The 72,089-nt window shown below is 44.1% G+C and overlaps 2 protein-coding genes and 1 pseudogene across 3 annotated transcripts; 1 reads left to right on the forward strand and 2 right to left on the reverse strand.

Moving 5' to 3' along the window:
- LOC147633442 (uncharacterized) overlaps positions 1-3,946 on the reverse strand; it is a 4,742-nt pseudogene extending 796 nt beyond the window's left edge.
- A 6,409-nt stretch (positions 3,947-10,355) lies between these two features.
- On the forward strand, positions 10,356-43,470 carry LOC147633443 (protein PEP-RELATED DEVELOPMENT ARRESTED 1, chloroplastic). 2 transcript variants are annotated; one of them, XM_086806522.1, is made up of 10 exons: positions 10,356-10,766; positions 23,533-23,691; positions 24,065-24,133; positions 24,316-24,486; positions 27,775-27,921; positions 28,205-28,366; positions 28,446-28,514; positions 42,590-42,649; positions 42,771-42,839; positions 43,041-43,244. In XM_086806522.1, the coding sequence occupies exons 1-9, from the start codon at positions 10,374-10,376 to the stop codon at positions 42,816-42,818; spliced, it is 1,278 nt and encodes a 425-aa protein (XP_086662648.1). In that variant the 5' UTR covers positions 10,356-10,373; the 3' UTR covers positions 42,819-42,839; positions 43,041-43,244. The 2 variants fall into 2 exon arrangements, with proteins under 2 accessions (XP_086662648.1, XP_086662647.1); XM_086806521.1 differs by having other exon boundaries at positions 10,357-10,766; positions 43,061-43,470.
- Positions 43,471-45,590: 2,120 nt separating this feature from the next.
- LOC147633444 (uncharacterized) lies at positions 45,591-49,781 on the reverse strand. The gene has a single exon (XM_086806523.1). It carries the CDS (start codon positions 47,523-47,525, stop codon positions 45,873-45,875), a length of 1,653 nt encoding a protein of 550 aa, XP_086662649.1. The 5' UTR covers positions 47,526-49,781; the 3' UTR covers positions 45,591-45,872.
- Positions 49,782-72,089: the final 22,308 nt, after the last annotated feature.

Below are 72,089 nucleotides of genomic sequence, written 5' to 3' on the forward strand. Positions count from 1 at the left end.
GCTATTCCAATTGACGTGTTTTGGGTTGATTTGATCATCACGTATGGGTGAATTTACAGGAGTATACGTGTCTTTATGTGCATTTGAAAGTGTATGGGGTGAACATGTGTGGATGTGCATATGCAATACACGTGCGAATGCGAGAATGCAAATATGTACGCACCGGTGCATATGCAAGTGAAATTGCGATGTGCGCAAGTGTAGTGGTGTGTAGGTGGATGTGTATATACAAATGTGTGTGGCATGTACGCATGTGAAGGTGCAAATATGCATGTAAATGGGCTACATACATGTGAATGCAAAGAGTGTGTGTGTTGCCAGTATGTGTTACAAGTGTGTGATGGTCCTCTTACTACATAAAAATAATTAAAATAATCCCCATGTCTCTCTCTGTCACACACATTGCTTGTTCAAAACCATAGCATAAAAATATATCCAACTTGCTGTAATACACAAAGAAGAAGAACATGCAGGACACCAAAATGGGTTAAATCTCCTCCACTTGTTTGACAGCTCACACTTTCAAGCAAGTGTATTTAGATATCTTTTACTTGGCAAACCAAAAGTAGTTTTTACACTCCACTTTGGGCGTTGCTCTTAAAAATAGAAAAGTTTAAGCTTTTATGTATGAACCTTGTTATAACTTTAAATAAATTGATCCATGAACCTACTAAGGGTAAATAAACCATATGAACAAATGTGCTTGACCACCGTTTGGATATAAAATAATGACGGCCATAAATCCAAAATAATAACAGCCATAAATCTGTTACAAAAATATAATGTTGTATAAATATAATATCGCCAAAAATGTGCACACATGTGCAACCCTCTCATTGATTTGCCCGCACTAACCCTGCCAAAAATATAATGTCGCCAAAAATGTGCACACATGTGAAACCCTCATTGAGTCGCCCATACCACTAACCTACTATCAAAAACACATGCCAAATATTATATCCAGTGATTATCTACCCAACACGATGTGACCACTACCTTACAAGGTAAGTCACTAACCATGTAGTAAATAATCAAAAATAAATATTCATGATAAATGAAACACCATAAAAATACCATTTTAATAATTTCAACAATTTTCATTTTCATAGCATGCCTTAGGGTTAAAATACAACTATCCTCAGTTGATCATGTACTTGGGAATATGTCTCAATCGGGGATTCTTCTTCCCACAATAAGTGTTACTTTAATTGGCAGGCCTCCACACAATGGACCTAATAGTGTGCTGCCACAATTGGCGAGTCTACACATAGGAGTGGATATCTGTATATTGCCTCAATCAAGCAATATGTGTACATATTGTACTGCCAACAATCAGCGAGTCTGTATACTTAAAAACTAGAATCAAGGCAACTGTGAATGATAGGTAGTAATTAGGGCATGGTAGGGAGGTAATGATGATTCTAGGAGCCACTGTGCTTCCTCAATAGAGTGATTTTTGTACTTAAACAAGTAGCGATGATAAACAGTACCAGTACGAGTTGTGGTTGATCATGGTTAATGATTGCTTCGAGGACTATTTGGAGTCTTCTCGTAAAAGGGGTGGGTCATTTAGAGAAAGGTAAATTGGAAGAGTTCCCTTAAATGGCATAGTAAACTGATATAAAAAGAGTTGTGTATACGCCAATGAGAGGGAATTTCTAATCAAAAGGCATTATCATTAATTTTCTCAAGAATCTTAAATAGCCCATATAATCGTGGAGCAAGTTTAAGTTTGGGGTGCTTTTCAACGCTCTTAAGTCTGCATTTCTCAATTTGTAACCAGCCATAATCATTTTCTTGAGATTGCATAGGTGTTCGCTTCTTGTTAACTTGCTTGGTATATTTTTCTTGAGATTTTTGAATAGATCGAGTGAATTCGGCCAAGATTTGGGTATGGTCACATAAGTAAAATTATCAGCAGTTGTGTTCTAATCCTAGAGACCGGGATAGGTAACTTTTACCATAGATGATTTCAAAGGGGGATTTGCCTGTGGGGCAGAATGGGGGTAGCAAATTGCAAGATATGCAAATGCTCATCCCAATTAGAGGGTGCAATAATAGTATAAGATCGTAGAGGATCCATGATAGTGCTATTAGTTACCTTGGTCTAGCCATTGCTCTCAAAATGGAAAGTACAATTGAAATTTATTTGAGTACCTAAATTATAGAAAAAGCTATCCAAAAATAATTGCAAAAGCAAGAGTTTCTAGCAGAAATAATTAGTCTAGGAAAACCACGGTGAGTTAAAATAGTTTTAATAACAACTTAGCAACAAAGTGTAGCAATCGATGTTTTCTTACATGGAACAAAATATGCTTGTTTGCTAAATCTATCTACAATGGTCTAGATCCTATCATTGTTGAAGGACTCAAAGGTGTCTGCAATTAAATGCTGAATGCCAAGCATTGAAAGCTGATTGCTAAGCTAGTGATGGAGAGGTCGCAATCAAATGTCGCTAAGTGCAGAAGCTAAGCACTGAAAGGTGGTTGCAGCAGAGAACCTAGTCGAACACTCAAAGCGAAAAGTCGAGTGCCGAATGTTGAAGACTGAAGCCGAATGGCTGAATCTGGAGACATAAGAGCCAAACGCTGAATGCCATAAGCCAAGCTTTGAATGCTCAAAGATGAAGCTAGAAATATCTGTATAGCTAAACGCTGAATGCCATAAGCCAAGCTTTGAATGCTCAAAGATGAAGCTAGAAATATCTGTATAGCTAAATGCTAAAATCGAATGCTTTAATGGGGAATGCCTGAGAGAGAGAGAGAGAGAGAGAGAGAGTGGTGGAGAGAGAATTGTGTACATTAACATACTTTAAAAAAAAAAAACCTTTCATAGAGAAATATATGTATCGCTGTGTACTTCTTTCTGTTGTTGTTGCGATATACATATACGATACTAGGGTTGGGTTTATGTTGGCAAAGATACATAGAGATATCTGTAGATCTTTAAGATTTTAATTTTGAATTTCAGCAAATGGAGCTTCAAAATGATAATAACCTCTCCAAAGATGTAGTAGCTATGGATAATTCTTGCAATGAAGAAGTAGCTTTGTCTACACCATATGAGTTGATGAATGTTCGAGCTGCAAAGCACCTTGCTCGGTCAAGGTCTCTATCTGGACAAACAAGCTTTAAATGTCCTTAAACTACTGCGCCATACATGCAACCGCACCACTAAGAAAACTATGTCTACGTGGATGTAATGGGCAATGTAAAGAACATGTAGACTCTCTAAAAGATCAAGTGCGTGCATTAGGCATGGAGGTATTGAGTCTAAAGATATCTGTTAATCGACTCAATGCAATTATGAAAAACATGTGCCATGTTTTAGAAGCCAGGGTAGTTGCTTAGAGATTTTGTGAGAGGGATGATGTTTTTTTATCAAGGGTCAAATTGTGTTCCGACTTTTAGAAATTTTGGCTCTTCATTTTGGCGATATGTATGAAATTTCTATTTTTCAAATTTAATACTTCTCTCTTCTATCTCTCAACATGTTTCAACTCTGCCTCCCTCTCTCTCTCTCTCTCTCTCTCTCTCTCTCTCTCTCTCTCTCTATATATATATATATATATATATATATATATATATATATATATATATGTATGTATGTATGTATGTATGTATGTATGTATGTATGTATATCTATGTCATTGTCTCTCTCTTTGTCTATCTCAAGTATTATGTTGTTTGAAGTTAAGAAAAATAGTATTCGTAATTTTGTGTTTCGAAGGAGATTAAAGATGGCTAGGAGCTGTATATACTTGAGCTCGAACCAAGTTCGTCAGCTTCGAATTTTGGATACAACACGCATGACTCGCCATCGTAAACGGTTAGAGACAAGGACTTGCATTCGAAAACAAAACGATGCTAATTTTTCGGATTACTTTGCCATAGCTGGAATTGAAACATTTGGAAGGGTTGAAAATGAGGAGCATAATGAACCCCATGGTGGAATCTACTTGGATTCAAGAAACAGAACTATTCTCAATGCTACGGTTCTTCAAGAACCTATCAATGAACCTCACAATGCTCAGACACATAGAGATTTGGCGCGAGGCCCTTTCTCATTTGATTTAAATGAGCTACCTAAGTATGATAATTTACATTCTATAACATTTGATGTTGGTGATGTGAAAGATATTAAATCTGAATGTCACTCTATAAGGCGGGTGTTTTCTTTGCCTCGGAATGTCAAGCACCCAGCAACTATGGTGGTATATTCTGGAGATTGTACTCGTCACTCATTATTAGGAGCCCTTTCTTGCAAGTGTCATTTTTGCGGTGCAATGATTTGGAAGTGTGAGGCGACAAGAAAGGTTGGAGAATATGTGGGCAAACACTGTTGTGGAAGTGGGAAGGTCTCTTTATTGCCATTGGAAAATCCACCTCCTACATTGGTCGAGTTGTTGCTTGGTAATGATAATGCAAGTAAGGAATACAAAAAGAATATATGCTCTTATAATAATGCCTTGGTATTTGTTTCACTGGGTGCTCACTTGGATAGTCAATTCACAAGGGGAGGAGGAGTATTCAATTTTCGAATCCATGGTACCACCTATCATTGTGTTAGTTCTGTCACACCTAATGGAGCCCGAGATGCGGCTCCTCGATTTGCTCAGTTTTATGTGTATGATACAGAGCATGAATTAGAGAGAATAGATTTCATGGGACGCCCTCTTTAAATCACAACATTGTTGAAAGGTTGCAAACAATGATGTATGTACATAATCCATACGCCCATGCACTTCGTTCAATGAGAGAAATGTTGCTGTCAAGTCCACATGCGGATTTGAGAATGGTCATCCTCACTGAAGCTCGATCAACCTCACGGCAATACTTGGTTCCTACAGAAAGTGAGGCTGCAGCTATCATGCCGGGTCAAGGAGATGATTTTCATATGAGGCATAGAGACATTCAAATAATGTCACGCAGAGGTGCTATAAAAAAATATCTAACTTACATAGAGACATTCAAATAATGTCACGCATAGGGGCATAGAGACATTCAAATAATGTCACGCATAGGAGCTATAAAAAAAAATATCTAACTTGCATCGCTCATATATGCCTCTATTATATGTTCTTCTATTTCCTCAAGGAGAGGATGGTTGGCATGTTGGAATTCCAGTCAATAGAGAAGGCTCAAATGAGGATACAAAGATCGTAACTCAACGACAATATTATGCTTATAGACTACAGATTAGGGAAGATACAAATGCATGCCTTCTATGCGGTGGTCGTCTTTTGCAACAGTACATTATTGATGCATTTAGTAGCATGCAAGAATCTAGATTAGTATGGATACGCAATAACCAAAAAGCATTGCATGCAGAAGTATACCAGGGTCTTGCAGATATGGTTAATTTAAGTGATGGAGTAAATAGAGTCTTTGTAGGCATTGTTGGACGCAGGGTGGTACTGCCATCTACATATATTGGGGGGCCTAGATATATGCATCAATTGTACTAAGATTCAGTGGCTATTGTTAGAAAAATGGGTAAACCTAACCTGTTTATCACCTTTACTTGCAATCCTAAGTGGGATGAAATAACCAATGCTTTATTTGCCGGGTCAGGAGATCGACCCGACTTGACTGCACGGGTCTTTTATGAGAAGCATAAGGACATGATGCACTTATTGGTGAAAAATTCAATATTTGGAACGGTATTGGGATTTTTTTCTCTTATTGAATTTTAAAAAAGAGGCTTGCCACATGCACATATATTATTGATTTTGGAAAGTGGATGTAAACCGATTGAGATCCCTCACTATGATATGTTGGTGTGTGCTGAACTTCCTGACAAGGTGATGTTTCCAGAGTTGCATAGCATAATTAGTCATTGCAATGTCCATGGACCATGTGGTAAACTGAATATGCGCTCTCCTTGCATGGTTAATGGGAGTTGCAAACATCGGTTCCACGAAATTTTTGTGACAGTACTAGCATTGATGACAATGGGTATCCACCTTACATGCGATAAGATGATGGTAGTTTCATCCAGGTAAAGGATTATAGGGTGGATAGTCGATGGGTTGTTCCATATAACCCTTTTCTCTCTTTGAGGTACAAAGCCCATATTAACATAGAAGTATGCTCTACCATTACAGTTATAAAATATTTGTATAAGTATGTATACAAAGGACATGATAGAGCTACTATAGAGTTGCAAGACAAAAATGGGGTTATTGATGAGGTTAATCAATATCTGGATACACGGTACGTTTCTACTTCAGAGGTATGTTGGCGCATATATCAATACGATTTGCACGACGAAAAGCCCGATATACAAAGGTTACATGTTCATCTGCCAATGCATAATAATGTGCTTTTCAATGACCAAGATGACTTACGTGATGTGATTAGTTGTGAGAGAAACCAAAGAACATCTCTCACTGAATGGTTCAAAGCCAATCAATTGTATGCAGATGCAAATAGCATACTATATGTTGATTTCGCTTGCAAGTGGACGTGGAATTCGGCTCTTCACTTATGGACTAAAAGAAAAAGGGAAAATATGATTGGACGTATGTATAATGTTAATCCGAGTGCAGGTGAGCAATATTACTTACGGATGCTGCTCACAGTGTGCAAAGGGTGCAAATCTTTTGAGGATTTGCGAATAGTGAATGGACATTTGTATCCATGTTTTAAAGCTGCATGTGAAGCCAGAGGGATGCTAGAGAGTGATGAGGAGTGGTGCATGTATCTCTATGAAGCTACAATTCAGAATACACGATTTCAGTTGTGTCAATTGTTTGTCATCATTATAATGGTTTTTTGGGAGCCTATATACTTTGGGAAGCTTTGGGACAAATTCTCTGCTGAACTTTTAGAAGATTTTTTACATTCATTGCTACAAAGAGGGTGTGTCGATGTTGGTGTTTGTCATTCTATAGCAAAGAATCGGGCTTTGTTGCACATGCAAGATCTCTTACACCAGTATGGAAAGCGATTAACTGATTTTGAAGGGTTGCCTACTCCAGATAGATCAAGTTTTGCCACTGTCAACAATGGTTTGCTGATGGAAGAGACGATGTTTGATTTTATTCAGCAGGCTGATTTGTCTGTTTCCATGGAAAGGGTCTTAATAGTTGTCAATCAAGAGCATTTTATACTATCCTTAGAGCTGTTTCTTTGAACCAAGGTGGTGTTTTTTTTCTTGATGGACCAGGTGGATCAGGCAAAACTTATCTTTACAATGCCTTGCTATCTCGATTGCATGAAAAGAAACATGTTGCCTTGGCATGTGCATCGTCTAGAATAGCCGCATTATTACTGTCAAATGGTCGTACAGCTCACTCACGTTTCAAAATTCCATTGGTACTTAATGCTTCTAGCACATGTGGAATCAAAGCTAATAGCCCATTGGCCGAGGTGTCGAAGCTTGCAAGGTTAATCATTTGGGAACGAGACTCCAATGATGTATAGGACAGGACATTGAGGGACATTATGCAAAGTGATACAGTGTTTGGTGGAAAAGTTATGCTTTTTGGTGGTGACTTTAGGCAAATCTTACTAGTTGTGCCAAAGGGATCGCACGAAGACATTGTTGATGCAACATTATGCCGGTCACATATTTGGAGATATGTGAGTGTTTTAAAGCTCACCTAAAATATGCGGGTTAGACAGAGTGCTTACTGTGGTATAGAACATGAATTTGTAAAATGGACATTACAAATTGGGGATGGCATTATAGGTCAGCCAAAAAATGAAGGCAGAGTAGTAATTCCATCGCAAATGTTGATCCATGGCAACTCTGTTTTGAGTTTGGTAGAATGGGTATACAAAGATCTTCATAGAGTTGAGGATTATGCATGCTTCTTTAAAGACCGTGCTATTCTTGCACCACAAAATTTAGAGGTTGATGAGATCAATGAACTAGCCTTGAGTTCATTGCCTGGTCTTGAAAGAGAATACCTTAGTGCAGATTCTATTGTAGAGAATACCTTAGTGCAGATTCTATTGTAGAGAATACCTTAGTGCAGATTCTATTGTTTCTTGCGAGAATGACGCAATACTGTATCCAATTGAGTACTTGAATAGTTTGAACTTAAGTGGTGGTTACCCTCCTCACCGCTTACTTCTAAAGATTAATGCGCCCATCATTTTGCTCCGTAATTTGGACCCTCGACAGGGAGTTTGTAATGGTACCAGATTGATATGCAAGCAATTTAACTCAAAGGTGATAGAAGCAGAAATCATTACAGGTACAAACATTGGAGACATAGTCTTTATTCCTAGGATAACATTTGTGCCTACTATGCTTCAATTGCCGTTTGACATGAGAGGGAGGCAATTTCCTGTCAGGTTAGCTTTTGGTATGTCAATACATAAGTCCCAAGGACAAACATTGAGTGTATTGGGACTTTATCTGGCCACGCAAGTATTCACACATGGACAACTGTACGTCACTATGTCACGTGTTAGATCATCCAATGCAGTGAAAGTGTGTGTAAAGCATATTATGGAATATGAAAGTGGCACAATAGGTTCAAATGAACTCTTCATAACCAATGTTGTCTACAAGGAGGTTTTGCAAATGGCATGTCAAAGAATTTAAATGTAAATGACAGTTTGCAAATGTAAGAGACTACATTTATACCTATCTTTGTGTAATGAAGGAAGCATTTGATTGGAGAATGTTTATGAAGATATGCAAGTGCAGTCTTTGTTTGCTTTTGGATTGCTTTTATATACAATGCCCTTATATTGTGTGTGTGTGTGTGTGTGTGTATGTGTGTGTGTGTATATATATATATAGAGAGAGAGAGAGAGTGTGTGTGTGTATTATATTTGATATACAATGCCCTATCTTTGTGTAATGAAGGAAGCATTTGATTGGAGAATGTTTATGAAGATGTGCAAGTGCTGTCTTTGTTTGCTTTTGGATTGCTTTTATATACCATGCTCTTATATTGTGTGTGTGTGTGTGTATGTATGTAGGTATATATATATATAGAGAGAGAGAGAGAGAGTGTGTGTGTGTTATATTTGATATCATGGATATATTGCTTAAGATGAATGTGGCAAGGAGATCATTTTCGTTCGTTTATGGACAAGATATTGAAGGTAAATGTTTTAGACATTTGTTATAATTCAGGTATTATTATTTTCTAAGATTTATTTAATATTCATGGCTTAATTGTAGACCCTCCATTTTGGGAAGGCCAAGCAACAGCTTCTCTAATTATCGAACTGTTAGAGAGCACTGGTGTTTTACGGTATATATACAAACTTTCTTTTTATGTAGCTTTTGTGTTTTGTTTGATTAATTTATATTTTTATTGAAACATTCATTTGCAATAGGGAATATCTTCACTTTTTAGAACCTAGATTATTGTTGGGTTTGTATGGTCGAGACAGTTACGAGACGATGAGAGCTTTGGGCTCCTAGGAATTTACAATCTATGATTGTGGAAGGTTGCAGATCAGCTTCATGTACGTGTAATGTTTGTGGATTATGAAAAGCCTGATAAGCTAGATTTTCGGTGCATAGGCACCAGACAATACAGAATTTTTCGATTTGCTGTTTACAAGCCTGTTCAAACGCCGTTCGCCTAAAATATTGATCCACCAAATGAGTTTTGTAAGCTTTTATCTTTATACAACTTTTTTCTATGAGAGTTATATTTTCAATGCTAATATTTTTTATGGCATACATTTTGCCAGATGGAGGCGTAGGATATAGGCTACCAAGGAGAGAGAATCCTATTGTCCGAAGATTGTTTTGAGGTTGTGTTCATGTGTGTTAAGATACTCATCATTTTATGGGTTTGTAATGCTAGAAGCTTTTATATGGATATATATGGCAATCACGATGTTTTTATATATTAGTTTGGTAAGTTGAGGGCGATGTATACATATATGTATGAGTGTGACCAGTATCTATGGATATTATGGTGCGTACGCATACACAGACACATATTTACATGTGTGATGTGACATGCACACATGCATTCATAGGCGCGCACAGACTTACACATATCTTTCAGTTGTGGCATGTATGGTTTCAATGGATTTTACGTACACGTACTCATACGTACATGTACATACATACGTACATCTTTATGCGTGTTTGCGTGTAACTCGATGTGCCTAGCTTCTAAAAGGAAAGGAAGGGTGATTTTACACATATATCTTTTGCATGTACCTAGATGCAAAATGCTTCTTGCCCGTTAGAGAGACGGGTCACCACACTAGTTTTTACAAAGTCTGTAATATAGCCTCCCTTTTACTATAAGGTCTTTAGGAAACCTTATGAAAAAATAAAACGTAATAAAGCCTTTCGAAAATGGAAGTTATTGAATTTGGGAAAAAATTAGATTTTTCCTTAGCATCTAGCTGATTTCTTAAAATGCTCGTTCGCTATAAAGTATGGTATGTGTAGAGCAGGGTCTGGCTGAGGTGAGGAGGAGGTGGTGGGGAGCGGCGGCGATGGCGAATTCAATATTACCATCTGGAGGTAGAGGCAGCTCATGTGGCATTTTGGTTCGAGAAGTGACAGTCCTCCATAGCAGGATTGCGAGCGTTACCACAACAACAACAACAGCAGCTTGCAAGCACTTCCCTTCTTACTATCCAATCAGGACGAAGCGTACCCAGCAACATCAACAGGGCAGGAATAACAGGAGAACTCTTGTTGTTGTTGCAGTGAGCGCCCGGCCTGCCAATGATACAGAAGAAGAAGCTTGGAGCCCCGAGACTTATCAAGCTCTGCTGCGTGGTGGCGAGGACGTCGCTAGCGTCATGAAGACTATCACTGAGATAGTAAGTACTCAACTGTAGTTATCTCATGCAGTTTGTTTTTTTCTTGCTTCTCATAGCCTTGCCAAACCCCAAGGCCAGGGCTTTTGTGGATATATTTGTAGCTGTGAGCTCTCTGCGATGCCGAGGAGTGGTAGGGTAAGTGGAGCAGTGCATCATTGCCAACAGTATGCAAGATATAATAAGAACAAGGGTGAAAGAGTGGGGAGTGGGTGCCGGGAGCCACCTTGGAGCAAAGGTGGGCTCAAGTTCACTATACCACTTACACTCCGTGTTGGTACTCCGACCACACCTTGGAGCAAAGGTGGGCTCAAGTGTGTAACATAAGATAAGAATCACTCACAGCCATAGTCCTGGTGCTTCATAAACATTTCTACTACACATAGTTCATAGGCATTTCGGCCACCAATAGATTTATAGGCATTTCGGTTGCCAATAGTTTTATAGGCATTTTGGCTGCAATAGAAATCCATTGAAACATCCTCAATCCATGAGTTGTGCCCAATACATCCCAGTAAAGGGAGCCATAACTCCATATGATAATCATGTATATCATAGATACTAGGCTTTTTCAACCATTGAAAATGTTTCCCCGAAACAACTCAAGGCAAACAATTTACTTTTCTCCTTGTATACATGTACAAGGGTAAGTACTTATCCAAAAATGCATATTTGCTGAACACAAAACAAATAACAATGGAAAAGTACTTATCTCTTGTTGGTCAAGTTCGTCACACGAGTTTAGAAGAGATTGCTATGAGCTTTGATAGAATTACCCAAATACCAATAAACAGGTCCAGGCACAAAAGCAAAGTCTGTGCTTCCAAAATAGATTACACGAACTCATATATTCATAAGCCAAACATTCTTTTGCTCATGTTGCTCATGATGCATGTTTGCTTCCATAAGTGGAAAGGCTTGCAGTGTTTAACTACACTAATAGCTAGTGTTTATACCCCAATAGGATTGTCTTCACGCAAGAGTGTGAAATAGGCGAAGCTCTGATACCAATGTAACTGGGAGTGGGTAAGAGGAAGGGATTTCACAAAACACTTGACCATTAATGCAATTCAACACTTAAATTGGCCAGAACCTTAAATATATGCCACTTAATTCCACAAAGTTGTAAAAGAGAGATGTACACATTTGACACCACATAGAGGCCGGAATGGGCCGACCTCCCCCTTGGAGTATTTTATTACCCAAGGAGAAAATATCATGTACAAGCTTTGGGGGAACACACGCTCCAGATTTTTCTACATACTACCATGAATAATTCATATACACGGGCTTTCATCAAAAAGCCCCATGAAAATGCCAAGAATATGTATATTCCGTGTGTATACTGGCCAACGTAGCTTATGTAATAGCGCACATAGCTGTCCATAAACCCATATGGCTGAATTATAAGCCCATAAAGCTGTCCATGAACCCATATAGCTGAATCATAGGCCCATAAAAATATAATCAATTAAAAAGACAAATGCCCAATGGCTGAAAATCCTATTATAATGATCAAATACCCCTCCCTGCCTTCAAGATTTCTTCGCAATGGAAGCCTTCAAATACTTCATGGGCAACCTTGCAAAGAGAGAGAAAGAGAGCAACCAGCATTTGGGCAGCCTATAGCAGGGGTAGAGAGCCATAACCTTGGAGTGGAGAACCATCAAGAATAAAGAAGAGGTTAGTTTGTAGCAATAGAGCCTGCTCAAATGAAGAGAGAGGGCTCCAATTTATAGATTTGGGGCTCGTATGAGATAGAATGGCAAGTAAAAGCTATAATGACAAGTGTAGGGCTGTCACCATTTGGGCCTAAGTGGTCTTCGCCTATTTCATGCCAAGGTACGGGAGCCTAGGGAGCTTCGTGTCGCCCGTATTGAGGCCAGGACTAGTGTTACCTTGGGGTGGCTAGGCCTCGTGTCACCCGTAGTGTAGCTTGGACGTGGAAACTGTGAGGGATCCTAGTTTAGGCTTCCCACTGAGCTAGTTCCATGCTCGGAAAGACGTGCTATTTACAAGTTTCTGGAATTGGAGATATATCCATTGCATAATGCACGTGCACACATCTATGCTTGCTTGAAACTGATTTGGCGTGACTTGTTTTCGTGTGACTGCCTGCAATGACGTCGGTTCATAGTTAGGAGATGCCCACCCATGAACCATGTGAGTGTCCTGTATTTTGACATGGTTTGTGGCCTGTGAACAAGTGGTAAGCATTCATTTAAACCCTTGTTTATTTTTTCTAAAGGTTTTATAACCTTCACTATTCACATTCATTAAAATTGGGCCAGTGAGTGTTTGGGCCTAGGGATGCAAGTGTGGGCAGCCCAACCTTTGGGCATCCTTTTGCTCATGTGGACCGTCTTTATTCAATGGGCATTGCCACATGTCAAATGGGGGCCTCGTGGGTTGGGGCCGTAAAGGGCTCAAGCTCCATGTGGAATTTCAGCCAAGCCGTCTTGATGGCCTCCAAGATTGTGAGATCACCCAAGGAATGTGAAGCTAATGGCCGGGCTCTGAGGACGCCCTCCACCGAGTCACAATGCTGTATCAACTAATTGGGCCTAAACCGAAGGATCTGCCGCCGCTGAATCTTGGGGTGGGTCCAGGGATAAATGCTCATAACGGTTCAAAGTTGGAACTGTTGCATTGAGGCGGAGTCCATAGGGGTTCAGTCCCTACTGTGCCTACCTCGACGGTGGTGATGGTGCCTACGAGGGGTCTACCATTGCTGCCCCCGCTGGTCTCCTGTGGGTCTACCATTGCTGCCCACTGGTCTCATGTGGGACTTGCTGTTGAGGCTCTCCGCTAGAGGAAGGGATGAAGGAGAGGATTGGGGGGGTGTGTGGGGTGTGTGTGTGGCATTTTGGCAGAGTTGATGACCGGCAACATAGTCAGACCTTGTGTTGGGCTCACCACTGTTTGGGACTCTTGGTGGCTGTTGGCTTGGCTTTGCATGTCCACAAGGGCATACTTGCACTAGAAGGCCCATCTGGCGACGCAAGAAACACGGCCTGAGTAGTCGTGGAAAACTCTACCTGCTGCAAGCCAGCCCAAAGTCAGCCCCGACAGCTGCCCTGGTGCCCATGACCTGTAAAATACCCAGTCGGCTAGCAATCAGGTAGTCGGCCACTAGTATAGTGGAGTCAGGCAGCACCAGATCACACGGGCAGCACAAACACAATCGGCCAGACATCTGGGGGTAGCCGACAGCCCCCACACAGCTCCAGAAAAAATAGGAAAAAATACGGAGAGTGAGGAAAAATGGGAAGACACCAAATACGGGTGGGCACACCCACAACAGTGACCTTGACATAGTGTATAGACAGGAGATGACTGCTAACACCCCCTCTCAGCTCCTGGATGTGGAACCAACCCCAGTGAGTTGGAGCGCCGCTGGAGCATAGCCTGAGGTAGAGACTTCGTGAAGAGGTCCATTGCATTGTCCTCCGTCGAACAATAAAGATGTCACCAGCCAAAATCTTCTGACAAACAAAGTGATATTGTATCTCTATGTGCTTGGTCCGAGCATGGAAGACTGGGTTCTGAGCAATAGCGATACAGCTTTGGTTATCGCACTGGATGACCGTGGGCTTCTTCTGTGGAAACCCAATCTCGCCAAGCAACCTCCGCAGCCACACAACCTCGCAAGCAGCACCACAAGCAGCCCGGTACTCTGCCTCGTTGACGACAAGGCAATAGTTGGCTGCCTCCTGTTGCTCCATGAAACAGCTCCTGAGCCGAGGGTAAAACTGTAGCGTGATGTAGATCTCCTCGTGTCTGGATCTCCTCCCCAATCTGAGTCACTCCAACTTGGAGTCGAACTCGTTCTTTCGTTTCACCTCCACTGGTGTAGAAGAGTCCAAGATCCTTCGTACCTTGGAGATACCGCAAGATCCGCAATCTTGCGTCCCATGAGACTTCAACGGCGTCTGCATAAATGAGCTCAACAACCCCACAGGAAAGCTCAAGTCCAATCTGGTGTTCAGCCAACCAGATCAATGAACCAACCAGCTTCCGGTACAAACAGGCATCAACTGGCTCACAAGGATCATTCACTGTAAGCTTCGTATTCGGGTTCATTGGTGACGTGATAGGCTTGCAGTTCTCCATCCCAAAGGCCTCAAGCAACTCATGAATATACCGTTGTTGCTGAGAGACAAAGAACCTCCTCTGGGTTTGCCAGATCTCCAATCCCAAGAAGAAGTGGAGTAAGCCTAAATCGGTCATCTCAAACTCCTTTGACAAGGCAGCCTTCGTCACTGCAATGTGCTCCATATGACCGCCGGTGAGAATGAGCCTTGAGGTCATCCACATAAAGGATGATCAACGTGACCATGCCGCGTCCCGAAAGAGAGATAGGTTGGGATCTGCAACCGATCTCTGAAATCTAGTCCGTAGAAAGAGGAATCAATCTTTTGATTCCAAGCCCTGGGAGCCTGCTTAAGACCCTACAAGGCCTTCCGCAACCTGTAAACCATCCCCTTTGATCTTGGAACCTCAAAGCGTGGAGGCTGCTCAACATACACCTCCTCCTGCAAGTCACCATTAAGGAGCGCAGATTTAACATCCATATGAAATATGGGCCACCGCTAAGAAGAAGCAAGGGCAAGAACGGTCTGAATCGTGGTTCTCCTCACTGTCGGTGCAACGGTATCCTCATAGTCGATGCCAGGCCGCTGAGCATAACCCTTAGCCATAAGTCTGGCTTTGTGTTTGTCCACCGATCCATCTGATGTATACTTGGTCTTAAAGACTCACTTGATACCAACGACAGATCGTTTCGATGGCCTTGGAACCAACTCCTAAGGTGTTATTCTTCTCAATGGCATCCAGTTCCACCTGCATGGCTTTCCTGCAAGTGTCCTGTGCAAGGGCTTCCTTGATGGAAGTGGGCTCTTTGTGCCGCATGATACAAGACATCAAAGCATAGTTTACCTATAAAAGCTCTGCTGAATGACTTGTGTCACGAACTCTATGCGATCTTTGAGGTCCGTCCTCTGTGATCCATTCGGAGGGAATCTCCATAACACCGGACTCCCGAAGGGTGTCTACCAGCCACCTGGGAACTCGAACAGAATGCGGAGCCTCCTGCTGCTGCGGGGGCTCATCTCCAGTTGCGGGCTCAACCTCCTCAACGGACTGAGGCTGTCCAGTTGGAACAATCGATTGGGAATCATCATCAGAATCCTTTGGGTCTCCAAGAAGTGGCGGCTCATCAACAGTGGAAACTGGAACACGCTCATCAAAAACCACATCCCTGCTGACAACGACCTCGTTCTTCTCTGGATCATACAATTTGTATCCCTTGGAAAGAGAGTTATATCCCACAAAGACAAGCTTTTGGGACTTTGAGTCGAGCTTCCCCCTCCGCTTCTTTGGAATGTGAACATATGCAGCACTCCCAAACACACGGAAATGGGAGACATTAGGTTTCCTGCCAAAATACGCCTCAAAGGGAGTCATATTCGGTACTAAAGTCGTCGGAGAACGGTTGAGGATATGGACAGCCGCAGCCACAGCCTCTTCCCAAAGTGGACGAGGAAGATCATGATGCTCCAGCATCGTCCTCACCATCTCCACCACAGTCCTGTTCTTACACTCAACTACTCCATTCTCTGACGACGAACCTGTATTGGCCAGCTCTTGCTTGATGCCATGTTCCGCACAAAACCACACGAATGCATTGGAAGAAAATTCTCTTCCTTTGTCAGTCCTAAGTGTCTTTATCTACAAGCCATACTCTTTCTCCACCATCACATGCCACTCCTTGAACCGAGCAAAAGCTTGGTCCTTTTGTGAAAGAAAATAAACCCAAGTGAATATGCTACAATCATCAAGCAGCAGCATAAAGTACAAAGAACCTCCCAAGGATGCTGTCTGTATAGGCCGACACAAGTCAGTGTGTACCAACTCCAAAGGTTTCGAAGCTCGCCTGGAAGCTTGCTTCGGAAAGGATTCCCTGTGCTGCTCACCACGAATGCAAGAACTACAGTGTCCTTGCTTGCCGCCAACATCTGGCAAGCCAACCACCATCTGGTCCCGGAAAGCTTGCCGCAGTGCATCCACATTCAAGTGGCCAAACCGAAAGTGCCACAAATCACCAATCTGAGAACTTGTCAAAGAGGAGAGTGCTGAGAGTTTGTATATACCATTCTCCACTCCGCCTTCCCAAACAACCTGGCTAGTCTTGTGGTCCCGTAGAGCAACAGAATGCTCCTCAAACTCTACCCGGAAGCCAATCTTGCACACCTCATGCACTGACAATAGATGAAAACCAAGGGCGGGGATGTAAAGAACACGAGAGGAATGCTTTCCCCCTCTGCCATCGAGAATGATCTCCATCCGGCCCTCATTGTGAATCGGTATGGTGGAATTGTCTCCAATGAAAATGTGACCTGATTGCCATTTCAGATCTTGAAAGAAGTCACGGGAAGGAGTCATGTGCCTGGAAGCACCACTATCAAGAATCCATTCCCGAGTATCCTTGGCGGTGAAGCCAACTGCCTCCTCGCTCGAAGAAGAAGCAGCACCATCGGTGTCCAACATCTCGAAGTGCACAAGGTTGGAGTCTTTGCAGCTGAAGCTGAAGAATCAGCACTCTTCTCAGTCCGCTTGAGACACTTTCTCCAATAGTGGCCTTTCTCGCCACAATCATTACAGGTTCTCTCGGCCTTCAGTTTCTCTTGGTCTGAATCGGGCTTCTTCTTAGAAGACTTCTCCGATGAAGACTTCCCTTTGCCCTTGTTGTTGTTGTTACGGCCTTTCGACCTTTGGCCAGTCAAGGCCTTAGAACCTCCGCCTTGTGGAGGGTTCGTGAATCGCTCTTCCTGGTCCAAGACCATGGGCACTAGCTCCTCCCATGTGATGGTGCTGAGCCTGCCACTGGTGATCAAAGAGGAGTAAAATGCTGAGTACTGAGAGGGCAAGCGTGACAACAACGTTATGGCCATATCCTCGGACGATCTCTCTTTCCCGGCTTGGAGAACTTTCTACTGAAGAGCCTACAGCTTGTTGATGTGCTCCCGCATCGTCGATGACTTTGCAGGATTCATCACCCGCATCTAAACTTCCAAGGAGATCCTCTTCATGGGTGAAACCCTGTTGTAGAGAGAAGCCAAATGTTGCCAAATCCCTCTGGCCAGCGTCATATGCTTTATGTGATTGATCACTTGTGTTGTGCAATTAAGGAAGATGAAAAAACGGACTTGGGCATTAACACGATCCCATGACTGTGCCTGTGCCTCCCGTTCCTTCCGAATAGAGGATAACTCCCCATCTTCCAACTCCGGCCGTGGAACCCGATCAACAATGAAATCAGCCAAGTCATAGGACTCCAAAACAGATTCCATCGTTACCTTCCATATGCCGTAGTTGTTCCCGTCCAACTATCAGTCCACCGGGAACGTGGGGAGTGTTGGGATCTTCACGTGCTTCTCAGCCATCTCAAGCGAATCTGCCATCTCAAGGGTTCACAAGGTCTTGTGAAGGGAGGGTGGGTAGGAAAAAAGAAGAAGAAGAGCCTGCAAATAGAATGCAAGGTGGCTGTCCAACGGTGATGGCCGCCTTCTACCCGATCTCCAAGTCCCGTACAGCCCAAACAATCTCCAATCAGCAAACCCTCGACGTCCCAATGTCTCCAAGCTTCAAGCCATGTGGGGCTCTGATACCATGTCAGAATGCACAATGGAAATGAAGACAATTGCTGTAGAGAGCAATACACATATGAAAGAGAGAGAGAAGCTTGTGTAACTCTGCTATATACACCAATAAATCCCGGAAATACACAATACAGGAGTGTGGGGGCAAGGGGCCATTTTATATGGCCCCTGGTTGCTGGTCGGCCAGCCCAAAGTCAGCCGACAGCTGCCCTGGTGCCCATGACCTGTAAAATACCCAGTCGGCCAGCAATCACGTAGTCGGCCAACAGTATAGTACAGTCAGGCAGCACCAGATCACACGGGCAGCACAAACACAGTCGGCCAGACATCTGGGGGCAGCCGACAACCCACACACAGCTCCAGAGAAAATAGGAAAAAACACGGAGAGAGAGGAAAAATGGGAAGACACCAAATATGGGTGGGCACACCCACAACAGAGGCCCTGACATAGTGTACAGACAAGAGATGACTGCTAACAAGAGGCGCATGGGAGAAAGGAAGCAAAAGAAGGGGGAAGCAGACAAAAGAGGAGGGGAGGGCAGCAAGGTTGGGTTTGAGCAAGGAGGGGGATAGAAGGAAGAAGGGGGGGAGGAAGCGAAAGCAAAGTGGCAGCAATGAAAGGTGTGGAAGAGGCGGAGAAGAGCGGAAGTGGCGCAGAGAGGAGGTGGAAGGGGCGAATGCGCCAGAGACAGGCAAAGGAGGTGGCAAGAGCATAGGAGGGTTGGGAAGGGCACCTGGAAGCGGGAAATGGAGGGGGGTGGGCAGGAACAACGGTTGGAGAAGCAAAAACAGGAAAAAGGAAGAGAGGGGAAAAAAATGTGGGAGATGGAGAGCAGCATGAAAGTAGAAGGGTTTGAGGGGGGGGGTGTGCTGCATTTACGGGAGCTCCAGTGTCTTCAAACAAGAGTCCGATGGTCCTAAGGTGGTGTTGATCATGTGCTCTCAGACCAAAATTTTGAAGACCATCATCCACTAACTCGGGCTTGTTATCGGGTGGAGAGACCAAGTCCGGTCCATGGTATAGCACAAGATTGCTTGAATGGAACACCAGATGTATTTTCCAATGACTTGGTGACTCTAGCTTAAAGACCACATCATTGAGGTGCTTCATGATCTTGAACAAATCCTTCTTTTGCTTCATTAGCGGATCAAGATCCTCCACCACTTGGTCTGCACCAGCAGAACAAGAAGCTGCTCCAATGCCACCACCAATGGCATTGCAAAACAAAGTGAAGGCCCACGCAAGTTGGAAGGACTAGCATACGGGCTAAAGACATCAGTACCTTCTCAAAACATGCCTGCCCAAGTGGGTCTAGCACTCAATACCACCGGAAGAGCTCATAGTCCCAGCTGCAAGCATATACATGAGACAATCCTCCTCGCGGTAAGTGTCCAGGAGAATTATCACCCTCCTTTTCCGATGACTTTGGGGAACAAATCACTATGGCCTTCCAAGATATGTGGAACACAGAAAATATGCGCTCTTTCTTCATGGAGGGTCTTATTCATCTCATCCCAAAAGGAGGGGATAAGACAAACATAAGCCAATGGCAGCCGATTACACTGCTTGGAACTGCTTATAAAATCTTGGCAAAAGCATTTAATATAAGGTTGCAGCCGATCTCATAGAATGTGATTCAGGACACTTAGACTGGTTCCTACAAGGGAGGTGCATGTATCGCATCATGTTTTCCTTGTGGGAGGCAGTGGAATGGGCTAAAGCGAGCAACCAGCCCTTAGCCATTCTACTGCTTGACTCTGAGAAAGCATATGATAGAATTGATTGAGGTTTTTTGGAAGGAACCCTTAGATGCACAGGGTTCTCTCTGAGGATTGGATCAGAGAAATGTCATGCTTGTATACTGATGCTCATATATTGGCATGTGGTGACAGAGGAGAGCGCTTCCAGATCTCCTGATTTGTTTGTCAAAGAGAGTTGAGGCTATGAATATATATCTTTGATCCACTGCTGGGGTATCCGGCTTGAGTCTGCTCTGAGGATGAACATAGCTTACGGATGACACTGCCTCCCACATTTGCCTTTGTTCTTTTCGGATTGGCTCGGAGGATTTCTATAAAATTTAGATATACTTGGATTGAGGGAGGCAGCACTGCAAGATACTTGTAATGTCAGGTTGGGATCGATGTATACTTCGCACAGTAGTTTGCACCAGTTCTCATGAGCAGAAGGAAAAAGCCACTTCATTGGAGCTCTAGGAAACTGGACTTAGCCTCTAGAGCCTTGGTGATTAACCAAGTATTGCTTGCCTCAGTCTGGTATATCTTCTCCTGTTGGTGTGTCACGTGCATGCCACGTGGACATGCTTCCGCACTGATCTGGACAGGCAGTAGGACAGAATCAGACCCCTTTTAGGGCTGAGTGGAACCAAGAGAAGGCATGGACCAGGCAGCAACCCGACAGGAGGAATACGCCAAGAATGTGCTGGTCGGCAGCATTAAATGCTGGTCGGCCAGTTTGGGTTCAGTCGGCCAGATTTGCAAGGGGCTATATAAAGAGGGCCAAGGTCTTTATGTCATTCATTCAAGTTCCCACTTGGGACTTGGGTCATAGGTAGGAGTACAAGTGACCTTTTTCAAGGGAAGCTAAGCTTCCAACATGGCATTGTAACAGACAAGTATATGAATAAGATTTTGAGTAGGTTAGGTCACTGCTTTCTCTCGCGTTTTTATCCAGTTGTTTGTGCATCAAGCATCCAGTGGGAGTGCTGCGTTTTCCATTGAGTGATGATCTGGCCACAGAGGCTTCCGCATGTGACATGGTGCTTCTCTCGAGGATGATTTGGTCAGCTGTGGAGACTGGTCCACAACTTTCTTTGGCTAGGTTTGGATGGCACACTAGATACTCGAGCTAGAGTTGCATGGGAGACTATCATTTGTCCCATGTAAGAAGGAGGAATGAATATTATAGATCAAGTTATCTAGTGCAGAGCCTTGCTTTGCAAGCTAGTGGTTAGAGGCTTTCTTTGAGGCACTGAGCCTTGCTTTGCAAGCTAGATCAAGATATCTAGTGCAGAGCCTTGCTTTGCAAGCTAGTGGTTAGAGGCTTTCTTCGAGGTGCTGAGCCATGGAAGAACTTCTTTCTCTCTCAGATATCGATGTATGCATCGTGGGGGTGGAGACTGGATGCCCATCATGCGTTTTATCTTCAGAGAGGCAGATTATAGAGCATCTTTGTCCCCCCTCATGTTAGCCTACACTTATTAGGTCATTGGTTGGCTGCCCATTGTCAGGTCATAAGTCAAAAGCGTCGTCCTGATGTGTGCAAACTTTTATTCTAAGTACTAGCAACACCGTCTAGCTTTGGGATATTTGGATTAAAGTCTTTTGAAGACTTTGGGAAGCCCATCGGCCACCCAAGTTGGGGGCCATGGGTTCTTTGTGTGCCCATTACCTTGAGCACAAATCCCAATGGCCAGGTGCCCTTGTGAAAGGTTAAAAAGGGCAAATTACACCAATGACCAGCCCACGCATCTAGTCGGCCTTCTCTTCATGCAGTCAGCCAGCCCCCCCAGGCACTATACATACATGTGCATGAGCCTACAGCAGCTCTCTCTGATTCTTGCACACATCTAGAGTTGATACACGTGCTCGAGACCTCAGCCCAAATGCAAGCAACATGAGGTCGATTGCAGTCCATCTTTGCGTGTATAAGCAAAAACGCAGGTCATCTTACCTGTGTGGAGCAAAACGCAGCACATAAGCACTATCCAGCAGAGGTGACTTCAGGCCAGTGCTGACGTCCGCGTCTTTAAGGTCAGGAAGTGTGACATAGCGGAAGCCTTCATGCCTTAATCACAACCCTTAAGCACCCTATAGGAACCTTAGTGCAAAACGCAGGCGAAAGAAAGAAAGAAAGAAAGATATATTAAGCGTCTACTAAAAACCCAATGGGCCTATGAGACCGAAGTGATACAATAATGTCCATGGCATATCTCATCATGGAATGGAAAATAAAACAGAAAGAAAACATAAACATAGCTATCTCAGTGGGGTGATACAAAACTGTCCATGGGAACTCATCATGGAATACGAAGAACATAGAAACATGAGAGAGAGAGAGAGAGAGAGAGGTTTTCAGTATATGTATTATGTACATGAAAAGGTAATATACATGGTTGGCCAATGGCCTTCCAAAATAGACTTATCTAAGACCAATCTCCAAAAGAGAGATGATTATGAATGAATGCTGGCCTAGCTGTGTATAGGCCCTCCTTGCGCAAGTCGGCCAGCCTCCAGCGTCTTGGACAAATAAAATGCTAGTTGGCTACATCAAATGTTGGTCGGCCATGATTAATGCTGGTCAGCCTGCTGTAAATGCCCATGACTGCTAACACACATATATTATGCTGCGGCTGACCGGATGCTTGACCACTGTGCCTGTCTGAGCCTGCTAGTGCCCTAAAGTAGCCTTAAACTGATGCATAAATCAGGGATTAGATATCTCCATGTGTGTGCACGTGACAGCAACTCAGGGTTTTCTTAGCCCTAGGTCAGTCCATTACTTCATACAGCAATAAGGCAGATACACCTACGGGTGGGGGCCTTCTGAGGGTTATTGGAACCCAATCCTGTGTACTCCTCCACTCCATCTCTCTCTTGCATATTTTCAGTTTGTGAATGTTCTCTGCTGATCAAGTAAAAGGTATTCCATAAGCTTCCACATGTAACACCTAGACATAATTGGACATTAGTTACACCCACAGCTACCTATTGGATGAGCACTGTGCAAGTTGTGAGCGGTACGGGTCGCCAATTTATTCCCCATTGATTGGCCTTGTATAGCGCTTGCCGAATTTTGATTTATCCTCAAATTTACTCAGTTCCCCGAAAAATTATCATAATCCAAAAGTTTTCTCTATTTTTCTCAATCTTCCCTGTTTTTTGCTTTTCCCAAAAAAATTATATCATATAGTTTTCACCACCTGCTGCTTCTCAGCTGTTTCCATTTCCTAATTTTGGGCCGTTTTCAGATGACAACCATTTCAGTTATTCCAAGTGAGTGTTATTAAAGTGGCTTTTAATTTTTTGTTGAAGTGCTCCTCTTGCTGGTATTGACCTTTGACAAAGGTGTGACTTATTTTCTGCAGCTTGAGGATATACAAGGTTTGGATCCTGAAGATGAAGGTGTTGCTTTAGAATTAGCAGCAGCAGGAGCGATAGGACAGAAACTCGACAGTCTGGATGGGAGCTTTTTACTGGCCTTGGACTGGATGATCAGGCAGGCAGATTCTGAACAAGATGAGAAGGTTAATGCTTGATCCTGCTAACTCTTTGATTGTTCTTTCCATGTAGCTGAATACCAGCTTGATATGATAACGCATAATTTGTTGATGTTTGGCAACGTATTAGTTTTCCTTTGGCTTGTTATAATGTATCTTATATACTGTTATCAGTCTGCCGTTGTAGAGGCCAGGGGTTGAACCTGCGCCAACACGCTGGAAGTCAATCGCCTTACCAACCCACTACAACGCTGGGGACTCTATATACAGTGTCTGAAATCAAAGATTGAATTGTATTCTTATCTCTTTCTTAGACTACCATATTTTGCAAGAAGCGATGCACATGTAGGCTGTTATTTTACTAATTTTTTTTAAAAAAAACTTTATTTCTACTTTACAGCGGAAGCAGGTACTTGAGATCATAAAAGACACGGTGTTGGGGCAACTCTCTGACAAGTGTCCCCCCCATGTGAGTGATCTAGCATGCTATTTAAGTGTTCAGTAGTTGTCTGTGTCCCCCCCACAGTAGTGATATAGCATGCTATTTTAGGTCTCAGTATCTCTCTCTCTCTCTCTCTCTCTCTCTCTCTCTCTCTCTTGCAGTGAATTTGGGCAATTGTGTTAACATGCAGCCACGACCTTGCCACACAGGTGCAAGTAATAGGGATGCTATGCCGTACACCAACCAAAGAAAAACGGCATGAAATACTACGGCGATCAGCTGGTGGTGGCGGTGTTTTTGACACGGAAAGTGGGGGGAAGCTGACAATCCCAAAAGCAAATCTAAATGACATAGCCATACAAGCTGATAATCTTTTGGTGGTAAGTTCTTGTATTTCTACTTTTTGGTCACATATAGCAATCTTTTTAATTGGTCAAAATCTATGGATAAGCTCATCTGTATGGGCTATACGCAGTTAGAACAACCCAGGCACGTAGTCTTTTGATCACAGATCAGTCCCAATGTCAACTGTCACCAAAGTCGGGGACCCAGAGCAATAATAAACCAACACTTCAAATACCAGGCACAGACATAGAGCATGAAAAACACAGCGGAAGAACCATAATCAAAATAATAACACTGCACTGAGCTGGAACGGCCGCCCCCCCTAGGAACTTCTTTATTGAGCATAGAACACCAAATTTTCCAACAAAGCATTGGCAAAGTCTCTTGCCCGGATATCTATCCGGTGTCAAGATAAAAACAAAGCACCAAAAGAGCTCTCAAAACTGTCCCAGATACCTCCAAAACAGCTCCAAAACAGCTCTAAAAACATCTACCCCTGACAAGGCCAGAACTGTGAGCGAAGAACGCTAGAAGAAAAACCACACGTGTGGTAGACTGTATGGCTGTTGTACAGCTGTAAGTACAACCTACAGTCGACCGGTTTTGGAGGCGGCCAACAAAAACGAAATTTGGCTATTGATCACCCTGTAAGCGACCAACTCCAAAATAGAGAAAAGGGAGAGAAGAAGCTGTACGGCCAGCGTTGAGAGATGGGAGAGAGAGAGAGAGAGAGAGCTGCAATCGGCCAATAGAGGCATGCGCTTCATGCTCCAAAATAGAAGCCCCTACCCCTTTTTAATGAAGTTGACTAGCTATATTTGAAGTGCTTTTCCCTTTTTTCCCAAAATAGGTGAACTTACCCAAAAATATCAACTTTATGCTTTTCTTGGCTTTTGATGCCCAAGTTTTGGCCCAAAATATCAACTTTATGCTTTTCCAGGCGTGTAGCCCAAGTTTCAAGTAGGCGCCTCCTTTTGTCGACCTGTCCCATGCCCAAAATAATAATATGTTGAGCGTGTCTTTAATGATGTGTGAAAACACTGACTTATAAACACTATAAGTCACTTAAATGATGAAAATCCCATGTTGCTTTTGCTCAGAAGCGATCTTTTAGGCCAAACTTTGCCAGTTAATGCTCTAGCTTTTTTTTGTGGAGAATCCCCGTCCACACCTTGGTTTCGCTCACTGTGTGAAACATTGATCAAACTGGTGAAGGGACCAAATGGTTGACATCAACCCTATTACTCTTCATGTCATTGTGGTGGGGCTGCATTTGGAAAATTCCTCATGCTCATCATCAGGGTGAAGCTGCTTGTATGCATCTGGGTGCATAGTCTACAAAACAACCTAGTAATCCCTTCCTCTGGAGTAAGCCCGCAAGTCTATGGAGGTGGTCTGCTACACTCTTCTTCATTCGAGCTCAGCTTGCTCAGGAACCTTCTTCCCATTTTATTCTACAGATTCTTGAGTTTTTTCACGAAAGGTGTTAAGAATGGAGCCACCTTAATGGCTTCTATGGCTACCTAGCTTCTGTTCATTCCTTCCTGGAGTAATGGCTCGATCCTAATCTTCTATAAGACTCTGAAATTGTGCTCCAAATGATTCGACTTCTTGATCGATCCTGATCAAATCAGATCATTGATCCTGCAAGCATTTTACTTTGTAGGCATATAAAATCAGCTGCTTTTCTGTTTGCTGATTTCCAGCTTCGGCTTCTTGGCCATGGTGAGTTGAGCAAAGGGGTTCCCTAGAGTTCAGATGGGGAACGGGCTTCGCACTTATTTTTGGCGAAATTTGCTATGTATACAATCATGACATTGTGCATAATGTTTCTCTTACCACCTAGTGTGTGCTTTCTCGGGTCCTTGGGGTCTCATGATTCTGTATGGGTTCATGTGTGTGCTTGAATTTCATAATGCTTTCCCTTCCCTCTAGATAGGCTTGAATGCCACACTATTTTCCTGAGTTTAGGACCTTGTGTTGTTGTGTTCCTTATCAAGCCACCCTTCCATGTTTGTGGTATCCCACATCTGGTATTATTTGAAACACTGCTGAATGTAAGAGTAATAACACCCTATATAGGAGTGTTCACTTCAAGCAGCCAATTGACCCACTTGTTGGGCTTGTCCTGTGGTTGATGCATGGCACGGACCGGCAAATATTTGGAGTGGTACTTGGGTGTGTAAGGGTGAATTTGGTTGGAAAAAAATTGGGCATCATAAACCAATTCAAGGTTGTTAGAGGCGTCAGAGGCGTTTGGTACGAGGCGGGTATGGTACGCGCCTCGAAAGACTCCTATTTTTTAGAGACGTTAGAGGCGTGTTAGAGGCGTCTGTTTATATATACATATATATATATATATATATATATATATATATATAGTGATAGATAGATATAATATATATAGTAAAATTTGAGAGAGAGAGAGAGAGAGAGTAGAGTGTGTATGTATGAGCCTTGAGGGAGGGAGAGAGAGGGTGTGTGAGAGAGGGGGAGAGTGTGTGTGTGAAAGAAAGAAAGCTGTATTAACGTCTGCAAAAGGCCAAAATGACCTATGAGACCAAAATAGTCCATCATCATCATCTGGATACAACATCAAGATTCAAGGGTACAAAGTAAAATGAAATGAACTGAAATGAACCGGTAGAGTATAGAGAGAGCTCCAAAAGTGGGTATAAAAAACATCATCATCCTAGTGTGTTTGAAGTTTGAACTTTGAACTTTGGGTCTTGAGAAAGGCTTAAGGGAGGGAGGGAGGGAGGGAGAGAATGATGGAGAGAGAGAGTGTGTGTGAGAGGGGCTACCTTGGGTCCTTAAAGCCCCCGCCTAAAGACTCAAACCAGCATTTTTTTTTTTGGGTGGATGCCTCGATTAGGCAGTCGTACGCCTCGAACGCCTCTAACTGTTAGAGGCGCGCCTCGTAACAACTATGAACCAATTGCAGTTTCTATGGTATGCAATTGTGCTAGTTGGATTTAGGTGTCAACGAGTATCAATAATTGGTAAGGGAGTCCATTGACAAAATGGAACAAGAGAGTTTGAAAGCCATTCCTGCCGGAACAAACGCAATAGAAGTATAGATTGACACAACTAGATATTTAGTTTTAAATTTAATTTTTATCTTTGCATTCTCATGCTCTTTGCAAAACTTTTTCTAGTGTTTTCTTTGGTTTGTATTAGTTTGTTGAAATATTATTGTCTTTGCTTTGTGTCAGTTTGTTGAAATAGGCTTGTTCAATTATTTTCTTGATTTGTAAGCTTGGATATATTTCGATCTTATCAAGTTATATAATTTTTTCTTTCCTGGTACTTGGCGTTAATAGGGTATTGAAGAAAAACCAAGAGTCCAAGATCGAAGGTTGCTGGCAAAACTGGTTTTGGTGAGGGAAGAGGCGCGGAGTATGCTAGGTGGTGGTTTGCTAGACAAAAGAAATGATAATCGTGGTTTCAAAAACTTGCCTGGAAATGTGGTACGTGGAGAAGCTCTTTCTTTAATACTCTTATCAACTCAAAGAAAGATGTAACAACTTGACAACCATTGAGTAGTTTTTTTTTTCTTTGGCGAGAGATGGGTACTGCTTTTAAACTGCCCTTTAGGCTAGATCAGGGTTGGGTTTTGAACCCAGGTTCTCTCTTTGAGAACGGACGGGCTACACCAGCTCGCTGCTCGACCCAACACATGACAATTGATTAGGATTTCTGTTGTGATCTTTTTCCTTTGTCTCTAAACTTCACCTTTGAATACACAAACAGGTCAAGTTTATTTCCAAAATTGTAAGTGTTAGACCGGGACCTGCCTTGCGTGAAAGAATTTCAAATGTTATGAACGGTAAAGAGGAGGGTAAAGACCCTCCAGAAGAAGATGAAGAAGAGAAGCCTGGTGTAAAGAACCGTGTATCTGGAAGCAAACAAAAGGTTTGATGAGACTTTCATGAAGGAAGCTTTGTATGAAGATCAACCTTGCTAACTTTATTTGTGCCATTCTATATGACAGGTCCCATCAAGGTCTAGCAATGAAGAGCTGCCAGTGCGCCCCGGATTGTTTTTGGAGGCAGTAACAAAGGTGCATATTTTTGCTACCTCTTTCCTTGGCTCATGTTCTTAATCATCTATGTATTAGTAGGAAAGATAGTGTGACATCACTTTTAATTTGAACCTTCAGATCAGAGTATTTGGGGAGATCTTGTACAAACTGCCTGATTCAACTGATTGGACTTCCAACGTTTCAGTACTTGCTTTAATGAAGTTTCTCTGTTCATCTTCTATTTAAGCAAGCAGCCTTGAGCCTACCCTGGCATTATACGTCTCCAGATTGCTTGCATAACAATTCAGATAAAAGTATCAATGGGTTTGTAATTCCCTCACACATTGTCTCCAGCTTTTTGCTTGCATACAATTCAGATAGGCCTGTGTATATTCCTAGGGCTGATGTGTATGGCCACTCATGAAAGTGCTTCAATGGGCTATCCATAGGCGCCCATGAGGTGCTAGATGACCCTAGCAAACCCTGCACTACTGTATGTTAGAACCAACTCCAAAAAGCTGCAGACACTCATCTTCCTTGCGTGCCACATCTACGTTCGCTACTGCAAGGTCTGTCTTTGTTGTTTGCCCAATCTACTATGCTCACCCAGCTGCCAAACAAGCCAGCTTCTTTCTTGACGGTTGCGATGGAGTAGGAGCAAAGGTGAGAATTGCGCAGAACAGACTTCTGTAGTACTGTATGAGCAACTGAGCACCTGAAAGAAGCATATATGGGAAGTGGGGTTGCATGTGTGTGTACTGGGTGACGGAGCACCTGAAAGAGGTGTATGTGGGAAGCGATGACTGCTGTGTACAGGCGACCAAGTACCTGAAAGGGGTGCCCGGACTTGGGGGCAATGCAACCTATATGCATTATGTGTGAGTCACAGGTGGTGTTGGCGAAGCCAATCTAACAGCATCCAAGGTGCCAGAAGTTGTTATGCAAGATTTACAAAGCCTTTCAAGCCAGCAAGTATGGTGCTTACACACAGACAATTTTACCTGTCTTTCATGAAGCTTTCAAGTTTATTGAAATCCAGGGTGATATTTATCAACAGATACTTATTTGTGGACACCAGAGGATCAGCCAGCCAAAAGAGCTGAGTATAGGCTTACGATTTTTGTGGTGGCCACATAGATCTCAAAATGGAGAAGAAGCAACCACTCCCTCAGATCCCTTTGCAAAGTGATGTTTCTCCCAAAACCATGGTTGATTTGGAATATATTTTTGACTTCATTTGGTGCTTGAAATGTTCCTCTTGGAACATACTGTCCTTTGGAATTGTGGTCCACCTTTTTTTTTCCCCCCCCCGGGAAAAAGATCCTTCTATTAGTTACTGAAAAGACAGCCACGAAGGGCTAAAAACAGCCACGAAGGGCTAGATACATACTCGCCTCATGTAAAGGGCGGGGATCAGGTAATCAAAAGAGGGGAAAGAGACGCTTCTCCTCCTGTTGGCTGCTCTTTGAGGGGAAGGCTATCTCATGAGGGGGGGGGGGGGGGGGGGGGGGGGGGGGACAACCACACAGGTGGTCTGTAATGCCAACTGGGGTCACCACCTCTATCAGTGAGAAAAGGGCCAGGCCGCCAGAGCCTTAGGAAAGCTTCCTGCGGCTTCCGCATGTAGTCAAATCCACCCTGCAACTTCCCCCACTGACCGCGGAGGGTATGAACAATACCGAGCCACATGCTCCTAGTAGACTCTGCTGGCAGAGTGTGAGTACCCTCAATGGCTTCGCTGCATCTGGCTCGCCATATGTGCTAGCCTGCAATGCTACTGCAAATCTCCCATTTTTGGCATGAGCCTAGTTACCAGTGGTTTGAAGATGGGGCTGTGACTGGTACTGCCGAAATGCGGTGGTGAGAGACTTGAAGGGCTAGCCCTCCCCCATCCTCCTTGTAAGCCTTGACCACCTCAGTCTTTGTGGCCCAAGCGACAGTGCCCCAAGTAATGATCTGGGTCGAGGCCCTGTCCATAGTGAAGATGTGGAGAATCCACCGCCAAACCTGCTGAGCCTTCGGGCAATCCCAAAGACAATGTCGCTGAGACTCCTGAGGGTGGCTGCACCTTGGGCAAGTTGTTGGCTGACCTCCAACTGGCAGCCAAGTTCCGACCGCCAAGCTCATGTGTGCCATCAGCCAAAGAAAGAGGGTGATCTTTCTAGGCCGAAAACTGTCCCAAAGCCTCTTCCAAAAATCTGAGAGGAAATGCTATGAGAGGCCCTGTGACTACCAATGTGCTGTTGCTGTCGGGGTGCATCAATCTTTGGCATCTGGATCATGCGGCCTAGCCGCACTGTATATGCAAAGAAAGGGGCATCTAGAGCCTCCTCTCGATCAGCAGTGTCATGCCAAGTCCACTCGCTTGGGTCCCACTGTAGGCACGTGAGAGGTCGGCACTCCCATATCCATAGCCGCCATAATCTCTCCTTGGCACCTTGGCCGGGGTGGGTCTATGTGCCACTCCCGTGCCTGAAATCCAATCACCCTCACCCTTTGTAAGGTGCAGCCATTGAAATTCTCTAAGGGGAGCTTGGATCTCTGTAATCTGCCATGAGATCCAATAGAAAAAGTGAGCAGACCACTGTCCTCATCCGCTCTGTGGACTGCCACAAGAATATCATGTTTGGTAAACACACCTAGCCACACTGGGGGAGTTGGGTCTGGGATAGGAGTCAGCCACTCCTGAGGAATAGCTGAGTCGATGTCGATGCTGATCTTGTCTCTACCCCGGATCACTGTTAGGCCTCTCTCCTGCACCTCCGGGGGTAACTGCGTGTGTTTGATCCAATCTCCAAGGGACGTGGCATGTCCTATGCTCAACGTGCCCCATGATCTATGAGGTCGGGTCCCCAACATGTGGCCACTAGGTAAATGGATCAGGGGGTTCTAGATCAATGACTGCCGAAGCCACTCCTCTTAGGCAATCGGAGCTATCTGCCTAATGGCCGGCGTGAGGTGATCCCAAGCTCGAAGTAAACTGGTTGGAAATATGTCCTTAAAAGCTGGACTAAAACCGCGGGCCCGCATCTCTGTGAAGATCCATGCATCAAAAGTCAGCCTGGGGAAGGGCTGCCGGACTGTGCTTCAAAAGGGGGCTGTAGCTGTAGCGGCATTTGGGGCATAGACATTGATGAAGCCAACACTTTCCTCTCCAATCAAAATGGTAACCCACTGTGCTCGCCTAGGAACTATGACTCCTGAGCATGTCACTGCCGGCAAAAGCTGCTCATTGACAGAAATACAAATTCCTCCCTGCGTCCCTGAAGGGCTCATTGGGAGACCAGAAAGTGTGACTCCTACTTGGTAAAATCTCCCCGCATTGGCCCGCATTGGCGGGTGCGCCCATTAGAAAGGTGATGCTCCTGGAGGAAAAGAATGTTGGTAGGTCCCCCAACTGTAGCTCTCTTAAGCTCTCCTCTGAGGACGTCTCGTCTCTGAAAGCATTGAGGCCCCCCTAAACCCTGAATGTTCCATGAGACTATCCGCATATCAATCTCTGTGTGAGGCGCACTCGTGGAATTACTCTCCACTCGAAGAGTCTTGGACGAGGGTTTAGACGGGGAATAATCACAATCCGTCCTGGGACGAAGGTGCGCCAAGTGGGTGCGGATCTGTCCTCCATGTGATGCCACTCTGTCCAAGCGCGAGAATATGCACACTCCAAACTCCATCGATCACAATGGAGGTACCTGTAAGAAGGGGGGAGAGGTATTGCGATTGAAATATGCATGAACACAAAAAGCAGCACCTCCAGGCTGGAGGCCACCATCTCCCTGTCTTGGTCTCTGTGGCCTGAGCCTCCAAGCTCCATCCTAGCCAATGGCCATAGACAGGTGAGTACGTCGGTGATGCGAAGGTCGTGAAGATGATGGGAGAGCTCAACTACATGTCCTTGGATGGCGGCAGCCACCGACTCCGAGTCCCACTCCGTCCCCGGGGTTGCACTCAAAGGGAAAGCTAGGAGTCCCATTCCGTCCCCGGGGACGAAGGCGCGCCAAGTGGGCACAGATCTTGTTCTTCATGTGACGCCACTCTATCTGAGCGCGAGAATATGCACAATCTGAACACAATGGAGGTACCTGTAAGAAGGGGGGAGAGGTACTGCGATTGAAATATGCAGGAACACAAAAAGCAGCACCTCAAGGTTGGAGGCCACCATCTCCTTGTCCTGGTCTTTGTGGCCTGAGCCCCAAGCTCCATCCTAGCCAATGGCCATAGATGGGTGAGTACGTCGGTGATGCGAAGGTCGTGAAGATGATGGGAGAGCTCAACTGCCTGTCCCTGGATGGCGGCAGCCACCGACTTTGAGTCCCACTCCATCCCCGGTGTTGCACTCAAAGGGAAAGCTACGAATCCCACTCCGTCCTTGGGGACGAAGGCGCGCCAAGTGGGCACGGACCCTGTCCTGCCACTCTGTCCGAGCGCGAGAATATGCACACTTCGAACTCCATCGATCATAATGGAGGTACGTGTAAGAAGGGGGGAGAGGTATTTCGACTGAAATATGCATGAACACAAAAAGTAGCACCTTCAAGCTGGAGGCCACCATCTCCCCGTCCTGGTCTTTGTGGCTTGAGCCTCCAAGCTCCATCCTAGCCAATGACCATAGATGGGTGAGTACTTTGGTGATGCGAAGGTCGTGAAGATGATGGGAGAGCTCAACTGCCTGTCCCTGGATGGCGGCAGCCACCGACTCCGAGTCCCACTCCGTCCTTGGGGCTGCACTCAAAGGGAAAGAGAAGATCATCGTGCCAATCTTTGGTGTAGAGAGTATGAAGTGGTGAAAAACTACACATCCGAATAGGGGCTACTGTCTCCTCAAACATATCTGTCCCTTCCACCGGAAGACATCGGAAGAAACTATAATCCACAGGCTGCCCCAAGATCCTAGGGGACCCACTTGGGGACTCTGGCGGGAGAGCCCTCACTAGGGAAGCGGCAATGGAAAAACGGTGTATCAAGCGGCGAACTGAACTTGCCGGTTGCCTCCGCTTCGGGTCAGGGCTGTTGGGGGTCGGCAAGAGTGCTTTGGAGAGGCTGAGGGGGCAGAAGAAACTGCTGCGGGAAGAGCCGGGCAAGGATGGGGGGGAGGGGGGAGGCCACAGAGGGGCACGGCTGGGAGAGATCTACGGAGAGGAAGGTTGCTGGGAGAGGCTCGCCGGGGGCTCAGTGGGGTCTGCTGGCCTCACTGGACACTGAGAGCCGGGAGAGGAATCACGATGGGGAATCGGCCGTCAAACCGGAGGGGCCGAAGGGGCCCACTCCGTGACTGGAGGGGGCCTGTCGCCAACGGGTGGGTGCTGTGATAAATGCTCAAAATTGTTCTCTGACAGAACCGAATCCCCCTATACTCTGCCAGCTTGGCGTGTGCGGCTGTAGCGCTTAGCTCTGGTGGTCGGCTGACGGCCTGGGTGTGGGCCAACCGTTTGCCACTCTTTGGCATCTGGGTTTTCCACGGTTGGGCCCTGGTGCTCCAGTGCCTGAGAACCTGCCTCTCTCTCTACTCCCTGGTGAGGATCTGAATGGGAAACCGCCGTGCGAGGGGTGGGGGGGTGGGGGGGGGGGGTAGAAGGCGCCGGGTGGTCTCTTGGACTTATGTTGAGGGCAAGCTCTGGCTAGATGTCCCATCTGCCTGCAAATGAAGCATTGGCCTAGAAGGCTTGAATACTCCACTCGTTGAATGATGGGGTCGCCCCAAAGGCATGGAATAGATATAACATGAGGCATTGAATCGGGCGAGGCAACACAGATGCGAAGGGATGGAATCCCGGTTGCCTGTGCGAGGGCCGAGGCAGCGGTTGGGTAGGTGGATTCCATCTCTCCCGATGGCACCACCAATCACCGGGAGAACAGGAAGGTATTCCTTCCTAAGGCTTGGGAAGCCCGCCCGACATGCCAGTCGGAGGGCCGTGCTACCACCGCGCAAAGAAGGCTTGGGCTGTATGCAATGCAAGGGGGCTTAGCTGCATGACTTGGTCAAGCGTCGCTGGCGAGTTGAACTCCACTTGGTAGTAGCCATACCCCAGAGGGTGAATGCCTGTGATCTTTGCAGGCTCACCAATGAGGCTTGCCTGTAAAAGATCTCTGAATTGTCCGTGCGCAGGGTGGCTAGCAACAATTTTGCAAACCAAGGTGGAGGCCTCTAATTCTGCAACGGTTGTAGCGAGGTTCTGAAGGTCTGCTTCGGAAAAGGATAAGCAAGCAATGGCGGCCTCGGTTGGGATTGACGGAGCGGCTGCCGTGGAGCCTCTTGGGGGTGAAGACCAGAAAATGCCGAGACTTGCCAAAAAAAAAAAAAACGTCTTGAAGAACCTGAAATAAATACGTGCAGGAAGAGGGAGATGAAGGAGAAACGGGGAGAAAGCTGTATAGGAGGGAAGGCGGGGATCCGGGAAAAGGGGGGGGCGGCGAGTAATGAGGAGGGGGGGGGGGGAGTGGGAGAAGGGGGGCGCTGGCGAAACACAGCAGGAGAAGGGGGGAAGGGAGGGGGGGCACAGGCACAGGAGAGGAGGCAGGGGCGCTGATGAGAGAAGGGGAGGTGCATGTGGCGAGCAGGGGGGGTGGGCGTAGGTGAAGCGAACAGCGGGGGGGAGAGGGGGCTTTGCGGGGGGAGGGCACGGGTGGGATTAGCAGCTGGACACCAAAATGTAGTTTCACTTGGATCACCTCACAGAGGATGCCTTCATCCAGAAACTCCATTATCTGCTTAGAGACATGTCACATGCGATGAGGATAGCTATAGGCCAGACTAGGGTTTCCTCACACCGATTGAGGGTGGAAATTTGGAGAGTTGTCAAGATTGATAGAGGAGAGGATTTGTTGGTTGTGCTCACTAGAGGTGGAGACAGAGGAGCATTACATTTGTGGATGCCTTGTATATTATGAGATCAGAGGGGGATCTCATTGCCTTTCAGAGATGGATTTGGGCCACTCGCCTGGGTCATGGATTACCGTGATCAGAGATGCTTTGGACTATACCTTATGGAGTTTCATCAACACTGAGATAGCTTGATGCATGCATCACAGAGACATGGACATGATGCCCCCCAGACCTCTTCCTCTAAGACCTCTATCACGAGCTTCTTTGCCCCCATTAGGAGAGCAGTCTTAGATGACCTAGGGAGACCACAGAGGGCCTCATCCACCAGATAGGTCAGCGTTGCGCCTTCCAGTAGCAGCCCATCCCACCACACTTAGGCTCCCAGTAGTATCCATCTAGAGAGCATTCTAGATGTGGAGGGCCACACGGCTGAGATTGGAGAGCACACTCCCCTTGCCTGTTTCAGATCTGGGAGATACGCTAGAGACACCGCAGTACTTTCCCACAAGAGGTGGATATTTAGGAGCTCTACGTAGTTGTTGAGGAGGCTGGGTCTCCAACGACCGATCTCCACTAGTGAAAGCCAAATAAAAGAGGAAATCTTTGTTTCCTTGTACGAGTGCCACAACCTCCACCAAAAAGCTCTTTGAATGTCAAGGGTGATCCCATAAGCCTCCCATTGAGGTCTAAGAGTAGGGACTCGTTGGATGTGTCCCAAAACTAGGTCTAAGTGTAGGGACTCTTTGGATGCATCCTAAAACTAGGTGTCTGGCGTTCCGCACAATGTTACTAAAGAAGGGCATGCTTTTCATGGATGGGGTTAAAAGCATCCCTCCACTCCCACTCACCAGGGTCCCAGTGCAAGTACTTGATAGGCCACCCATCATATAACAAGGAGCTCCAAGAATCCGTAATCATTCCTTCAGGTGGATCAATATAGAAGTGCGTCCTTGCTCTGCCCACCACTCTCAATGGCCGGACCATCTGATCTCAATGATGTCTTGCCCAAGGCTTCTCTCCAAGAACCATCTATCCTGAATGGAGTAAAAAACCGGTACATCGTCCTGACCTGAAGTGGGAAGGCACATGACTTGAAGGGGTTACCCCTGTCCGTGGAAACACCCCAAACCATGAGTGATGAGGCCCCTCCTCAAAGTTCCCTGTGATCCAGAGGTTGGGTATGGCTGCATCAATCTGCATAATCCTTTGACTAGTGCCCCTCAAGTGCTATGTGCAAAGCATTCTCTCATCCTCTGTGAGGCTCTTAAGCCACTCCTATCCAACACTGTGGGGAAAAGAGTCACCTAGGCAGCCCCCTGGATATGTGTGGCTGCCCCAAGAGGTCTACCATGCTCATCCAAAATCAAGTCATTCCACACAATGGGCTGCCTGTTAGCCTCCTCAACTGACCGTGGAGGTATATGAACCAAGAAACTCCTCATGCAATCCTAGGCTCGCAGAAGAGATCTCACCAAAGGCGAAGAAGGTGGTCGGTGCTTTGCATTAGAAAAAATAAAATGTGGGCTGTAAATCCAATCACTTCCACTAATTAGAGTGCACCTCGTAATCTGCTGTGCAAAAGGAAGTCCTTCCAAGCCTTAGTGCCAACAAGAAATCCTCTGACAACCAGCTTACAAATCAAAGCCTTACACTACACCTCAGGGTCAATGATATTCAATCATCCCTCTTGCTTACGCATAATTATGGTACCCCAAGCTACACTTGCCATGGTGTGTACCGTGCCATCTAATCCAGACCAAAGGAAGTTCCAAATAGGCGGGCGAAGCTAGCCAATGCATCCCTTATGAAAAACCTAGCAAGAGGTGACAAACCAAGTAGTCGCTAGTAGCACTTGGTTAGCTGCCAAGGCTCTAGAGGCCAAATCAAGCTTCGTTTTTAATGCTCATTAGCACAAGAGAGAACTGTTGTTGCGAAATACTTGCCAAGGCGATGAGCTTGCGCCTTAAGCCTCACCTCCCGAATCTTATTCATGGCACATAAACATGATTCATTTGGGATAGGAGCATAACATCGTCACTTTTTGGGAGGTGACTGTCTATGCTTATTTGAGTGGGGAGGATTCAAGTGTTCTCCTTCTCGACTTTGAGAAAGCCTATGATAGTGTAGACTGGGCTTCTTGAAGGGTACCATGTTGTGGGCTTCTCAGCCTCTTGGATTCGGGGGTATCCACCCTTTATTCCTCTGCTCTCACAACTAGGTTCTCATACTGGGGGTATGAGGAGAGCGAGGAAATCGCTTCCCAATCCTCAATCAGTGCGGCAGGGTTGCCCCTTGGCCTTCTTTTCCTCTTTGTTGTGGAGGCGATGAACTGTTTCCTCTAGGCACATGACTACAGGTCAACTGCCTCCCCATTCGCACCTTGGAGATGGAGAGTTTGCCGATTGCACATCAGCTGCTCTCTCTGGTGCGGAGGGAAAGTCTCTAGTGCTTTGTTGCTGTCGTCGAGGAGTTTTGCTTCACCTTGGATGCCTGCATCAAGTGGCACAAGTCATGTGGTTTTTGGGTTGGCCCATCTCCCACCTTGACTTAGCATTCAGTTGAGGCCTTCCAGTGGCCATGTGTTCATAGATATTTTTTCTGGGTAGTAGATCATCCCTTCTCCTCCTCGTGTTGGCCGTTCTCACTGTCTTGCATTGGAAAGATCTAGTGGCTCATTTGGAACTCTTGTGGGCCGGCGGTGACGGGTGGGTCGCTTGCACCAAGGTGGCACGGAGAGTCATCGTTCAACCTCCTCAGAGGGGGGGCCTTGGCATTATTGATCCTATGACCTAGAGCCGAGTCCTTCTAGGGAAGCGCATTGTAAACAGTCAACAATCGGGAGGAGGACCATGAAAAGATTTTCTTCTTGCTTGCATCTTAGCCCGCATCCCTTGCCGTGGAGGACATTGGCTGCCTGCCGGCATTAGGTGGATCTTCTCAGTGGCTCCTCTCTGCCCTCTTGTGGAGACAAGTTTGCTGCCAAACTCTTCAGACTTCCATGCTGTTGGGATCAAGGTATTGGTGGTGTGTGTGTGTGTGTGTGAACCACCTCCTAGAGAGTGGTAGAGTGTCTTGTTTGTGTGTAACCACCTCTTAGAGGGGTTATGATAATATCTAGATATTATGTGTGCCTGACATAAGCAATGATGTCACTAAGACAACCTTTGTAACCTATAAAGGTACATGTACCTCATCAAAGAAATCAAGCAGTAGACACATCGTTGAGATGTGTATGTACTTTACTCTCTCTCTAGTATTGTCTTCTCTCTCTAAACTAACTCTCTATCTTTGTCTGCTCCATAGCCATGGTTGCTTCACCTTCAAGCCACCGTAGCTCACCTATTTCAACATGGTATCAGAGCTCCAGGTAGATATGCCCCGAATTTTTGTACCTGTCCGTATAGCCACCAACAATCCCAGACCCATACAAATCCGTACTGTAGTACAGTCGTGCCATTGTGCAGCAGCTCCTGCCCTTCAGGCCGACCAAGCGCCACGCTACTGCCTCATTGCTGAAGTTTGCTTGGCCCGACTACAACCGCCGAGAGTTTCCCTGATTAGGGCTGCCTGCTACACCTACCACTGCTCTCAAACCTTCGTGTGGCCGCCTTCGCACTGTTGTTGTGCGCTTGCCGCCTGTTCGCTGCCTTCATCAGCAATGTGTTGTTGGTTATCAAAGGCCCACGTCATCATCTGTGCGTCTCTCAACAGTATCGCCATGAGTTGTCCAATCTGTAGCGATCTTCTCAGCTCCACCAACACACGACTGTACTTGCAAGACATATCACATTAGTAAATTTTGGGGCATTTCAAAAATCTTGTAAAATTCATCTATTTGGAGTCTGTGCAAGAGTTGAAAACTGGGGCTTTTCAAAAATTTTGCAAATCTTGCTTAATCTTAAATTTCAAAATTGAGGGCATGTATCGAGCATTGAGGGGTCGCTACACCTTGCTACATCATCATTTCTGAAAACCCTCATGTTTGGAAACCCTAATTTTGAGAAACCCTGAATTTTTGGGACATGAAGTGAAAATCTTTTATTTTCTCTGCAACTGTGAGAGCTCACATGTTCATAGACAAGTTTAGTGGCCAAGGTTTCCACACTTGGCAAATGAAGATAAAGTTTCATTTGATGAAATAAAATATCTGGGGTTTGGTGAAGAGCACTACTAGTGGAACCTCTTCCTCTGATGCTGATGCGACCAATGAAGAAGAGCCCATAACACAACATGATCTATTTAGAGCAAAGAGGGCATATGCCATCATTGCTCTTGCTTGGGTGATGACTATTTGCATCACGTTTCTGATCTAGAATCACCTGCTAAGCTTGTGCAAAACTTGATTTGCTTTTTGGTGCCAGTGCTAAAAACTCAAAGCTATTACTTGCTTTTGAGTTGCAACTGAAGATAGGAGAATCTCTTGCTGCACATGTCAACTTGATGAGGAGTCTCATGACTCAACTAGCTGCAGTTCAGTCTCCAGTCACTGAAGATGATGCCATGGTAGTGCTTCTCAAAAGCATGCCTGAGGAGTATGACAACCTGGTGACCTTCTTGAAGAACATTCCTAATCCTACCGTGGAGAAAATCATTAGTTCTTTACAGGAAGAAGAAAGAAAGAAGAAGAAAAGGTCAACAAAAGCTGTCAAAGAACAAGGTTTTGTTGTAAAGACCAAGGGCTCATACATAGGATAAGCCAAAGGAAAGACTTGTAGACTATATGGGAAAAAAAATCACTTGGAAAATGATTGTTTTAGCCTAAATCCTTGTGGTATATGTGTGAAAAAGATTACTATTCCAAGAAAAACACTGCTAATATTGTTGAAGAGCCTTCCACACAAGAGGCCAATTTTTGTATTGGTGATTGGGCTTTTTAAGTCCATTGTGTGTGTTGTTTTCTTTTGTGTGATTTGATCTCTTGTATGTCCTTACCCTTGGGATCCCATAAGTGGCATGTGAAACTGTATCCATGTGATATATCCTTGACCAAGAAAATTGGCATGAGAAACTAGGAGCCTAGATTTATCCTTGACACAGTATGAGGTATTGCTGGGGTGTGTGTGTGAACCACCTCCTAGAGAGTGGTAGTGTGTAAGTCTCTTGTTTGTGTGTGAGCCACCTCTCTTAGAGGGGTTATAACAATATCTAGATATCTTGTTTGTGTGTGAGCCACCTCTTAGAGAGGTTATTATAATATCTAGATATTGTATGTGTGCCTGACATAAGGAGCATAGCACTCCCCCTTGCTCCTAACTTTCACCCAACTTCAGTTGCTATTTTCAACACTCTCCCTCAAGTGATGAATTCCTACCACCATACATACACTGGATCTACATTGTTAGTCATTTGCTAGAGTGATCTATCACAGGTGCCTCATAGGCTACAATGTTGGCTTAGGGTTTGAAGTTTTACACAAGGGTAGGTATACAACGAGTGGGTTTAAACACAAGGTGGGAGGGTTGCCCTCTTCCATCATGCAGAAGAGATGTTCTAATGATTTGCCTCCATTTTGGGAAGCCCCTTCATTTGGTTCTTCTTTGATCATTATGTTTTCTTGAGCATTGGCTTGATTGAGTCTTCTTTTTGTTCCAACAATCTTTCTTCATGTGGCCTTGTTTGTCACTTTACTCTAGCTCTTGGTCCTTTGGTGAAGACTGCTTTCTTCTCATAATGTGATGAAGGTTCACCCGTTTTGACTTTGAGTCTTTTCTCTTCTTTACTCAAGGTTCCTTCAATGCTGATGATGGACGGGTTGGGTAGATTTTTCAAGGTAGCCACATCAATGGGCTAAATGCTTCCAAGGTCATGCTCTTGATAAGGATGGCTATGGCATCCTCCTCATCTATTGGAGCTCCAACACATGCAAGTTGTTGCATGACACTTTTTATTTTGTTTAAGTGAGCTTGAAGTTATTCACCTTCTTTAATGTCCAATCTAAAAAAAACTGAAATTTTAAACTAATTTTGAGTTCTTTTGTTTGGCACCAAACAAATTTTCTAGTTCATCTCATGCTCCTTTTGAATTTTCTTCCGATGGAGTATGATGGATGAAACTATCTCCTAGTCCAAATGCAATGATGGCTAGGGATCTTTCATCACTTCCAAGCCAAAATCTTTTCTCTTCTCCTTCCAATCCGGGACACTCCTCTCTTCCATTCACGACCCTCCAAAGTCCATCCTTCATGAGTACAAATTTAAGCTTTACTTGAAACGTATGCAAACCATCAACATTAAAATTTTCAACTATAAGTGGAGTTGTCATGGTTTGTTTATGAGGATGGGAAGGTCTTAGCAATGGAGTGATCCAATGCCAGTGTCTAGTCCCTTACAAAGAGTGAGAAATACAATAGGATTAATTTTATATAATTAACTCTTCCCAATTTCAAAAACTGTCCAGAGAATACCCTGTTTTGGGAGAGAAAATTAGAGCACCAAACCAAGGGGGAAAATGGATTTGATGACGCACAAGGTTTTAGCAACACCCCAATGGTAGAGTTGAACCCTTGATGGCTCAGAAAATTAACTGTGATTAGCACTTATCACACTGTTAACAGAGGTAATTTTCTGCTAACAAACCAGAGAGTGATTTGAAGATTAAAGCTTAAATACTTGTTGTTTGTGCTCAACAAATCAACATGTACATCCTCCCCATGATATATGATGAAGTCATGGCTCAAAACTTTTGCAAGATTTGATGAAAAAGACGATGATTTACCCACTGCTGCTGAAATTTTGCCGTCGCCTGTTGGGGGGTTTTTGAGCCTTGAGCTTGATCACTTCTTCCCTCCTCTGATGCCTTGAAGACTTTAGAGTTGATGTAGATGCTCCAAACAAAGTCTTCTTGCAGTAGATGAGCCCAAACACTTTATTCTTGATGATTTTGGAGCTTGGGAAAAAGAGAGAAAAACAGGTTTAATGACCAAAGAAACTAGCAGATAGTCTTCTGGTCTTGCCAACGCATGCATGGCAGAAGGCCCGCAAAGAAGTGATTCATGTAGCCCAAAATACCTGGTCCAGATCCGAAAACAAATATAACAAAATATTTTTCAAGCATGTGATGCCCATTTCAAGATAATCAATTATGATATTTTGTTAGCATCATTCTCAGTTTCATGTGTTACAGAAGTTTTTAGTGCTATTAGTTGGTCTGTGCTTTGGTACCTGTATGATGTAAGGGTGAATGCCTGCCTTGTACTTGTTTCAGCTATTTCCAAGCTGTATATGATCATTAATTTGTTGAGCAATTCCCTGTGATTTCTTAAGTATTCCTGTTTCAATGGATTGTTTGCTAGGTACTTGGTGGCATGTACGAAACAAATACTGCTGGAGTTGGAGTGCAACAGCTTGAGTGGGTAAGTGAGTTACCACTCCTGGTTTTTGTTGATACACAACCCACCCCCCACCCAGGAAAAACCCTCCATCAAATACATGTGCACTCACATGTCTCATTAAGTAGATTCTATATACTTGCAGATCCATCGCGAAACTCTTAAAATACTGGAGGACATGGGATACTCGTGATGTAGTTTTGATTTTGTGGCGGTAAGTACCGAGTGTTCTGAATAGGCTTACAAATCCAGGTTTTACTTCTGAAGGCAGAGGTACCAGTTTCTTACCATTGAAGGGTGCTGGGTTTCTGAGTAGGTCTTTAGTCAAGGAAGGGTTATGGAACCTCAGGTGTTTGAAAAGCTAAGGGAGAGAATAGGGGTAAGGCTTTTCCTACATTGTTTGTTTCTTATGCAGCATATTTTGAACTACAACAGGATACTTCGACATAGTGGAAACTGGCTAACTACACAGATAATCATGTATGAACTAGGAGCAAGGTTTGACAAGATAGACAAAGTAGGTTTAGGCCATCTTTTAAGACACTTACATGACCTGAAAAATCATGGTGTCACATAGCGCTCTTGTACAATGGATTGCAGCTTCCAAGTTTTCTTTCAAGAGACTTGCCTTTCTCCCTTTGGCTCTCTTTATGGTAGGCTTGAAAGTTTGACTGAGTAATACCTTAGCAACATGCCATTTCAAGGGCAACTTGTCAAGCTCTCAGTAGTGGTTTATTTTTAAAAAACAAAAACATGGTAATTAGCCATTTGAAAGAAAGAGCGCCAGCTCTAGTGACTAAGATTATTCAAAGGTTGGAATCACAGTGTCAGAATGCCTTCTTCTATTCTCTCAAGCCTTGGACGTCCTCCTCCTAGCTTATCCTGAAACAGAAGAATGTCAACTTGAAACTAGCCCCCTTGGGGTTTCTTTCTTTGTGTGGTAATAAATAATGATAGAAGGTAAGGTAGTAACCTTAGGAAATGTCCACAACAAGCACTTGAATAATAAGTATTAACTTTAGGAAACGTCCAAGCACTTGAATAACAACCAAGTGTAAGCATATCATCTTGTTTGCAACTGAAGAGGGACCATTACTACATAATTGGGTTGTAATAGTATAGCTAACCCTCGGCATTGCCATGGGAAAGTGCACTATTGAAAGGCAGCAGAGAGGGGATAGGCTGCATATCGACATGCAGTCATGGAAAACGTGGTGTGAATCATGATAAAGACTATTGACTTCAGTGAAAATTCTGACCTAATAAGCCTTAAAGATATTCAGGATATACCATCAACACATTTGATATTCCAAATTTCCACCACCTTTTCCATACACTTCAGACACCAGTCCTAAGGAGGGCTATGTAGAATTGTGTAAAGTGTGCATGGTGCCCTTGTTCAACACCAAAAAAAACGAGAATGATGGCTTATTAAAACCTTTGTAAAAACTTATGTTAAGCATTAGCTTAGTTCAATTGCACCTTAAATAGATGCCTAGCCTTTCATTTGTTACTCAAATTCAGGATTTAAGTCTTGGCTTTAGGAATATCATATAAATTGAGTTCATACATGACATGATGGGGTTTTTTTTCTGTAATCTTTTTTCTAACTTCACGTGGTTACCTATGCGAGATGTTGGAGCCTACACCATCATGGCCACTTAGTGGTTTGATGCACTCATGGGCTTCACTCCATGCCTGGGGGGCTCTTTTCCCACCTCTGGTTCTTTACTAAGTTTTTGCCAAACTAGAGCCTTTACTCCTCAACATGAAAATTAAGGATTGCTTGTTTCTGAGTGTTGTCATGAATGAAAGCTTTAGACTTGAGATATAGGACAAGATCTCAATGAGGAAGAAATCCAATCTTTGATGTTATTTGCAATGAGTTGCCTACAATTATTTCCTTGAGACAAGGTGTTTCAATAAACAACTCAAAGATCTTGCATATGATCTTGTTGTGGTCGTGTTTTTGGCTCAAACTATGGTTGCGGTTGTGGTAATTGTGGATGTGGCTCTTGCTGGACTTTGTCTCTCTTTGGTTTGGGCTCAAGGTGTAGGTTTGGTTGTGGCTCACCTTGTAAAAATCTTGTTGCTATTTAAGTCTTGGTTTTGTAATGATGATGGGTGGGTAGGACTCATCAATTAGTAGAGGTTATTTTTCTACACCATTTTTTTTGCATATCGTGTGGAGCATAGTGCATCTAAACCAATGCAAGTCTCCTTCATGATAGCAAGAGGAAGATAAATTTACAACAACATGAGAAAATTGAGGAAATAGTGTAACTCCTCCATAGTTAGTGGCCATAGTTAGTATTCTCCCCCCTCTCTCTCTCTCTCTCTCTCTCTCTCTCTCTGTGCACTTGATCTTACATTGCTGATATCCATATTACATCATCTCTCTCCTTTGTTATCCATGAGTGATCATGCTAGCCTCTCCTATACGACATGCTCTACCACGAAATGGGTGGTATGCTCTCCTTTTTTATACGTCCCACATCATCTACACTCTTTGCTACTGCCAATGTCTACAGGGCTTTATTGTAGTTGCCTAATGGAAGAGCGAAAGGGCATGAAGATGTACATGTGCAACATTTCACAGATCGGCATCATGAATTACCTCCCATTCTCGTAGAACTCTTTAATAGAAGCCCTCCCCTCATGTGTGCCGCTTGGAACTCAAACGCTATTGTTTACAAGCAAGAGACCCTATGGATCCAAACAATTATAGGACTATCATGACTGGCCATACAATGGCCAAGTGTTTATGGGGCAGTACTAGAGTCCTTGAACAATTTCTTGGCAGAGTTGGTCACAATAGAGCATCCGGGGTAAGCAGGCTTAAGGAAAACTACTCCATATTTGATTACATATTTTACCTTAGGAGACATCATAGAGGAGATGAGGATATGAAAATAGCATGTACATTGTTGCTTTTTGGTTTTTCGTAAAGCCTTTTGTAACAATGTGAAAGGATCGGGGGAAGCATGCACACGCGAGGAGAGAGGGAGAGAAGAGGAAGAACACACAGCACGTGGGTGGGGAGACTCCAAAGTGGTAGCTCCCCCTATACAGTATATCACTATATGTATAGGGTACAGTGGGCGGGCGCCCGTGACTCGGGCGGCCGGGCAAGGCACATACGCCTTTACCCCAACAACCTCCCACCTAAAGGCCAATGTGCCGATAAGTGAAAGCCTACTAGCCTGCAACTAGTGTATGTACAATGGATGAGAGATATGACTGACTCTCAACCAACGCCCACGCTCGCTCTCGAGCTATATGCATGCATCTGTATCCGCTCTAGTGATAACCATACGTGTGTATCCCTGCTAGAGCATGCACGCATATCCTGCAGGTATCTCGTAATGACCTGCACTACTCCCCCATGCTCAATGCCAGTGTCAGTCACCGTACGACTAACAACTCCCACTGCAAATGCTCCCACTGTAGCTGCTATGTCGGGCCTCGAGATCAACATCTCGTACATGAGGGCACCGAACGCTGATGCGACCCTGGCAATCTCTGCCAACCTGACAAGCTCTGTCAACTGTGACTCAGAACTCCACTCAAGGTAATGCGTGATCTCCGGGGAACTGGCCACCTCCCCCCTGAACTGGAGATCATGGCACTCTAACTCCGAAACCTGGAGTGTCTCCTCGTGCCCTCTGCATATCACATGCATACCAAGAGTATCTCCCTGTCGCCCTGAATCCTGTATGTCCGCATCAAGCTCTGGCATAAGCATATCAAGAAATGACTGCATCACTACTGTATCCTCAGCATCTAAATCAGTCATCTCCGCCATCATACCCGATGACTCGCCCCGCTGTGACTCACTAGAGCACTCCCGCTCTACCTGTCTATGTGAAGACGTCTGCACAGTCTCCAACTGTGGCTCACTAGAGCTAACCTGCTCTACCTGACTGTTTATAGACTGCACCTGCACAACTGGCTCAACCTGCTCGACCAATGTCTGAGCGTCCTGTGACTCGTCTGACATAAGCATGTCAAAGAACTCCATGTCACTCATCTCCATCATAGGAGGCATCTCCATCATAGGAGGGATAATCTGCTGTGTCTCACTAGAGCACTCCCGCTCTACATGCTTATACGAAGACATATCCTGCACAGCTAGATCTACCTGCTCAACTGATGTCTGAGCATCCTGCAGCACAACTGCAAAAGAGACACGTCTCGTCTCTCGCTCTATACATGGCTGCAGTGTCGCAATCGAGACTATCTCGTCTCGTACATCAGATACATGCAATGGATAGACCAAGCCACTCCGGGCTCCTCTCGCAATCACTAGCGATCCGCAATGCATCTGAAAAGAGTGCTCTCTAAGCACTACGCGACAACCACTATCCTGTAGCTGTCTCACTGAGATCAAGCTCTGTCTCAGTCCAGGCACGTAACGTACATGACGTAGCATAAAGGATGCACCACTGGGCAACAACAAGCATACATCTCCTGCACCTGCAATGTCATAGGCTGATCCGTCAGCCAGGTGTACACATCCGATTCTCCCACTAGAGAAGCTGCTAAACCACTCACGACATGATGTGATGTGGAAGACTGCATCATCATCTAGTAACCATCGAGAAGAAGTGTCACCTTTACCAGACATGTAAGCAAGAGGAACACTAGAGGTAAACGTGACATCACCGTCACTGGCATACTCGGCCACCTCTCTAGTCTGTGTCAAAGCCGTCTTTGCATCATGCATACATCTCTGTTGCTGTCTCATACGTCTAAAACAGCGACGCCTAATGTGCCCTGTGTGACCACAATGCCAACAACGCATGTATCGGCAACTACGAGACCGTCGTCTCTCACGAGTCGTCACTCTTGACTCGGAACCGTCACACATAATGGATGTCATATCAATGAAAAACCGCATATGCGTCAAAGTGGGAGATCACTCAACCACTATGCCAATCAAACCTGATCAATGCATCAATGCGATGCTCACATATGCAACAATCCGGGAATGCCTCGTCCGGAATCACTGAGCAAACATGCTCCCGCAGTGACTATACATGAGCTGCACCCTGTCTCAAAACACTGCAAACCTGTGAGCTAATCGCCAAGCTCACCTATGAGCTAATTGCCAAGCTCACGTGTGCGATATCGAGGCATACACACACAAATCTCCCACCTGCAGAGATATCCAGCATGTAAAAGTTGAGTGCTATCTCAATCGCAACCTGGATCGCAACAACCAATGCGCATAAAAATCTGGGAAAAATTTCGCCAGAGTTCTGGCAGTAAAACGGCTATATACCCAATAACCAACAACTGCCTGTAAATGTCAAAACCATGAGCATCCAATACGCATCAAACCGCACTCAATGCATACATAAACTCTGCAAAGTGTTCTGCAAATGACTATCAATGTGGGAGTCACACTCGACCACTAAATCCTGTACTCCACCTGGCCGAGCAAACACAGCTCGCAATCAACAAAGCTCACACACTTTGTCTACATATGCAAGAGGCATAATCAGCATCAAACACCTGTCATGGCATCCACTGGGCGCAAGCAACGCATCCAAAATGGGCATCCAAAACTGAGCATCCAAGTGTGGGCACACCTGTCAAAGTGTCATCCACACAAATGGGCAAACAGGTGGTACAATCCGGGAGACCTCTCGACCGAAATCACTGTGACTAGGCTCTCACATGCGCACACCCTCGCAATGCAACCTTTTGCCTTACCAAGCTCACCACATGTCGCGTACATGACCAGCGGGAACAAACCTTTGGATAAGGTTTACATCAAAAGGTGCATAACCTGCAATCAACCAGAGAAGGCAGCCCGTACATGCTCCAATGAGATGTGAGCAAATGTCGGGCTGAAGTGAGCTCCCTACGGGTAGTAAAATCGCTCTCAACAGAGCGCACAAGCACTGTCAAAGTGCTATCATGCATAAATCATGCGCATAAGCTCCCGTTGAAGCTGATCTGTGATTGAGTGGCATCTCTGAGAGGCCGTCAATGGCTATGCATATATAAGACCATATGCGTAGGTTGGCATACCATAAGTTCCATACAATGGAGAATCTTGATGCTCACCACGATTTTGCCTGCTGCTGTGGGAACAGCCCCTTAAAAAAAGCTTAATATTAAGCTTAAATTAAACCTTATCCTTCAAGGTTTAAAAACCTGCACACTGCGTCAAAGCCCTGCAGTCGGCACATTCAAGAGGCGGCAGCCCCAGCACGATTTTCAGCACAACGGCAGGCAAAAGAGGTCAATGGATTCTAAGGGAGCAGGCAAAGGCGGCAGAGGGAAACCAAAAAAAAAAAGTCCGTGTCCAAGACTGTGAAAACAGGGCTTCAATTCCTGTAGGTCGCCTGGCTCGCTACCTCAAGAAGGGACGCTATGCCCAGCGTATCGGATCTGCTGCCCCTGTCTACCTTGCTGCTATGTAATTAAGACGCTGCTTGCTTACCAAAAACAGCCCACACTCTGAGCATTTTTGCTACAGCACCACACTTAATATACGTGTCCACTGGTCAATCTCGCCTTGCAAAACGCCTGAGCACTCTCCAGCGCAGCTGAATATGTTTTGCAGCAGCCCGTGAAACAATGACGTTCCAGCTTACAGTCGCTCCAATCCAGCTTACACGCCAAGCTTACATGACCTTCTGCTGCATCTCCTGCGCACACATTGTCACTCTGCAGCAACTCCTGCAATCGGTGCACTCCTAGTCTTCCAATCTCTACAACAAGAGCTGAAGCTCTCTGCAGCAACTCAACCTTATCTTCTCCTCGCCATAGATTGCGTTCATGCGCCGGAGGTGCCGCAAGCACCACAATGGCTCCCGGCTCGCAGATCTGACATCGCAACCGTACTACAGCGCTCGAAGCTCAGCTTCGAGCTCCTCCGTCGCCGTCGCAACCACCCACCGCTCACGCACACCCGCAAGCGCACACACGCGCACGCGGCACCAAGCTTTGATACCAGTTGAAAGGATAGGGGGAAGCATGCACACGCGAGGAGAGAGGGAGAGAAGAGGAAGAACACACAGCACGTGGGTGGGGAGACTCCAAAGTGGTAGCTCCCCCTATACAGTATATCACTATATGTATAGGGTACAGTGGGCGGGCGCCCGTGACTCGGGCGGCCGGGCAAGGCACATACGCCTTTACCCCAACACAATGGTGGGGCCATGGCCATGAGAAGTAGTCGTGTACATATTAATATGGGGATTATGGGCTATGGCCTATATGCTTGTAAACTTGGGTATGGGCATAGTTTAATAAGTGTGAAGGGAAGGCTAAGTATATAGGATATTATTGGGCCTAATCTTACAGTAATCAAGATACTAATCATTTCCACTAATACATTTCCTTGGAGAGCTCATACTTACATGAAACTTGTGGTAGCGTGGAAGCAGACTTTCTTCTATCTCCTCTCTAATTATACCTCCCTCTTGCATTGGTATTAGAGCTTGGCCTTTGATCTATTCTTGAATTTTGATTTTCTTCAACATTCTACACAAATCTCTGATCAGGCACTTGCCCTATCTTAGGATTTGCTCAAACAGTGCAGAAATGGAGGAAAATTTCAACAAGGTTTAGGAAAAATACAATTTTCCCAGCCATCACGGTTATGATGGAAGAAGATTAGAAAGAGCAATAGATACTCTAAAGAATGGCAAAAGTGTTGGACTTGATGGGTTGCCTAATGAATTCTTTAAAAGTTTCAAGGAGTATCTTTTAGCTCCTCTTCTGAAGGTTTGGAAGGAATTTGGTGTCCTCCCCCTCTCCATTAATGAGGGGGTCATCAAACTTATTCATAAAAGAGGAGATAAAGATATTTTGGGCAATTGGAGACTAATAACGATGTTGTTCTCACATCATACAAAGTGTTTTCTAGGGCTCTTGTGTGCCCGTAGACTTTATGATCACTTACATTCTTGGATAAGGAGGTGCAGCCATATTTGATAGTGATGTGTGAACACACTAGACCACCCGAGGCACTTTTTCCCTCTTTAGGAGGTTTTTTTCCCTTAGACTTTACAATCACTTACATTACTGGATAAGGAGATGTAGCCATATTTGGTATTGATGTGTGTGAACACACTAGGACCAACTGAGGCACTTTTTTCCTCTTTAGGAGGTTTCTTTTCCCATGATAGTATACACCCATCTTGGGGTATACTTATCATCTTTGTACATCACACATTCATTATCTATCTATCATCTCATTGTGTGCTCCCTTGAGCTTCTCCACTGTGTGTGTGTGTGCACGCGCACGTGCATTCCTACAACCCTATTTTCAACATTTGGTACCAGAGCATACACTCCTCGCCCTTGTGTTGTTGCCTACCCTTCCCCCTGAGTCACTTGTCTTCTTGAGGCCCTTTTGGGAGAAGAAAGAGATCTATAAAGTGTACAGTACTTTGTACTATAGTTTTGCGGCGGTCAAATTTTCTTTCAGGCGCATTTTGGGGGCCATTTACACAGTTTTCGATTTTCTACATACAACTTTGGGGATTGGTTTCACACTGTTCTTCATCGGATTTTGTAGTAGTTTTATTAGATCTACTACACATGGGTGTGCAGATATACAAGAAAGCATATAGACACTCACCACGCCGGATCTGGTCTACAAGCTACACTTCAGTGACATCGATCTCTGCATCTTACGAGTAAAATTTCTACTCACTTCACTCTACATTTCTTTCATACACCTTGCAAGTCTCCATTGTTAGCAACCTTATCAGCAGCAACCACCTTGGTTGCATCAAAGGAGCACTTAGCACTTTGCAGGTTGCGTGATTACTTACTTGGGTATTGTCAAAAATGGCTGACAGTGATGTATTTCAGATGTTATCCGTTGAGGATGAGCCTGGCAGGACTAACTACTTGTTATGCTCCTATATGATGCAGCATGTATTGGTAGCTAAAGAGCTATAGAATGTTGTGGTTGACATTCAGAAACATCCTGGTTCCTCTGATGAACATAATGCAAAAGGCATACACGGACTCAATTTCACATGGTGCGTTATCACAGCATAGCATACCTCCTATACAGGAACAAACAAAGTTGGATGAAAGAGATGCGCATGCTTTGTCAGATAAGAGGAGTATCATTCCTCACATTCGGTCATGTAGGACTACTAAACATGCTTGGGATGCACTTGCGTCATTATACCAGGTATGTAATGAAGCACATGCTTCCTATATAGGCAAACAGTTAGGCATACACGGACTCAATTTCACATGGTGCGTTATCACAGCATAGCATACCTCCTATACAGGAACAAACAAAGTTGGATGGAAGAGATGCGCATGCTTTGTCAAATAAGAGGAGTATCATTCCTCACATTCGATCATGCAGGACTACTAAACATGCTTGGGATGCACTTGCGTCATTATACCAGGTATGTAATGAAGCACATGCTTCCTATATAGGCAAACAATTAGAGTCAGAGCATATGGATGAGGGAGACTCCATGGATTGTTTCCTTACAAAAATCAAGGATTGTAAGGAGCAGTTGGCCAGTGTTGAAATATATTCTAACACTTCATTGGTGTCTACTATCTTGAATACGTTGCCACACTCGTATCAAGGTTTTGCTTCTACCATCAATGATGAGAGGTAATCCAAATGACTTAAGTTTGAGGAGTTGGTTTCTATGCTCTTGCAAAGAGCAATCCATGTAAAATAGATTTGTCATGCATACAAGAGATCAGGCTTTTGTTGCCAATCAACAAAGAGGCGTAAATCCTTTCCTCAAGGTAGTTATAAGCCAAAATCAGAGTCATCGGGCACGCTTGCAGACAAGGAAGGTGACAAGACAAAGAAAAAGAGCAAATGCGACTATTGTAGGAAACCTGGTTACTACATTAATGAGCAAGAAACGACTTGAGAAGGAAAAAAAGAAAGACTTAGGTATGGATATAGTAGCTGATGCATCAACATGCAATGCAGAAAACAATGATTGGGGTTTCATTGTGTAATGCAGTTATGACCCATCGCATAAGGATGTATGCATGGCTATTACAGATGTACATGTGTGGTATTTGACAGTGGTGCTAGTAAGCACATTACTTATTATCGCAGTTTGTTCTCATCACCACTTGAATCTGCTCCACAGGAAAACATTGTAACATGTGCAAATAACTCCTCGTATCTTGTAAAAGGAGTTGGTAAAATTGTTCTCACTACTGCAAATGGTAGAACAATCACGCTTTCAGATGTATTATATGTACCAGGGATCAAGAAGAACTTGTTATTTGTCTCTGCCATTACTAAGGCTGGCTTAATGGTTCAGTTTGAGGATGACAGATGTATTGTTCATGATCGCAGTGATGGTAGGACAATTGTTGCTTCTAGTACTTTGTCTCATGGCCTTTACAGGCTAGATGCATATGAAAGATAAAAGCATGCTATATGTACAGTTTCTGCCACAAAGGCAATGGGTGATGCTAATCTGTGGCATGCAAGCTTTGGTTACGTGAACTTTGGTAGTTTGCTGCGTTTGCATAAACATGACATGGTGTTTGAGCTGCCACATCTTGAAGCCCCTATCAAACATGTTTGTGAGGGCTGTATTCTTGGAAAAATGGAGCAGGTATCATTTTCCAAAAATGGTTCAGTTGTTCGAGCTTTCCAAAAATTACAATTTATAGGTATATGGTCCTATGAGGACACCATCTATTGGGCGCTAGCTAGGCTTGCTTGCAAAGGGTTATGCACAAGAGAAAGGCTTGCTTGCAAAGGATTATGCACAAGAGAAAGGCATTGACTATGGTGAAATCTGTGCACCCACATTTCCTATGACTACCATGTGGACTATCATTGCATTTGGAGCACATAAAGGTTGGAATGTATGTGAGTTGGATATCAAAACTCCTTTCTTGAATGGAGATTTGCATGAGGAGGTCTATGTATCTTAGCCTCATGGTTTTGTTTGGAAAAGTTAGGAATCAAAAGTATGTAGGTTGAAGAAAGCTTTATATGGTCTTAAGTAGGCTTCAAGAGCATGGTACAAAAAGATACACACATACTTGGTTGCATAGGGTTTTAGCAACAACCCAACTGAAAGTACCCTCTATATTAAGAGGAGACTAAGGATGTTTTACTCATCATCGTGTTATACGTTGATGACATGCTGCTCATAGGCCCTAATGATGATCATGTTTTAGCTTTTATACTGATTTAGAGAAGTATTTTAAGATATCAAATCTTGGACCGTTGCACTAGTATTTGGGCACTGAGTTTTGGTAACGTAATGATGGCATTGTTATGATGTAGAGGAAGTACATAGATGCATTGTTGAAGAGGTTCAATCTTGAAGACTGTAAACCTATGGCTACACCTATGGTATACAACTAAGTCTTGAAGATGCAGGTGACTCTTGCTTGTATTAAGAAGCTCTTGGATGCCTTATCTTTTTGTGTAACACCAAGCTTGACATTTAGTATGTGGTCTCAATATTGAGTAGATTTATGCATAGCCCTGGCACAAAGCATTGGCATTTTGTCAAATAGGAGTTTCGTTACCTAAAAGGCACTAAGAAATTTGGGTTATTTTATCCCAAGCGAGGTAGATCACAGCTGCATGCATTTACAGACTCAGACTGGGCTGGATGTTATGACACACGAGTGTCCACAAGTGGTTTTTGATTTCACCTTAGTGATTCATGTATATTATGGCTCAGTAAAAGAAGCAACCCACTTTAGCCACTTCTAGCTGTGAAGTTGCGTACATGGCATCGTTTACAGCTACAGTTGAGTGTGTTTGGCTCAGGTGCCTTATTGTGCTGATTTGGGTATTGGTGAGTCCTTAGCCACTATCATCTTCATTGACAATCAGAGCGCTATGGGAGTTTACGAAATCTAGTTTTTCATGCTCGCACAAAGCACATTGACGTGCACTATCATTATGTTAGGGAGAGATGCTCTGTAGGGGAAATCAACTTAGCTTATGTGGAAACACAAGACAACTTGGCATATTTGTTCACGAAGACTCTCCCATGAGAGAAGTTTGAAGCTCTTCGTAAAGCTTTAAGCATATTTCCCTTTGGGGACTAGTCTGGGCTCCCTATCACAATCCAAAGAGCCTGGCACATCTCTGTACTTCTAATGCTAGCTCACCTCTTGTTCACATCATCACTACTAGGGGGATTTATAGTTATATTTGGTAGTGACGTGTGTGAACACACTAGAACCAACTGGGGCACTCTTTCCCTCTTTAGGAGGTTTTTTTCCTCGTGCTAGTATACACCCATCTTGGGGTATACTTATCATCTTTATACAGCACACATTCATTATCTATCTAACATCTCATTGTGTGCTCCCTTGAGCTTCTCCACTATGTGTGTGTGCGCACGCTCCTGCAACCCTATTTCCAATAGCAGGGAACAAAAAGGTTTCATCAAAGGTAGATTTGTATTAAATTCCATCATAGCAATGTGGGATGGTTTTGAATATGCTCAGGAAACTAACCAAGACTTCATTTTCTTTAAAGGTTTCATCAAAGGTAGATTTGTATTAAATTCCATCATAGCACTGTGGGATGGTTTTGAATATGCTCAGGAAACTAACCAAGACTTCATTTTCTTTAAAATAGACTTTGACAAAGCTTAGGACATGGGTCCCAAATTCATCAAAGCTGTTCACACCCTAACCAAGACTTCATTTTCTTTAAAATAGACTTTGACAAAGCTTAGGACATGGGTCCCAAATTCATCAAAGCTGTTCACACCCTCTTTGGTTAATGGGAACCTCTCTGCACCATTTGTTCTTAGAAGATCGACTACATAGGGGTGCATGCACCCTTGTTCCTCCACTGCTCTTTCCTATTTCTGTAGATGCTTTTGGGTGGTTGGTTAAAGAAGCCATGAACTCCAAGCAATTGAAAGGTATCTCACTTCCCAATAGCTAGGAACAAATGTGTCTTCACAACAGTTCGCTGATGACACACCAATAGCATGGTTCATAATGATATGCAGTCTATTAAATCATTTTGGGAGTGTCTGCGTATTCTTTGCTTAGCTTTTGGTTCATAGATTAATCATGATAAGATTAGTATCAAAACATTGATAAAATGTCCACCCAATTGGCTGCTGCTCTACAAGGATGAAAGATCATCCCTGAAGGGAAAATCTTCAGTATTATGTAATCTATTAAATCATTTTGGGAGTGTCTGCGTATTCTTTGCTTAGCTTCTGGTTCATAGATTAATCATGATAAGATTAGTTTCAAAACATTGATAAAATGTCCACCCAATTGGCTGTTGTGTGCAACAAGGATGAAAGATCATCCCTGAAGGAAAAATCTTCAGATTATTAGGAATTCCTATGGGATTTGGTGTTTCCCAACATCAAAGATGGGAATGGTTGATGAACAAAGTCAGTAAAAAGTTTGATAAATGGAAGTGTTTGCAATAGAATATGGCTAGCAGGTTGCTGGTTTTGAAGCACATTCTCATCCTTGCAACTATTTATTTCATGTCATTTTGGAGGCCATCCAAAGCAAAATTGAAGTCTCTTGTCTTAGTGTGTAGAAATTTCCTATGGGGAGGGTCGGTAGATGTCTATAGGATACCAAAGGTGGCATGGAATGTTTGCACTATGCAAAAGCAGAAGGAGGTTTAGGCCCTCCTGACATGAAAGAGCTAGCTAACATGATGATTGCTAAGTGGGTATTATGAACCCAGGGGAAGATTGGGCTTAGCTCCTTCATAGGAGCTCGGATCAGCACACCTCAGATGGCTTAGCTCCTTCATAGGAGCTCGGATCAGCACACCTCAGATGGCTTCCCTAGGTGGAAAAATATTCCTATAATGACTTTATATTTATAGGATGCAAATCAAACCAAAGGGAAGCCAGTTACTAAAGGGCATTTGGAAAGTTTGGAACAACTGCAAAGGAAAGCTGTTGTCGTTGACTCCTAATGTTAGGTTCAAATATGGTATGTATTATGCAGATTCCAGTTGGATGTCAATGGTTTTCCAGAATTATATTCAGTAGGAGTAATTTCAAATAGCACATAAATTATTTAAAAAAAGGCATTGCTACATGGGCGGACATTTGGGATTATTTGAGGAAAGAATGGTTAACCAAAGATGAGTTGAAGGAAAGATATATACTCAATGAGTAGGATATAAGTATTTTCCTATCTAGGAGGGCTCTCTGGGGACACTCACTTCACTCCTGTCCTCCAAACAAGAGGAAAGTTAAATATCAAATCTATCTCCTGGAATGGAAAGGACCATTTGTTGCCTATACCTCACTTTACAAATTTGGATCCCCCTCTTCATGTCAAACTGAATGGAAGATGGCACATGCATTGGGACAAAAGGAAATGGAAGTTTAGATTTATAAAGATTTGGGGCAAGATTATTCCTCCCAAAATTTCCTGTCTCATGTGGCTTATTTTACACCGGGCTCTCTAGACCAATGAACTTGCTCTTAAGATTGGCATTGGTTTTGGCAATTGCCCTGATGTGAAAGGGAAATAGACACCATCCAATATCTCTTTATTACTTGCCCTATGAATTGTGATGCTCCTCATCTCACCCTTCCACCCGTCTGTTCTAAACTGGAAAGAATTATTGTTAGGAGTCACACGTGGTTGCTTGACAACTCTAAAGAACTCTATTAGAGCTGCATACTTATGGAATGTGTGGATGCATAGAAATTAGTTAGTGTTTCAACATAAAAAAGCTGACTTGGTACAAGTTCTGAGGCATTTCTTGATTGTGCAAATGCGTACCGCATTGAAGGAGGCAAAAACAAAATGCAGAATGAAGTTATAGAACTAGAGGTGAGTCAGGATTATTGCATGGAAATGGACATGGTAGACAAGACGAATGATGCAATATTAGCAGTAAGCTTGGTTGTCACTAAGAAGACGGAAGTCATGGAAATAGGGCACAACAGGGATCATCAAATCATTAAACATACCTTGGATTTGGTGGAATTACAAGCTTCTTTGTGTGCATGAAGTTCATTTTGGCTTAAAATTTTTTGTTTTGTGATGGAAGGTATAAGTTAGGCTTCTTGATAAAAAGTCTTATGTATAACTCTACTTACTTTTAATATAATTTCTCGTCTTCTACCAAAAAAATATTAACTAGTAATAATACTTATTATTGATGATATAAGTAGATAAAATTAATATACTAACTAGTAGTAATATAATTATTGACTAGCAATATTATCATGAAAGATGTAAAAAACATGGCATGTACACCTACATGGGCGAAAACTATGTTTCTTCACTCATGGTTGCAAATAGCTTCCAAATGGTGTATATGTGGCTTGAAGGGGGTGGGTAAGTTTTTGGAGCATCTACGGCTTTGATCTTGCTTATTGGTAATTCTTGAAAAACCTAGCAAGATCCATGTCTTCTCTTGCCCAATGCTTCATGGATGCAAACCTTAGATTCATACATGCACTCTATGAAGCAAAGGAATGGTTACTTTTATGAATCTTTGGTTTTCTTGGTAAAAAGATAGGGTTTCTTGAAGCCATAGCCTGAACCTTGGAGATCTTGATAAATTTCCATGGGTAATTTGTTAATTGTGATCATAGCAAGCTTTCTTGAGAGCTTGTCAGTGCTATGAACACTTTCTTGATGCTATTTGCTAGAATGATCTTGCAAGAATGATTAAGATGAAGAGATTTTAATGAAATTGCAAGGTTTCATGAAGAGAAATGAAAACCCTAGCTCCCATGGTGATCCTTCATGCATTCATTACCAAAGAGATGCTTCACAAGTGCTTTCTTTTGCCATTCCATAGCAAGAAGAAGCATTTCATGCATGCACAAAGGCATTTCATGAAGAAATTCACGATTCTTGAAGTTTTTTTACATTCTACTTGTTGTTTGGTGTAATGGAAAAGCCTTGGTAAGAGGAATATGAGGTTTTTGTGAAAGAGGCAAAGCTTTGAAGCTATTTGAAGGATTGATGATGTAATGGTGGTGATTAGAATGTAACTAAAATGCAATTGCATGAGTCCATGCTAAGTGGAGTGTATGAGAACTTGTAAGTGGCTTCAATCTCACTATTGCAATCTCTTATCAATCGCATTTAAATTTCATAGAACCTATCTTGTTGTGTGAGTACCATTGGAAAAAGGAGGAAGAAGGGGCCAAGAGAGAGACTTTTCATGAATTCCACTACTCGTTGCAATTGGTAAACCAAGGAGCTGTGGTGTGGAGCAATGTGGATTGGAGAAGGATTGATCACGAGTATGCAAACATATGCATTCATCTACAATTGGAGAAGGATTGATCACGAGTATGCGAACATATGCATTCGTCTACAATGAGAAAACACATGGCAACAAACTCCAAGGATCACATGTATGGCTAATGGTTGCCATTGGAATTGTGCATAGGATGCTATGCTTAGGAGATGTATGTGTGGAAAAATGGATCATATGGAATATCTTCAAAGGTGCTTTGGCAAGTGCGTTTAGTGCTCTATGGTGTTGGAAATACATGCATTTGAAAAATTGGTGACAAAGATGGCTTATGTAACACTTTTGAGCTAGTTTCGGCAAATTTATGAAGTTGACCCAAATCATAAAGGCTCCCAACTGAACCTAATTTGATGACATATTATGTTGAGGACTTTCTAAAAATCCATCAACCACTTGATTTTGATATCTTTTTTGTGGTTAAATTTCCTAGAGCCTCTATGAGGTAGATGCAACTGGTATGATTGTTAGACTATAACGCATGGAAGCTTAGGCTTCGACCTTGAAGCCGACACCAGAGCCCCAAAGGCTGCAATAGCCCTTGAAAAGGCTAAAGGACGAGAACCAGATGTTCAAAATAAGAAAATCTTAAAGAATGTGCAAAAACACAATGCACAATCAGTTGTTGTTAAGAGCAACAATGTTGTGACACTTGAAAGTGTTTGATGATTGATAGCTCCAAAGGTGCCTCCTTAGGGACCTCTCGCTTAAACTAACTCTTCCCAAAGAGAAGAAACCTATTGACTACACAAACCTTCCAAAGAAACTCAAAGAGTATCCTAACTCCGTGTTGGGGAAGGAGCGAATGAAACAAACCTAAGTGCTTGTAAGGAAGATGCAGAGGCAGATGTGACCTAGAGCCATTGCTTGAGTAGGTGGTCAAGTACAAGGCAATCATAGAACCAATAAGGGAAACTTAGAGCATTCCAAATTTCATAGCCAAACTCATGACCATTCATTATAGAAGCTGCCAAAAAAGAGCTAGTTTCGAAGCCTCTATTTATCAATGATTGTACTGTTTGTTTTGCATTATCCACCCTTTGCCTTTGTTCTCCCATGAACCGTCTACCATAGTCTGCAGAGCAATGAAAGTTTGCATGCGATGAGCAAAGTGATACCAAGCTACATCTAAATCTTCTATTAATTGACGTGCAAAGTGGTGTAATAGCATCCTTCATCATTACACCTGAAATATGTTGTGTGTAAGATAGTTGTTGTTAACAAAAGGCATTGATGCTGCAATGGAGGTTCAAGGACATGCATTTGAAAATATAATCCCATCCATAAAGGTACATGATTAGATATTGAGTTGCATGTGAATGTATTGTAGCACGTACCATCTAGCAAGACCTGCCCAATAGTGATTTTGACAACGTTATGTTTAAAAGTAAATCCAGGTACATTTACCATATTGGCTAGCCACATGTCACTAGCATCTATTTGAATGATGAAATTTTGCCATTCATGTCTTTCATTCACCAGCATATGAGATGCATGGGAAGTATTGTCTTCTTCCTTGGAATCCCCACACTTTTTTGTTTATTGCCACAAAAACCAAGGTGGTACTTTGGCACTTGTGGGTATTTGTTGTTGCAATCATTTTAGTTCTGTGTGAGAGTGCTTGATCTTTCCCTCCATCCAACTGAAGAGTGCCTCTACTGAATCTTGTTGATTGGGATTTGTCTCCTTCACGTTTGGTTGCACTTTTTCTCTTCTTTTCTCCTTAACTTTGTCTAGCTCTTTTATTTTGGTGGGTGTAGTTGGCGGTAGTGCTACCTTCAGTTTACTGTGTTGAATCGGCTTCATCCTGCAAACCAATTTTTGTGCTTTCTTAGCATTTGTTTTAGCTGGAAATTGGTCTTGGTTGCTCTTGCTGTCCCTCCCTGTGTTTCTGAAGGTATTTGCAGTACTGAACTTTGTGTGGGATTTTGGCACCCATATTGTTGTATTACCTTGGTAATAGCCTTGTGTGTAGCTAGCAAATCCCTTTCGAATCCATTGCTTTTGAGTGCCTTGTGGATGGTGGCTTCATTTGGAATATTGCTGGCTAACATTGCAAGGCCATCTATGTTCCTTGTCTGTAGCTCAAACTTTTTGTCCTAATTCCTCAATTACTCCTTTTTCATCACAGTATATCTAGGTTCGGATTTGATTCTTAGGCACCCACTGCTGAATTACTGGTGACTTTGGTTGTTTTTTGCATAGGGACTGTGGGCCTGACACTTACTCTGGTACGTGAGCTGCTTTCTTTGGCATTGGTGTTTTCATACCATCAATCATAGCCTGCTTTTCCTTGTTTATTGGCTCCATAAGGGCACAATAATGATATTGTTGACCTCTTCGAGTTGTGCAACCCTCTTTTCCCACGGATATTACAATTACTGGTGCAAATCTAGGATCGTCCAAGAATCATTTCTTCCTCCATAGATCCTACAGGTAGCATAACAAACACCTTTCTAGAGAAACTTGATGAAACTCACCTAATTGCATCACATGGTCTTATGGTCGAAAAATTACGAAGGAAGCGTTGGTTTGAACATAACCTGAAACAAAAAGAACTGAAAATGGGGGACCTTGTCCTCATGTATGGTGTCGGAAGCACCAGAAAAAAGAAACTCAAGTACAAAGGATTAGGACCTTTCCGAGTGTCCGAAATCACACCTCAAGGGTTAGTCAGAATTGAATCTATTGAGGGCATGCAAATGGAGGGTTACGTCAATGAAAGCAAGCTTTAAAAATATTATGGACCACTGACCCAAGAGATGCTCATGTAAGAGCATCTATTAAAACAATAGAAAGAGCTAGCCAATAAAAAATTAAGCGAGCTCAGGAAGAAGCCAAGGCAAGAGAAGCCAAGGTCAACCAACCTTTTGGCTAATGAATTCTCAGTTAATCATTCTTGCATTGTAATTCGCATTCTTACATTGTAATTAGCATGCATGGAACTAAGTAATCCATAGGCATCACTGCCTCAATGCCATAAGCTAGCATATCCTGCTGCTACCTATACGATGTTTGATATGCCCATAAAGCTGCAGTTAGCTTATGTTCCCAATTCGTGCGACTTTCTTCTAATGTTTTTGTCAAGATAGTACACAAAATATTATTTGTACTCTCTACTTGACCATTTGCCTATGGATAATAAGGGGATGACCTCCGGTGGACTACAAGGAACCCAGCAAGTAAGTGATCAATCACTTGATTAATGAAATGTGAACCGCGATCACTGACTATTTCCAATGGGCGACCGAATCTCGAAATGATTCATTCATATAAGGACTTAGCCGTTGTTCGTGCACCAGCTCGCTTAGAGGCTAATAGGTCCACAAAATCAATTCCCCATTTCTCAAAAGGTTGTCTTACAATAACAGGGGTAAGTGGCATCCTGTCTCTTTGTTGGCGGAATAGCAAATCGTTGACACTCTTCGCATCTTTTTACAAACTCCATGGCATCCCTGAATAACATAGGCCACCATAGTCCCGCTTGAAGCACCTTGCAAGCTATAATTTCCCCAGCAAAGTGTCCTCCAGATATTCCTGAGTGTGCTTCATCTAATATTGTGACAAATTCGTCTTCCCACACACATCTCATTAAGACATTGTCCTTACCTAGCTTGTATAATTCTCTAGCAAATTAATTGATAAGGTGCAGCCAGCTTAGGAAGCCAACGCATTTTATCTTTGTTCAAAGGTCGTTCTTGCAAAAAACCATAAGCTCGATAGCCTAATACTTCTTCACTCCATTCAAGTAGCATGTCTAGTTTGAGCAAACAAACATCTGGGAGGTCATCATCAACACCATGCTTCTTGGTATTCTTCAGTCCATTCAAAGACAATGAGTAGCCTATATAATGGTATGGCAATTTCATCATAAAATACTATGAAGCGGCGATAATAACCAATGTGGCCCATAAACCTCTGTACACCTTTGTAATTAGTGGACGAGGGCAGTTCCAAGATCAATTTGACTTTGCCTTCGTCAGTGGAGATACCGTTCTTAGATACAATGTGTCCTAAGATCACACCATGCTTGACATAAAATTGGCATTTTAAAGGGTTTAAGGATATATGAAACAATTGACATCGCTCAAACACCTTTCTCAAGCAAGCCAAATAGTCTGACCATTGGGAGTGTGCACACAGATCATCAATCAATACCTCCAACCACTTTTGCAACAAGTAGTCTTTGAAGGTTGTGCACATCAATTGTTGGAATGTTGCTGGGGCATTGGTGAGACCGAAAGTCTCCCTCATTGTATTGAAGGCCGTTTTATGCTGTTCTTTAGGTGCTATAGACACCTAATTGTAACCTGAAAATCCGTCTAAGAAGATGTAAGCTTCTTCACCAGCTACTCTTTCCAAAACATGTTCTCAGTATAAGGCAGTGGGTAATGGTCCTTCTTAGTAGCTGCATTAACCTTTTTGAGATCGACATAGACCCTAAGTTTCCCATTCTTCTTTGGCACTATCACAATTGGTGATAACCAATCCATGTGTTCTATCTCGTAGATGAAGTCTGCACAGTAATGAGTTTATCAATTTCCTCCTTTACAATTGCTGCATATTTAAGATTTATCTAGTATGGTTTTTGCCTGGTTGGTCTTGATTTGTCCATGATTGGGATCGTGTGTTGTACCACTTCAGGTGGTATGCCCTTCATCTCCTTGTAGTTCCAGGCGAAACAATCCTTAAACTCCTTAAGGAGAGCAACAAGTTCATTTTCCTCAGCTGGAGTCAAGTCATAGCAATATAAACAGGTTTGGTTTTCTCCCCTGGCTCTGCAATATCAATTTCCTTGACCTCAGCTAGGCCATCATATGATATGGATAAACCATCTTCCTTAACTTTTTTGGCCGTCAATTGGACCACTTTTCATTCGTCAATTGTGTATGTATTGAAATGGTATGTCATTGAGAGTAGGTTTGGTTTATCCTCATCCTCTCTTTTTGTTTGAGCGGTTTTGGGTTCAACGTATTGGGTTCCTCGGGGCTACATAACATCTATGGTGGCTAGCACACGCATCCAATTTTCATTGAAATCTGGAGGAGGTAGTGATGCATACATTTCTGCTTCCTCTTCCTCCTTTGAAAATTCCATCGTGTGATGGCATACTTGTATGGATGTGGTTCGCTCAGTTGTGACTGAACCATTACCAAACAGTTGCCCTTCCATGGGGTTTGCTTTCCATGTTCGCAGATCTATATTTAGGATTTGTGAGTCCCTTCAAAAATACACATGGTCTAATGTCTAATCGTGCACCAATTTGGATTCCCTCATGAAGGGTCTCCCCAAGATTATGTCATGTGAGTCTGGTTGGCACAAAATGTCCATTACCACAAATGTATGATGGTAGCGGAACGTAAAGAGTTTACATCGCACATTCTCCAAAAGCCCCATGGGTTGAAGATGTTCCATCTGCCATTTTAACGATAAGATTCGCTCTTTTCAGATTGGGTTTTCCCTAATTTTTCCAACATTGTTTTGTGATGATGCTAACTCCTATCCCACCATCCAGGATAGACAATGCTTGGTATCCGTTATGATAAATTGGTATTGTAGCATTAGTGTTGTCACTTTCATAATACCACCCCAATTGATTAACTGGTATCTTGACGAATCTAGGTATTCTTTCCCCTGTGTGTTTTAAGTTTCTTTCTGCTAGAGGTGACTTGATCTCCTCTGCAATGGTTGTTGGCTTTAGTCCTTCCTTTACCCATTCTTTTATGTCTGCCCACAATGTTGGTGAACTGCATAATAGTAGTTGTCCCAACGGCATTTGTACGAAAGTGGATAGTACAATTGCGAGACTACCTATGTCTTTGGGCTCTCTAGCAAGTGAGAGTTCCTTCCATGTGTGCGTCTCATATCCACCCCTAGGGAACAAATGAATGGACACATCTTGCTCAACCTCCTCAAACATTCTTGACATAAGATTTCCTTGAGATCCTCATAATCTTCTTGAATTGAAGTAGGCACGTCCAATTCTCTTTCCCTTATCAGTTTGTTTCTTGGATACATTGTATCCCTGGCCCGGTTATCCCGTAATTTGGCTTCGTGAAGTCGTTGACACTCTTCTACTAGGGCCCTAGCTTCTTCAAGCTTTCTTATCTCTTCTTCAGCGTTTGGGTATTCACCAATCCCCTTAGGGGTTGTTGGTTTTTCTCTTTGCACCTCCTAGGCAAGCTCGTCTGATTTTGGCGCTTCATCACTCTCTTCCCTTGATTGGTGGATCTGGTGTCAATAGTATCTTCTTTAGATCCATCCTGAATTGTGACCTTGGTGTCACCTTTACCCACTTTTTCCACTCTCCTTCTCTTGCCAGTTCTAGAAGTGGTGGCATCTGTTAGGTTCTTCCCTTTGTCCCCTAGTTGGGCTTGGACTCGTGTTAGCACATTTAGTGGCTTGATGTTTCTAGGCTGCACACTTATAGTTCTGATAGTGGCCTGGTTAGAAGTGGAAGCAAAACCACTTGCGCGATATGGGCAGTCTTTGATCAAATGATCAACCCCACATTTAGTACAAGTAAGCACTGGCATGTCATCAGGTGGTGCAGTCATTTGCTGACTTTGATGCATATGAACCACATTCTTGTTAGGAGATTCTGCTATTTGATGAGGTCCACCACAACCAAAACATTGTAGTGGCCCCCTCCTCATATTTGTGTTTATGTGCTTACCTTTCCACTGTACCGTGGTTTGGAACACTGGTACTGGCATGTTATTTTGTAAGACATAAAATTCTGGTGCAATCCCTGTAGCTTCCTTGTAGTACTTACTATTGATTTCTACCTCACGCACCATTTCACCCTCCTTTGTTGATGGCTCCTCAATTAGCACTTGGTTGATTTTAGCTTGTGGTGATTGTGGCAGTAGAACAGGTGGCGGCAGAGGTGACGTGTCCTATATTCGAAACATCCCCCTAGGTACATAAAATGGGTTTGGCTGTCCTACAATCGCAGTAATTTGCACGGGTGGTGTTGGTAAGGCCAGTGGTGCTTTGGGTGGTGCTGGCAGTTATGCTACGGTTTGGAATCTCGGATACCTGCACATGGAAGTGTCATGGTTCCCTAATTTTACACAATGAGCACAATAGAGTAATGGCCTTGCTCTTAACTAAGGGCATTTAGTGGTAGTGTGATTCATTTTGCACATAGGACACCATACCAGATCTCTACCAGGGTAGAGATAAGTATGCCCATGCCCTAATGCTTCTCTTCCATCCTTCACCTTTAATTTATCTAGTATGGCGTTACTGAGTTCATCCACAGTCATGTTCCCAACTTGCTTACTCCGAGTTCCTGTGTCTTGGTGACTCAAAACTCGCAAAGTCGTTTGCTGTTGAAGCTGCCTTGACATCTTCAAGTTGTGGCAATTCAAGCATATTGTCTTCATATTTGATTGTCAACTTACAGCATTCATCCAGAGTAGCTGTTCGGGCTAACACTAGATAATCATGCATTTTGTGATCTTGGACTCAATAACTGATCATCAGTTAGCCTCTCTTGTACTTTACATCTTAAATTCAAGTGCTTTAGCCAGGATACATAGTCTCGCATAGACTCATTTTCTTTCTATTTGATATTATGCATATGTGCCATAGGGCTCCATCTATCACCACTTTGGGCAAAGCTTGGCACGAACACATTCTTGAGTAGAGTGAAATTGATCTTATCTTCTGGCTTGAGGGTATGAGCTTTCCTTCTAGGGTCACTAAAGAAGGCATGAATCATGGTTACATCACTTACTGGCCCATAGGTTTTGCATATGGACTCAAAGATCTCGACATGTTGGATTGAGTCCCCATCCCCTAAGAATTTTTGTATGAGCTTTGAAATGATGTGTAGCTTCATTTGGGATGGTCTGGATTCTAGAGCAGTGCCTAGTTCCCTGACCATTCCTCGGTCCATTTTCGTAGCCATATTCAACAAATCTGTCCTTGTGGCCGCATTATTTCGAGCATTTTGAGTTTTTGGTTATGCCATTTGGGCTAACCAATGCTCCAACGACGTTTATGACGCTGATGGACAGCATTTTACGTCCATATCTGGGAAAATTCGTAGTAGTTTTCCTAGATGATATTCTTGTGTGTACAGTAAGACATAGAAAGAACACATAGAGCATTTGCGTCTAGTGTTCGAGTTGTTGCGAAAGCACAAACTATTTGCAAAGAAGAGCAAATGTAAATTTTTTGAAACAGAAATTCACTACCTTGGCCATATTATATCCGCCGATGGTACGCGGATGGAGCTAGAAAAAGTAGAGGCTATTCTTAAATGGCCAGCGCCAAAGAATCTCGAGGAACTGCAGATTTTTCTTGGCATGTCGGGGTTCTACCGATAGTATGTGAAGGACTACGTGAAGATCGCAGTCCCGTTGACTGACCAGTTATACGGTCAAAGACAAAAAACATTACTTGGGGGGAAGCCCAACAGAAAAGCTTCGATAAGCTCAAGGTGATCGTAGCAGCTGCACCGGTTTTGACTATTGTCAATCCAAATGAGCCGTTTGTTTTGGAAACAGACGCTAGTAATGAGGCCATTGGGGCCGTACTTATGCAAAGGGGACGCCCAATTGCATTTGAGAGTAAAAAGTTAGATCGTGTGCAGCGTAACTACTTGGCTTATGAGCGAGAGTTACTAGCGATAGTTCATGCACCGAAAAAGTGGAGACACTATTTATATGGTGCTACTTTTGAGGTCCGGACGGACCATGAAAGTCTGAAATGGCTTTCAAGTCAAAATGAACTGAAGGGTAGAAAAGCTCGGTGGGCGGAGATTCTACAGGAGTTTGACCTTCAGATACGTTACCAGAAAGGTAAGTATAACGTGGTGGCAGACGCACTTAGTCACATGCCACAGATTAATGAACTTAGTTTCACAGTCTTCAAGAATGATTTCTTGGAGTCACTACGTGGTTTATGTGAGCATGATCCATCTTTTACAGAGGTCTGGCGCGCTGTACACATACGCACTTCTTCACAGACGCGACCACCTCCCTCGTTGGCACGGATTGCTAGTCCGGAGAGACTGGCCGAAGGTGCAACGCGAAGGGAAGCGAGAGCTAGTCCGGAGAGACTAGCCGTGTCTTCTGGGTATAGTTTGGAGCCGAAGAGCTTTGACGTAGGCCCTTCATCACCTTTGACTGCAACGGCTTCAAAGGGGAGTGATAAACTTCGTCGGGGCGAGAAATATGCTAATTACTCCATTGACGACAGGTACTTACTCTACAAGGGTAGAGTATGTGTACCAACTATTGGTGACTTTCGGGCCCTCATTCTTAAAGAAAGTCATGATAGTCCAAGTGCGGGTCATCCTAGGATTCAGAAGACCTATGCACTAGTAAAAAGACAGTTTTATTGGCCTAGTTTGTTTAAGGACGTCCAGACTTATGTGCTGAGATGCAATAAGTGCCAGGTCAATAAACATGAACGTCTTAAGGTTCGAGGACTACTCCATCCGCCACTGGAGATTCCTCAAGGGAAATGGAAAAGCATTTCCATGGATTTCATTACCGGTTTACCCCAAGACGAGTCGAGGGAATGACTCGGTGTGGGTGGTAGTGGACAGGTTAACTAAAATGGCAAAGTTTATCGCCACGAAGAAAACTGTTAAAATGCCAGAGTTGGTAAAACTCTTTATTGAACATCTCTATAAGCTATATAGCCTGCCCGCAGATATAGTGTCGGATAGAGATAGAAAGTTCAACAGTCATTTTTGGAGAGAAGTCTTCAAAAAGTTGGATACTACTCTGAGTATGAGTATGGCAGATCATCCGGAGTCTGATGGTCAAACCGAAAGAGTTAACCAAATTCTAGAGGATATGTTGCGTTCTTATATTATTAAGAAGCAATCTAATTGGGAAGAGTACTTGCCCTTATTGGAGTTTACCTATAATAGCTCCAAACACTCAGCGAACGACCGACTGGATTTACACCATTCATGTTAATGTATGGATTCCAGCCGAGATCTCCGATGGCTGTAGGCCTAGAAAAGGAGAAAATTCAATCTGTCAAGGATTTCCTTGAAGATATGAATGATATGCTCAGAGCCGCACGTGAGAGCATTCGTAGCGCTCAGGATCGCGCTAAAACTTATGCGGATAAAGGATGTAGAAAGGTGACCTTTGCAGAAGGTGACTTTGTATTCCTCAAGGTTCCTGCGTAGTCAGAAACCATGAAAACGGGAAAGTGTAATAAACTTTCTCCGAGATATTGTGGTCCTTTTAAAATCCTTAAGAAGATTGGGGACGTAGCATATAAACTTGAGTTACCGGAGAGTTCTCAAGTCCATCCTGTCTTCCATGTCAGTAAACTGAAGAAATCAGTTCACAGGTTAGAGAACGCAGTTTCTCCAGATATTTTGGTGGACTTGATAGAGCCACCAAAGATACCACATGAACCTGAGAAGATTCTACAGTATCGTGACAGACAAACCCGACATAAAGTGTGCCAGGAGGTACTTGTTAAATGGACAGATAGGGATGAGGAGGTAGCTACCTGGGAACGTCGTAGTGCAATTTCCAAAAGGTTTTCCCAGTTTGTTTTCGAGGACGAAAACTCTTCTTAAGGGGGGTTAATGTCACGTAGGCTGTAACGCCTGTGTGATCGACGGTAGACCGGGGATGGCCATGTCCGGGGTTCAGTGGGAGAGGACGCCCATGCGGAGTCATGGGCGGCCAGGCTAGTGTGAACGGCAGGCCACACACTATATAGCCTGGGGGATGAGGGGCAATCCTCATTCTTCCTCTATGGCTGGGTGGTGAGCCAGAGGCCGTCCCCTCCTGTGGTAACGCCCATAGCAGCGTTACAGGTATCTAACACTGAGCCTATCTCTACCACCCTAGACCCCTGTCAGAACTCTCTCTTGCACCTCTCAGGGTACCTGCCTGTGTGTGATCCAATCTCCAAGAGACTTGGCAGGTCCCATGCTCAAGGTGCCCCATGATATGTGCGATTGGGGCCCTAACATGTGGCCACTGGGTAGATGGATTAGGGGGACTCCATGCCAAAGGCTGCCGAAGCCGCTCCTCTTAGGCTACTGGGGCTATCTGTATGAGTGCCGGCCTGAGGTGATCCCAAGCTCAAAGTAAGCTAGCTGCAAATCTGTCCTCAAAAACCAGACTAAAACCATGAGCTCGCATCTTTGTGAAAATCCATTTGGTACTCTGCGACCAAGGGCCCCCAAGACTCGGAGTGTGGGCTGAAATCCGGGCCTGAAGAAAATCCTTCTAGGGCTCACCACCAAGAAGGAGTCCTCTAACAATTAACTTGCCCAGCAAGGCACGGCTTTGAATAGCATGGTTAATGGGGCCTAGCCCCCCTCTACCTATGTGGTTGAATGATCGCCTAGCACGAAGTGATGTACCACATGGTGGCAAACAATAAGTATGTGGTTTGCAACCACCACTCTACCTGCTAGGGAAAGCCTCACTGAACTCTAGTATAACAGCTTCTTTCGAATACTCAAAAGAAGCGGGGTGAGCTGTTGCTCGGGAGAGATATCAATGCCCACCTGGCAACCAAGATAACAAACTAAAGTGCCCCTCGAGATCTGGAAAGCCTCAATTGGCCAGCCAAGTCGTGGTGGGTGTGCTGAGTCTACCCAAAATCGACATGACTTGTGCCAGTTGATCTACGCTGTCCAAGCGCGAGCGTATGCATACTCTAGACTCCATCAATCCCTCACAATGGAGGTATCTGTAAGAAGGGGGAAGAGGTACTACAGTCTAAGTATGCATGAATACAAAAGGCAACACCTCCAGGCTGGAAGCCACCATCTCTCCGTCCTGGCCTCGATGGGCTGAGCCTCCAAGCTCCATCCTAGCCAAAGGCCAAAAATGGGTGAGAATGTTGGTGATGTAAAGATCGTGGAGATGGTGGGAAAGATCAACTGCCTGTCTCCCTGGATGGTGGCTACCACCAACTCAGAATCCCACTCCGTCCTCAGTCAGCCTTGCTAGAGTCCCCAGGTGGGGCCCCCAAGATCTTGGGGCAGCCTGTGGATTATAGTTTATTCCGCTGTCTGCTGACGAAAGGGACTAATATGTTTAAGAAGACAGTAGCCCCCATTCGGGTATGTGTGGTTTTTTAGCACTCCAGACCCTCTACACCAAATAATGATCTTCTCTTTCGCCCCACTACTGCCTCGGCCCTCACATGGGCAATTGAGATTCCATCTCTTTGCATTTGTGTTACCTCGCTAGATACTATACCGCATTATATATCTCTTCCTAGCCTTCAAAAGGCAACCCCATCTAACAATGCACGGAGTATTCATGCCTTCTAGGTCAATTTGCAGGGGCAGATGGGTCATTATCTGGTGTAGAGGGTCTAGAGGTGAAAAACCACACATACCTGAATGGGGGCTACTATCTTCTTAAACATATCAGTCCCTTCCACCGACAGACAGCAGAAGAAACTATAAGGCTGCCCCAAGATCTTAGGGGCCCCACCTAGGGACTCTGGCAGGAGTGCTCTCACCAGGGAGGCAGCAATGGTCATCTCAATCGGCTCAAAAAAGCGGTGAATCAAGCGGTGGACGAAGCTCGTCGACTGTCTCCGCTGTGGGTTGGGGGATGTTGGGGGGCGACGTGAGTGCTCTAGAGAGGCGGATGGGGGGGGAGGGAGTGCTGATGAGGACGGGGTAGAGTGGACACAGTCGGTGTCAAGGGATGGAGGAGGGGGGGGAGGAGATGGAGGAGGTGGCAAGGATGGGCGAAGAGGCTGGAGAGAGGTGCTGCTGTGAGAGATCCATTGGAGAGGTAGGCTGTGGGGAGGGGCCTGCCAGTGGCTCAGAGAGGTGTACCGGCCCCCTGCTAGCCTCACTAAGCACTTAAGTTTGGGGGGATCTCGACAAGGGATCGGCCGCCACATTGGAGGAGCCAGAGAGGCCCGCTCCGTGATTAGTGAGGGCACGTCACCAACGGGAAGGTGCTAAAATAAGTGCTCAAAACCATTCTCTAACAAAATTGAATCCTCCTGAGCTTTGCTAGCATGGCACATGCGATGATGGCGCTCAACTCTCGTGGTCAGCCTAGCAGCCACGGGCCACCAACCATTGCCACTCGCCGGTGGTGGCAGCACATCAGGGTCATTTATAGTCGAGGCATAATGTTTTCCTACTGCCTGAGAACATGTCTCTCTCCCTATCCCTGGTGAGGATCTAAACAAGAAATGGGGGGAGGGACCACCGGAGGTGGTCTCCTGGACTGCCGTCGAGGGCAAGCTATGGACCCATCC

Source organism: Cibotium barometz, chromosome 12, assembly GCF_041138505.1.
Source record: "Cibotium barometz isolate CiBa-2024 chromosome 12, ASM4113850v1, whole genome shotgun sequence".
Lineage (NCBI taxonomy): Eukaryota > Viridiplantae > Streptophyta > Polypodiopsida > Cyatheales > Cibotiaceae > Cibotium > Cibotium barometz.

What these genes read in the sequence shown, in the direction of transcription:
- LOC147633444 (XM_086806523.1), bottom strand. Translation starts at nt 47,525, where the DNA reads ATGCGGTTTTTCATTGATATGACATCCATTATGTGTGACGGTTCCGAG.
- LOC147633443 (XM_086806522.1), top strand. Translation starts at nt 10,374, where the DNA reads ATGGTATGTGTAGAGCAGGGTCTGGCTGAGGTGAGGAGGAGGTGGTGG. An exon ending in TGAAGACTATCACTGAGATA is followed by an intron (nt 10,767 to 23,532) that starts GTAAGTACTCAA and finishes TATTTTCTGCAG; the next exon opens with CTTGAGGATATACAAGGTTT. An exon ending in TATCTGGAAGCAAACAAAAG is followed by an intron (nt 28,367 to 28,445) that starts GTTTGATGAGAC and finishes TCTATATGACAG; the next exon opens with GTCCCATCAAGGTCTAGCAA.